The sequence below is a fragment of the Helianthus annuus genome, chromosome 5 (assembly GCF_002127325.2).
Source record: "Helianthus annuus cultivar XRQ/B chromosome 5, HanXRQr2.0-SUNRISE, whole genome shotgun sequence".
Classification (NCBI taxonomy): Eukaryota; Viridiplantae; Streptophyta; class Magnoliopsida; order Asterales; family Asteraceae; genus Helianthus; species Helianthus annuus.
Window position 1 is genome coordinate 166558078 of NC_035437.2, and position 72089 is coordinate 166630166.

The 72089-nt window shown below is 37.6% G+C and overlaps 4 protein-coding genes across 4 annotated transcripts; 1 reads left to right on the forward strand and 3 right to left on the reverse strand.

The window, feature by feature from the left end:
* Window positions 1–29257: 29257 nt before the first annotated feature.
* LOC110941706 (protein NEN1) lies at window positions 29258–33737 on the reverse strand. Its single transcript, XM_022183365.2, has 6 exons — window positions 33415–33737; window positions 33166–33323; window positions 33031–33077; window positions 31670–31733; window positions 30891–31600; window positions 29258–29645 (listed from the first exon to the last, which is right to left on the reverse strand). Exons 1-6 carry the CDS (start codon window positions 33692–33694, stop codon window positions 29414–29416), a joined length of 1491 nt encoding a protein of 496 aa, XP_022039057.1. The 5' UTR covers window positions 33695–33737; the 3' UTR covers window positions 29258–29413.
* Window positions 33738–35348: 1611 nt separating this feature from the next.
* On the reverse strand, window positions 35349–37171 carry LOC110941707 (pentatricopeptide repeat-containing protein At2g20540). The gene has a single exon (XM_022183366.2). The coding sequence runs from the start codon at window positions 37100–37102 to the stop codon at window positions 35423–35425; it is 1680 nt and encodes a 559-aa protein (XP_022039058.1). The 5' UTR covers window positions 37103–37171; the 3' UTR covers window positions 35349–35422.
* A 1628-nt stretch (window positions 37172–38799) lies between these two features.
* LOC110941709 lies at window positions 38800–43241 on the forward strand. The gene is made up of 12 exons (XM_035990054.1): window positions 38800–38910; window positions 39006–39049; window positions 39160–39231; window positions 39361–39389; window positions 40113–40163; window positions 40500–40890; window positions 41890–42016; window positions 42116–42210; window positions 42408–42465; window positions 42833–42883; window positions 42976–43020; window positions 43116–43241. Exons 3-12 carry the CDS (start codon window positions 39191–39193, stop codon window positions 43239–43241), a joined length of 1014 nt encoding a protein of 337 aa, XP_035845947.1. The 5' UTR covers window positions 38800–38910; window positions 39006–39049; window positions 39160–39190.
* A 15414-nt stretch (window positions 43242–58655) lies between these two features.
* Window positions 58656–59714, reverse strand: LOC110941710. The gene is made up of 2 exons (XM_022183369.2): window positions 59129–59714; window positions 58656–58963 (listed from the first exon to the last, which is right to left on the reverse strand). The coding sequence occupies exons 1-2, from the start codon at window positions 59657–59659 to the stop codon at window positions 58865–58867; spliced, it is 630 nt and encodes a 209-aa protein (XP_022039061.1). The 5' UTR covers window positions 59660–59714; the 3' UTR covers window positions 58656–58864.
* Window positions 59715–72089: the final 12375 nt, after the last annotated feature.

Here is a 72089-nt window from a genome sequence, read left to right on the forward strand (position 1 = left end):
GAATTTTGCACCAGCAATCCCAGAACCAATAGTACACTCCCAACCTGTAGAAATGGAAGAATGGTGGATGAATGATTGGCAATTTCAAAATATTGTCAACGACCCTTATTCCTTCCTTCCGCAATTCGATCCAAAACCCCTACCTAATCCACCAATGAGCACTGAGAATATGGCTGAACTTCGCCATTTCGGTGAAGAGTTGATGGATGCAGGGAATAGAATCAGGGAGATAGGGGGACAGATTGCCTGGAAGTATGACGAAAGGGAACTTCGTTTTTAGGATGACGAGTGACGAGAGATAGGAGGATGGTAAAACTATAGTTGTGTAATAGTAAAAGTAATAGTAAAGTCAGTTGTAACATAACGAATAAAACATTGTAAAATAGTGGTGTGTATTGATGCATACTATAACCAGTATAAAATGGAATCGAGAAATCGATAGTTTTGACTTTACGTGCATTGTGAATTATCTGATTGTTTGTGTATAAATTGCTAATTATCAAATACTAATAAAAATTATTATATATTATCAGATGGCAAATAGTGGTAATGAACCAGTAAATGAGGTTAATCAGTCGGAGCAACATCCAGGGGATCAATATATGACTAGACAAGATATTGAAAATATTGTTGCTCAAGGGATAGCCAATGCTATTCCAGCATTCATTGCTGCTGTAAAAAGTCCAATCGAACCGCAACATATCGTTCCTAGTAAACGTACTTCTGAAGATAACTTCAGTAATAGTATAAATGGGGGCAATAATCATGACAATGAATCTCAGCACACGCCGCTCCCTAAGAAACAGAAAGCTGCAACACCTGGTTGCACTTTCAAAGAATTCCTTGCTTGTAAACCCACTGAATTTGCAGGCAATGAAGGGGCAACTGCATCACTGCGTTGGTTAGAGAAAACCGAAGCAGTAATTGCAATAAGTAAGTGTGCCAAAGATGATCAGGTCATGTACGCATCAAATCTGTTTAAAGAATGAGCACTTGAATGGTGGAACACTGTGTTACAAGCTAAAGGAAGAAATAGGGCTTATGCTATGACTTGGGAAGAATTTAAGAATCTTGTAGAAAGAAAATTCTGTCCTGAGTATGAAAAGGAACAAATGGCAAATAAGTTCCTAACTCATCGGATGTTAGGTGTGGATTGTCGTGGTTATACTTCGACATTCTTCGAATATGCTAGAGTGGTACCTAACCTGGCTTCGCCAGAACCGATACTCATTTCTCGCTATATTTGGGGATTAATTAGCGAAATTCGAAATATCGTTAAGGCTGCGAGACCTCGCACTATTGACGATGCAGTAGAATTAGCTAACACCCTAACTGATGAACTGATACGCACAAGAGATGAAGATAGGAAGAAGGAATTAGCTCAGAAAATTACCCAAGGATTTAGGGTGGGTAATAGTAGTAATTTTAAGAAAAGAGGAGCAGGGCAATCTTCAACTTCGCCATTCTGCAAAATTTGCAAAAAGAAACATTTTGGAAAATGTAACAAACTTTGCAATTTTTGCAAAACGATAGGACATCGTGAAGAAAACTGCAGGAAGAAATCCATAATTTGTTACAATTGTGGAGAAGCCAGACATTTCAAAACAGAATGTCCTAAGTTAGCCAACCCAGTAGACAATAAACCCAAAGCAGCCGAAGGAGCTACTAAGAAGAATGCCAGAGCATTCCAGCTAACCACTTGTTGGTGCATAATGTCTAAAGCCTGCGTCTGTGTGAAGATAGATTAACATATATGGTCTAGATAGGCTAGTTTGTAATAGATCAGGGGTTGTTTATGTAATTATGTGATAGATATAGGTCTGGACCGCTTTTGTGACACTTGTTCACATAAGCGACCCAGGCTGGATCGCTCATGTGGACATGTCACATGAGCGGTTCCAGTTTCCTATAAATACCCTGATCTCTAGTTCATTTGTAACGTTGTCCTGGATTGTACGTCGAACTGCTGATCTTCTGGCAATCGTTATCAAGTGAAAGTAAAAGTGATTAAAGTGAAGATCTGTCTGTTTTCTACTCCTTTCTGTACCGTATATCTTCGTATCATGTTAAAATGTGTTTCCGCCACATTTTTAGCAGGCTCTAGCTTATATTGACTCCTCAGTGAGATCATACTCGATCCTACAATTGGTATCAGAGCCAGTTGTAAGCTATGTGCTAGATACGAAGTGTTTTCTGAGACTGTTTTAGATCTGGACTGATTTAGCGGTGAAAATGACCTGATTTTTGGACAGTAGGTAGAAAATATAGTAATAGCAAACCCTTGAAAGTTTCGGACAAAAATTCGGATTAAAAGTTGGTCAAAAACACTCGTGAATTTTGGACCGCTCTGACGTCAGCTTTGAACCGCTCTTCTGAACCGCTTTTACATACAAAGTTTCCTGAACCGCTCCAAATTTTCTTTCTGGATCGCTCAAAATGGTAGTGTTAGGTGCTGGATCGCTTTTCTGAACCGCCTGATAGTGCTGAACCGCTTATCTGTCAACTGTGAATCGCTCTTAGTGCAAAGTCTGAATCGCTCTTAGTGCAAAGTCTGAATCGCTCTTAGTGCAAAGTCTGGATCGCTCTTCGTGCAAAGTCTTCTGTGGACCGCTTTTAGTGAAAGTGTTGGATCGCTTTTAGTACATTCTGAGAATCGCTCTTAGTGTATTTTGTGAATCGCTTTTATTGAAAATTCCTGGATCGCTTTTGTGTCTGTTTGATCAATTTTTCGCAAAATCTGAAAATGGATAGTGAAGACTTTTACAACATGTTCTCGGGTGTAAGTGCTACTCAAGGCCAAAACAATATCATGCAGAATGTGAATTTAGAGAACGAGCTTGGTACAATGCAGAAACCTCCCAAACTGATGAGTTTGGATGAATACTCAGGATGGTCAGTGAGGTTTAAAAACTGGGTACAAGCCAATCACTTAGAGAGTTGGATAAAGATCGAGAGAGAGTATGTGGCTCCGTTAGATGCAGTGAACACCAAAAAGGCAGTTGCGAGTCTGACGGATTTAGAGCAGGTAGAATTTAAAGCTGAGAAGAAGATGATTAGCATCCTGCAACAAGCAATAAAAGAAGATATTTTAGTGCTACTACAGCATAAGGATACTTCAGCGTCAATATGGTATGCATTAGAGAAAAAGTTCAAAGGCAGCGCGTCAATGATAAAAAGCAAAACGGCTTTGTTGAAGAAAGAGTTTGACATCTTTACAGGGATAAAGGGTGAATCAACTAAACAGCTTATCGAGCGATATTGTCATTTAGTGTTGGAAATGGGAAGGTTGGGTGTTAGTAAGACGAATGAAGAATGGATAGATAAATTGTGCGATGCACTTCCCTATGAGGAATGGGGAACATACTTAATGATGTTGAAGAACAGTACGGATTTTTTGACTTACAGCTTGAGTGACTTCATAGAGAAGATTGAAGCTCATGAACTAGAGTTGGTGAAAATTAAGAAGATAAATTTGGCAAATATATCACAAGATGTATCATTGTATTACAAGAGTAGTCCTGTAGTTTCGAACGTTCAGAGTCAGAAAATTCACACTGGTTTTAGTGCAGAAAACACTACATCTGTCACTCCAAATGAATATTCATCAAGTCATTCAACTCCGTTTGCTAACTATGAGCCGAACGTCAAAGCTTCAGATAATTCTCCTCAAAGTTCAACTGGGTCGAATCAACAAACAGTAGTGTCTGGGGTGCATTGCAACATAGCAATTAACATCAAAAATGGAAATGAGATCACAGAAACTGCAGCAAAGCAGCATATCGCGTTATTGGGTTCAGTTCTGGAAGCGTATGAAGGGTTGGTTGCTGGTCGGATCGGAAATCCTGATATGACCAAAGAGGATTACGATCAAATCGACCCTGAAGAGCTGGAATTGATAGATATTAAGTGGTGTATGGCAAGTTTAGTCCGGAGAGCTCAGCGGTTTATGGAAATCACGGGTAGAAATAGTTTGTCGGGACCGGATCAGAAACTGGGGTTTGACAAGACAAAAGTTACTTGCTTCAAATGTAAAGAGAAAGGTCATTTTAAGCGGGAATGTCCGAATCGCGAAGTTAAAAACCATCAGAATCCGTTCACCAACGATTACTACAAGCAAGCTATATATCATCGCCCAAACCAACAGTCTGCAGTTCAAAGACCTCATATCGAAAACAAACCTGAGAAGGCATTGATCGTAAATCAGGACGATGAAAAAGTTGCATCTGGATTTAGTTGGGACAAGTTTATTCCTGGAAAGGACGATCAAGCGATGATAGCTGAAGTGGCAGAGATTACCGAGACTGATGCTGAACCGGAAGTCGTAGTTTCTGAAGATGTTGATGGAAAAGCTGCTGATGTTGCTGATTCTGATTCTGAGGTGGCTAAAGAAACAATTACTGAGAATGTTGAATCTGTTCCTGAGATCGTGATTGAAGAAGTTATTGAAGGTGTTAATCAAGAGATTCCGGAGGTTGTTACGGATGTCTCTGCGAAATATTCTGCTAAAGCTGAAGAATCCGTATTTGATGATCTTCGTTTTGAATCTCGACGGGAGGAATTTATCTATACTATGAAGTCAGTTTTACCTCCTAATGTGTTTGGTTCTTATGCAGATTTTTTTGAAGACCCAAGAACCGGTACGTGCCCGAGATTCGAAGCCAAGAAAGATGAAGTAGTGGAGATAATTGATGTGTCGAAAGAAATGACGGAAGAAGCTCTGAAGGATATAGCAAATAAAGCACTTATGAGCAAATTGAAAGAGGTAGATTCAGACATTCCGGATTCAGTTGACAAAATGTCAGGTCTAGGAGAAACTGGAGTCGTAGAAGTCAGCGAGGTCAAGGTGTCTGAGTCAGAGTCAACTTCTGTTGGTAATATGGTTTGTGAGAATGAGAGTTTAGGTGAAAAGGTGTCAATTCCTGCTACACCGTGTCAAAGTTGTTCACAACCATGCACGGAGTGTCTTGTAAAAGACACTATGTATCAAGAATTGAAACAACACGCAGATCTGATGAAATTTGACTTAGGACAACTAAAAGAAGCTTACGACACATTGTCTAGGTCAATAAAAATGATACAAAAAGAAAGTCGTGAAAATGACAAAGCAACCAAGCTAGTTCAATCAACTCTATTTGACAAACAAAGAGAAGTAAATCTTCATTTAGACACAATCGCTTCTTTGCGAAAAGAGCTTGAGTTGATTAAAATAGAAAATGATAGAATTGATAAGAAACTGATGAGTTACGTGGCATCATCTTATGTCTTAGAACAAATAGTACCACAACAGCCACATGCTACACCCGCCTTCAACAGCGTTCCACCCCCAATGTGGAATCATTACACACAGAAATATCCAGATGGGGTGGAAGCTGCTTTAAATATAAAACTGAAAACAATTGAGAATGATTTACCTGATAACATAGATATCACTTTCAATGCGTCTGACATTGATAACTCATCTCAGGTTATCAAAAATGTTATTGATCAGGTGTTGGACGATGATAGTGAAAAATCTGAACAAGAAAAATCAGTGGAGTCTGGGAGTGAGTCTGAGGAAGACGGAAATTTTTTAGACCGTTATTTGACAAAGAAGGATAAAAGTACGGATGATGATTCGATTATGGTAGCCTATACTATGATTGGGTCGGACAAGATTTATTCCAACACGGAGTTTCCGCTTCAGAGTGTTAAGTTTGAGTCTGTTCAGAAAGTGTTTAGGATGGTCGAGTTGAGCGTAAATGAGTTAAAGAAAAGTGATTTCTTTGCAAAACTGAACAAGTCAGTTGGATCGTCATGCTCTACTAGTCCAGAAAAAGTAGAGGGGGTGGGTAAAGGCAAAAACAGAAATAACAAATTAAAGAACAAAGGTATTGGATTCGAGAAAAGGATGGCTAAACAGGTGGTAAAGCCGAAAGAGAGAATTGATGATGTTTTTGTTTGTGGTCCGAGTACTGAGATCGAAAAGGATTATATTTTTAGTCAAAAGGCCGTGGAAGACTTCAATGCAGCGCAAAAGCTGAAAGCAGAAACTGTGAGTAGCACATTTGTCGAATATGACAAACGTGTATGCTATCGCTGCAATGAAGTCGGCCACATGGCAAAGAAGTGTAAAAAGGTGTTTGAGAAACCGGTTGTGGTAAAAACTGTTGCTAAAAAGGTTGTTGAGAAACCCAAGGTTGAAAAACCTAAGGTTGAAAACAACAAATTTTCAAAACAATACATTCAAAAATCTCGACCAAAAACACCGGTTGTTACAAAAGATAAGCAAGTGATGGTTTCGCCGATCCGAATTCTCAAACGGGGTGAAAGGTTGAAGTCGGAGGACAGGCCAAAATCGACTTTCGAAATTGGCGAGTCTTCTAAGTCCCCTAAGACTTCGACAATTTACTTTAAAGAGAAAACTTTTGAAAAACAATCATGGATCGCAAAACCTAAATCATCTAATGAGATTAAAAAAGATGGAAACTGAGTTGAAAAATGAATCACAATGCGTGAGAGATGATGTGGGTAAATGTGAATTTGAACTCGATAAGTTCATGTCGGAATTTCCAAAACTTCATAACAAAGTAAAACAAGATAAAAAAGAAGTTGAGTCAAATGTTACATTTAGTTTTCCTAAAACAACTGAAAAGTGTGATGTGGTTTTTGGTACAGTGTCAGAGGTTAAAAAATCGTGGGCATCATTGTTTAACTGATGTGTTAGTGGTTTGATTGCAGGAGCTGCCCAAGTCCGTGCTCTCAAGATGGATAATGGATAGCGGTGCTTCGCGGCATATGACAGGATCCTTAGCTTTATTATATGATGTGAAAGCAATTAATGGAAGCTATGTGGGTTTTGCCGGCAATCAAGGTGGAAGGATAGTTGGTCAGGGAATGCTCACGAATGGCATCATTTCGTTTGACAAAGTCAATTATATCGTTGAACTGACAAACAACTTGTTAAGTATTTCACAAATATGCGATAAAGACTTTAGCGTTCACTTTACGAAAACAGAATGTTTGGTCTTAAAACCGGGGTTTAAAGTCCCTGACGAGTTGGTTCTGTTGCGCGCCCCTAGGGTTAATGATTTGTACATCTTAGACATGAGAGCTGCAACACCAACAACACCTCAAAAACAGTGTTTTGTGACAAAAGCTAAAGCTACAGAAAAGGAGTCAGTTATGTGGCACAGAAAGATGGGCCATATACATATTCGTAAAATGAACTTTCTTGTGCATAACGATTTGGTAGAAGGAGTTAATGTTAAAAACTTTCATTTACCTGATGATTGTGTTGCTTATAAGAAAGGAAAACAGGTACGAAAATCTCATCCGATAAAGATGCTCAACTCCATCCGGTTGCCTCTCGAGAGATTGCATATGGATCTCTTTGGGCCGGTCAACGTAAAAAGCATCAGTGGAGATTCTTACTGTCTGGTGGTTACGGATGATTACACAAGGTTTTCATGGGTAATTTGCTTGGAGAAGAAGGATGAGACGTTCGAGGCGTTAATGGTTTTGTTCAAGAAGATGGAGACAGTGTACAAGTTGCCGATCAGAAGAATTAGAAGTGATAACGGAACTGAGTTCAAAAACAACAAAATGTACGAATTCTGCAATGAAAAAGGGATTCTTCACGAATTTAGTGCGCCATATACACCACAACAGAACGGCATGGCTGAAAGAAAGAACAGAACCCTGATCGAGACTGCACGTACTATGTTGGCTGACTCAAAGCTTCCAATTTTTTTCTGGAGTGAAGCAGTGTCCGCAGCTTGTTATACGTTGAATAGAGTTTTGACAGTAAAGAAGTATAAAAAAACCTGTTTTGAGTTGTTGCATCGCTATAAGCCAAATCTTGAGTTCTTGGAACCTTTTGGCTCTCCGTGTACATTCATCGATGCTGATGGAAAATTCGGAGCGAAAGCGAACGAAGGATTTTTCGTAGGATACGCCAGCCCGTTAAAGAGGGTATTTGTACCATGTCTGGGGAAGGTAATTCAGGTTCTTCATGTGGATTGTCAAAAGCATACACCGTCACAACAACTTCCCGGACAAAGATTCCTTTTTGACTATGATAAACTCTGGGAATCGTTTCATCTACCGTCCGAGCCGAGTGAGGAGGAAACTGCTCTCATGTACCTGTATCAACAGAGTCAGTCACAAGAGCCAGAGTCTAGCCCGCTAGAAGTTCCTACGCCCACCGTGGGTACTCACGATGATGAAGCAGGACCGAGTGGAACCGTTCACATCCCGCCAGAGGAACCAGAGGAACCAGCTCCGTCATTTGACGTTTCTGACGACTCAGAGGAGGAACCCGCTCCTACCTTTGACGAGGAACCAAATGAGACTGCAGAGGAGACTGTTGATCAAATCGTTTCAAACCTGGAATCGGAAGTTGTGGTGCCAGATACTGTGATGCCGAGGACAATGTCTTACCATCCATCAGAACAGATTATTGGCGACCTACAGAGTGGTGTTAAGACGAGACACCAGATTGATCGTGCACTTACTTGTTTTTATTCTGATATAGCTAACATGCAAAAAGAAGTTTCTTATAAATGTTTTATTTCGCAGATCGAGCCCAGGACTTACAAAGAAGCATTGACCGAGGACAGCTGGGTGAATGCTATGCAGGAAGAACTGTTACAATTTGAAAAATTGGGCGTCTGGAGATTAGTAGATCTGCCGAAGGACCAAAAGCTGATAAAAACAAAATGGGTGTTTAAGTGCAAAAGAGATGATCGAGGCGTCGTGGTAAGGAACAAGGCACAGTTAGTGGTTCAGGGATTCAGCCAACAGGAAGGGATAGACTATGAAGAGGTTTATGCGCCAGTTGCGAGACTCGAAGCAATCCGCATTTTCCTAGCCTTTGCATCATGGAAAGGTTTCAAAGTTTATCAACTCGACGTCAAATCGGCATTCCTGTATGGAAAGATTCGTGAAGAAGTTTATGTGGGGCAACCACCGGGGTTTGCAGATCCGCAAAACAAAGACAAGGTGTATCTGCTGGATAAAGCACTATATGGTCTACACCAGGCCCCGAGAGCCTGGTATGAGACACTATCAACCTACTTGCTGGACAACGGGTTCACAAGAGGAACAGTAGATAGCACCTTGTTCACAAAAGAAGTAGCTGGCCACTTGCTGATTGTGCAGATCTATGTCGACGATATCATTTTTGGTTCCACCAATGACGAGTTATGCAAAGAGTTTGAAGTTGTGATGAAGAAGAAATTTGAGATGAGTTCGATGGGGGAGATGAAATTCTTCCTTGGGTTACAAGTTGAACAATTACCCGACGGAATTTTCATTCATCAATCGAAATATGTAAAGGACGTGCTGGAAAAGTTTGACATGACAGATTGCAGTCCTGCGTCAACCCCCCTGGCACAGAATCACGGTATATGTCCGGATGAGCAAGGTGTAAAGCTGGATGAAACATTATACAGATCGATCATCGGCTCATTGATGTATCTTACAGCTTCCAGGCCCGACATCATGTACCCGACATGCTTGTGTGCACGATACCAGTCGAACCCGAAACAATCTCATTTGACAATCGTCAAGCGAATTCTACGGTATTTGAAGGGTTGCCCAAGCATCGGCTTGTGGTACCCTCGCTCGGGTGATTTTACATTATCTGGATTTGCTGATTCAGATTTCGGTAGTTGTAAACAGAACGCCAAGTCCACCACTGCTGGGTGCCAGTTCTTCGGAACTCGGCTTGTTACCTGGCAGTGCAAGAAGCAAACTGCAGTCGCGCTTTCTACATGTGAGGCTGAGTATGTCTCAGCCTCTAGCTGTTGTTCTCAGATTCTCTGGATTCAACAGCAAATGCGCGATTTCGGCCTGCAATTCTTGGATACTCCAATATTTGTGGACAATGAAGCGGCCATCAATGTCACGAAAAATCCGGTTCATCACTCAAAAACGAAACACATAGAAATCCGTCACCATTTTATTCGAGACTGTTATGAAAAGAAACTAATACGGATTGAACATGTGAGCACCGATGATCAGAAAGCTGATTTTTACACGAAACCGTTTGATAAAAAGAGATTTTATTATCTTTTAAAGTTAAATGGGTTAAAAAATCTGCAATCTGGGAGGGTGATCGAGTGTGAAGCCGAGCTGGGCGGCGATCTGACTTGAACCGTATCATGTTGTCAAATTTTGTTTGTACAGTTGTATTTCCTGCTTTTCTTTATAAAATAAAAACACAAAAATATGTTTTAGTTTTAGGGGGAGATATTCGCAGAAAAATACAAAAACATGATAAAATCATAAAAAATCCAAAAACATTAAAAAATGCAAAAAGAGCTGTGTAGTATAGGGGAAATGATAGTACATCAGCTAGACAGGCACAGTACGCTAAAGATATGTAATGAAAAATGCAATTAAGCAGTCTCGCTAAAGATGTGTCGGTAGGTTCTTACAAAATTAGTAAATCGGTTTGGGATATAAACTAAATTTAACTTGCGTTTTCGTGGGGAACACCTCCAGGATATATAGGTAACCCCTGAAATCCTGTTTGAAAGGTCCCGTATTCTGAGATACTAGGTCTTTATACTCGGTGATATCTGGGGTATTATCCCGGGACTTCTGCTGTATGGAAATACTGACCTAGTCCCCGGATAATACTTTATGCAAAAAGCTTTGAAACATAAGCTTCACCCTCAGCATGCTGATGAAACAATAAAATTGATAGTCGCTGCTGTTGAAATGCAAAAGATCCTCTAAAGGGGACCCACCGAAAAGTCGAGCCGTCATCTCTCTGCTGAACGGAAGTTCTGACCTGAGCTCTCACGGTTTTGCATTTACCCCCTAACAGATATCAGTTGTAGTATATTCACCTGTAAGACTGAATACTGGGATCCGGATACGGGAGTATATACTGAGGTGGGAACACACGTTGACGTTTAAGTCTCAAAAACACTACTAACGTATCCCGAACAGTTTGAAAATTCTGTGAGAATTTAATATGGACCAATATACCGACAATTAACGCGAATTGCTTAAATGTTTAAAATGAAATAAGCTTAACGGTGCTTGTGTTCTGTCAGAAGCTGATATGATCCCTTAACGCGCTCGAAAAAATAGTGTGTGTATATATATCTGTTTGTACAGCTTTAAACCAAAAAAGATTTTCTTTTCTCATTTTAGTTTCGACAACTGATACTGGGGATTGGAAGTTCAAAGCCTGTGTGCAGAACATGTCGATATTTGATGAGGTTTGGGTAAGCTGTGATTGCAACAAGATCTGGTATGATGTTTGTGAGAAAAATGTGCAAAAGTGTTTGAAAAGTCAAAAGTTCATTAATTTGAACTATTTTTATAAAACAAAACGGAAAATTACTTCATAAATTCGATCATCCAGGGCCATTAATTTGGACTTGGTAGGTCAAATCAGTTGAACAGGGTCATTAACTTGGACCTGGTTAACTGGGTGCAAACATGGGAAATTGAATATGTTGAATAATGTTTAAAATTGAAATTTCTTGAAAAACAAATTGAGGATCGCTTTTATGACATACATGAACCGCTTTTATGGCAATTTGTCTTTGGGGACCGCTTATAAGAGACTGACGGATAAGCGGTCCATACCTTCATATAAAAGCATCTAGACACGCTTATTCTGTCATTATTGAACCGCTCATACGCTTGTGTCTCTGAGGCGATCCAAGACAAATTGTTCGTGTTCTTCAAGATTCCAGCTGACTTGAGCCCTGATTTCTTGTACTTTTGATAGATTATCATCTATTGCATCATGGGCAAGGTACGTTTACTTTTGATTTCTGTTCGTTGATGGTAAACGTTGTCTGTCGGTATTCACATATGAACGATTCATGATTTCGTAGATATTAGCATCATTTCTGTGTAAATAGTCTGATTGTTTGTAATATTCTGATGATAATGATTATACTGATATGTTTTAATTGCTTCAATTTTGAACATTTCATGTATTGTCGGAACCTATTGACGAAAATCTCAGATCTAGGATGTGTTAAGATGTTTTAGTTGTATTAGAAGATACCCTTAGATTCGGAATTGAGTGTAGAATCTGTTGAGAGAATCAATTTTAGGGTTACAGGTGATTTTATAGGATTTTGATATAAGGATCGCCTTTACAGACAAACATCTTGAATCGCTCATAGGATGTGTTCTAGAACCGTGTATGTGACACGTTTGTGACTCGCTTTTGTGTGCATATTGTTTCTTCTGTACATGTGTGAATCGCCTATGTGAACATGTGTGAATCGCCTATGTGAACATATGTGAACCGCTTATGTGTAACCTGTTAGGACTGCCAATTTGAACAAAGGTTGGAATCGCTTTTATGGCATCTTAGTGTTATACCGCTTATATGACTAGAGGTGGATCGCTTTTTGTAATTTTTTTAGGATCGCTTTTTAGTCAACATTTGTGGATCGCTTATAGGATTGTGATATGTTGAGTCGCTTTTGTGGTATTACATGGTTTGAATCGCTTTTCTGATCATAATTTGACTAGATCTCCGTTATGACACCATGTAGGACCGCTTTTTGGTCAAGTTTAAAAATTGAAATTTTTCTAAGTCTTGATGTTTGTGAATGTGCAGGCTTCTACGAACGTGTTGTTTGATCCAGTCCATAACAGTTGTGTGGATTTGGATGTGGAGAAATGTCCACTGCTTTCTGAATTTAGCAGTATTCTGAGCTATATGGATCGCATTCCCGTAAAGAAAGCTATGACAGAACAGAGGCCACTATATCGATCACATATCAGCAGATTCTGGAACAGTGCTAAGTATGATGAGGAAAACAAAGTGATTTCAGCAGAAGTTGAAGTGAATGGAAAGACCGAGATTATTCTGGTGACCGAGGCATTGGTTAGAGAAGTTATGAGTTTTCCTGATGAAGCCAATTATCCAACAAGATTTCCAGAGAAGATGGTGAAAGGTTGTATGCTGCGATTGGGATATAGAAGCACGCTGAATACTGGAAATTACTTGAAGTCCAAATTCCAGAAGTCATTCAAGTTTTTGATACATTGTATTCTAATTTCCCTGAGTCACACAAAGGGAAGTTATGATCAAATGAGGGACTATCAAATGAACATGTTAACTGCTTTGGTCTTGAACAAGAAATATAACTTTTCACACATCGTGTTTCATTATATGGTGGAAAATCTAGCATCGGATGTTAGAGTTTGGAGGTATCCACGCTTTGTTCAAATGATGATAGATCGTGCGTATCCTGGTATTGACAGACATATTAAAGATGATCTTCTTGTTCAAGCACATATGTCTAACTTCTCATTGAAGAACTTGATCAAGTACCATCCTCATCATCCAGAACCGGAGTTGGTGATTGAAAACTTTGGTTTACTTAAAGATGCAAATTATGTGGATCCTGATCCAGAAAACCATCAAAACTGGAGAAATGAAGAAGAAATGAAAGAAGCATTGTATGCTGCAGAGTTGAAGATAATTCAGAGTTTCAAACCAATCAAGAATGAGTGGTTTGTGAAGGAGTCTGGGCGTAGACGTAGACTTGTATCTCCGGTAGTCGAAGGTGAAGGTTCTTCGTCAAAGCCAAGAAAGAAACAAAAGAAGAAGGCAGAAACTATGCTAATAGATGAGTCTGAAAAAGAAGTTCCTGAGGTGAACATTGAAAAGGAACAAGAGGTGGCTAGTGTAGCACATATTGAAATTGAAACTGATTTGTTCACAACAGAAGCAGCTTTTGTTGATAGGCAAGTTACTTCTGAAGTTCAAAAGGAGAAAGAGAAAGTGATAGATAATGTTGAAGGCGATGATGTTGATAAAGACACTACTAGTTCGTCTAGTGGGTCTGTGTTTGAGGTAGATGATGCTCTAGAACGTGAAAAGCGAATGAGAGAGGAAATACAAAAAGAGAAGTTACTCAGAAAGAGGAGGAGAGAAGAGAAAGAAGATGCACCGTATGAACCGTCTCCAGAACATATTTCTGCATCTCAATCTACTCCTAAGAGTAAAAAGAAAGCTGGAGGTAGAAAGAAGGCTACTCCAAAGATAAAAGTATTAAAGCGTCCTCAAAAGATCATGCATACACAATCAACACCTCCACGTCAACAAACACCACCACAATCTCCAATACATCAATCACCACCTAGACAACCAACACCACAACAACCACCAAAACAACCCACTCCTCCATCACATTCAACACCACCCAGACAACCTACTCCACAACGACAACCATCTCCTCTGTTTCCACCATCACCACCTCCACATCAACAATATTATTCTTCACAAAATCTTTTTGGTACACCTCCTCTTGCTCAAACACAACATGGTTCTTCAAGTAGAGGTCTTGCAATGCCGTATGATAATTTGCTGGATGTTGATTTTGATTTTGCAAATAATTCTCAAGTCTTGAAGTTGGAAAAGAGAATTGATGAGGTGATAGCAGAAAACAAAAAGTGGGTAGATGAATGTAAAAGAATTTCTGAAAGAGAAAAGTTTCTTGCTGGAAAAGTGCAGAGATTAGAAGGTGAAAACAAAGTGTTGGAATTAAAGATTGAAGTTGATCAGACAGAAATTGATGTTTTGAAAGTTCGAGTGTCTGAGTTAGAAGAGGAGAAGAGTCGTCGGGAAAGTGAGAACGAGTACTATAAGCTGAAGAACAAAGAACTTATGGCTGCTAAAGCACTACATGAACATAAGTTTTACATGCTGAATAGGGTTGTGGAAAGTATGTTGGAGACGTCTGTGGAACAAAAGTATGAAGAATTGTAGTTGGATGATCTTCGTGCTGAACGTAAAGCAGAAGTTGAAAGGCAAATGAAAGAAAAAGGTAAAGCTGTTGAAGGAAGTTCTGAAATGTCGATTGTGCCTTCAATGGTGGTAGATAATCCAGTGCCTATATCCTCAGTACCGGGTATAATTGAAGAAGAAATTCAATCGCCAAAGTTAATTGGTGGCGAAGAAGAAGAGGATGATGAAGATGATGATGAGGAAGAGTTTGTTTATTCTGCAAGCAGTCACAGTTCAAAAGGTGATGATGATGATGATGATGATGCTGCAGGAGGTTCTGGTGTGAGAGTTACTGAAGCTGCAAAAGAAAAAGTCGTTGAAGATCTGCTGAACGACACAGTAAATGAGGAAAGTGGTGAAGCTGGGGGAAAGGGGGAGTCGAGGAAGAATCAGATTGTAGAACATCACGAACCCCTGTTCTTATGTCTAGATGTGTATAGGGAGATGTTAAATGATGTAAACCCTGAGAATCCAATTGATCTTGAAGCTGATCTGGAATCTTTTGATATCAATAAACAGAAAGAGTACAAGTATAACTATGTTGAGGATGCAGATCAGTACGATAGGGTTGAAGTAGAGGACTGTTCTGATAATGAGGATATCCCTGAAGATACATCAAAACTTCCAACGTTGATGGAGTTTTTCGCAGCTGAAAACAGAGATGAGTTACGTCAAAAGGTGACTGAAGCAGTAAATGAAAATGTGTTCGAGTGTTTGAGAAAAGAAGCTGAACAAGTAAATCAATCAAATGTTGAGAAAGAAGATCATTCAAAATGGTTTAAAGACGGTCATGAAAGAAAGTTCAAGAGGCCTTTGAAGTTTTTTCAACGTGATAGATCTATTTCTCTTGGCGATATCATCAGTTGGGGTTTTCTTCCTCAGGTCAATGCCTATGCAGTCAGAAGGGAATTTGGTGTCCAGTACTTTAAACGATTATATGACATTATGTCATTACCTTGGTGGGATGTCGATGAGTTATCTCAGGTGAGAACATTGGAGTATGAGGTGAGACAGAATGATAAAGCAATGTGGGGATATATCAAGTACAAGACTCTCAGAGGTTATCTGAAATGGAAACCTCATCGTCCAAGAAGGGTTGAAAGAATAGATCCTGAAACTGGTGTACGGGAAACTATTCTGAATGTAAAGCCTCCAAGAACCATGACGACGATTCCTATGCCAGAAATGGAACAAGATTTTTACAAAGGGTTTATTGATTGGGTGTATAGCTGTCTTACAACTGAAGCTATCATCACATACAGAGCTGGTAGTGAGCTGAGATATATTCGTGTCTATGATCCGATGTGGCTGGTGAATTGTTCGGCAAAAGACATCGAATGCTTGTTTATTAACAAGATTCGTTATAAAGCAGAAGATAAAGATCAAGCTCAACAGTTCCAGCGTGTAGTATCTCTGTGCTTTCAAAAAGGAATCAATTCAGAAAGCAAGTGGAAGTCGTCTTGGTGGGCATTGGATGAAAAGATGAAGAAGAAAGCTAAACGTGAACGTGAACGGGAAAATCGTAGGATGGAAGAGAAAAGAGGAAAGTTTTTGATGAAACAACAGGAAGAAGAGAAGGCAGAGAAGCGAAAGCGTGAAAAGATCAGAGTTGCTCTGAGCAGGAAGCCTAAAGGGCGTGAAGAAAACTACAAAGCAGCTATCTGAAGACCAATATTCTAGACAAAGACTGCGACTTCATCCAAGGGGGAGTTTGTTGGTGCATAATGTCTAAAGCCTGCGTCTGTGTGAAGATAGATTAACATATATGGTCTAGATAGGCTAGTTTGTAATAGATCAGGGGTTGTTTATGTAATTATGTGATAGATATAGGTCTGGACCGCTTTTGTGACACTTGTTCACATAAGCGACCCAGGCTGGATCGCTCATATGGACATGTCACATGAGCGGTTCCAGTTTCCTATAAATACCCTGATCTCTAGTTCATTTGTAACGTTGTCCTGGATTGTACGTCGAACTGCTGATCTTCTGGCAATCGTTATCAAGTGAAAGTAAAAGTGATTAAAGTGAAGATCTGTCTGTTTTCTACTCCTTTCTGTACCGTATATCTTCGTATCATGTTAAAATGTGTTTCCGCCACATTTTTAGCAGGCTCTAGCTTATATTGACTCCTCAGTGAGATCATACTCGATCCTACACCACTCAAGAAGCAGAGCTCATCCCGGATGTGATAGCCGGTACGTTTTTAGTTCACAACGTTTATGCAAAAGTATTATTTGACTCTGGTGCAAACCAAAGTTTTATAAATACTTCATTCTGTCAAGCTCTTAAGTTACCCTTAACTACCGTTAGGCATATTTTTACAGTTGAAACTGCAGATGGGAATTCAGTAAAAATCAATCAGGTTTTGCAAAAAGTAGAAATAGAACTTTCAGGTCATAAATTTGTTGCAAACCTATTACCTATGAAATTAGCTGAATTTGATGTTGTGTTAGGAATGGATTGGTTAATAGCCAACCATGCTCAAATTATTTGTGATAAAAACTCTATAGAAATTCAAGCACCTACTGGAGAAGTAATCATGATTACAGGAGATAAACCTCGAAAGCAACTGAAATTCATATCAGTAATGAAAGTTGCTAATTATGAACGAAAACAAGGAATAGTATATATGATTTCAGTAATCATTACTACTAAAGGTAAAGAATTTAAGGAAATTCCTGTAGTCTCAGAATACCCAGATGTATTTCCGGAAGATTTACCTGGGTTACCACCAGATAGGGAGGTAGAATTTAGGATTCATCTAATTCCAGGAACTACCCCGATAGCCAAAGCACCCTATCGATTAGCTCCTACCGAAATGCTAGAATTGAAAAAGCAGTTAGATGAATTACTAAGCAAAGGATTTATACAACCTAGTTCATCCCCTTGGGGTGCACCAGTGTTGTTTGTGAAAAAGAAAGATGGATCAATGAGAATGTGTATCGATTATAGAGAGCTAAATAAGGTTACAATTAAGAATCGATACCCATTACCTAGGATTGATGATCTTTTTGATCAACTTCAGGGGGCTAGATATTTTTCTAAGATAGACTTACGCTCCGGATATCATCAATTAAAGGTTCAAGAAGAAGACATACCTAAAACTGCTTTTAGAACTAGGTATGGACACTATGAGTTTACAGTCATGCCCTTCGGATTAACTAATGCACCTGCAGCATTCATGGACATGGTGAACAGGATCTGTAAACCATATTTGGATAAATTTGTAATTGTTTTCATAGACGATATACTTATTTATTCAAAAAGTCAGGACGAACATTGTCAGCACTTGCATGCACTCTTAACCTTGTTAAGAAAAGAAAAGTTGTATGCCAAATTTTCGAAGTGTGAATTTTGGCTACAAGAAGTGCAATTCTTAGGACACATGGTGAATCATGAAGGTATTCACGTAGATCCTGCTAAGATTGAAGCAATTACCAATTGGAAGGTTCCGCAAACTGCAATGGAAATTAGAAGTTTTATAGGTTTAGCTGGGTATTATAGACGGTTTATTAAGGATTTTTCCAAGATAGCTATACCATTAACTAAGCTAACCTGTAAAACCATTAAGTTTGAATGGGGACCTAAACAAGAAGAAGCTTTCAGAATTTTAAAGCAGAAATTAACCAATGCACCAATCTTAGCCTTACCAGAAGGAACAGAAGATTTTGAGGTATATTGTGATGCTTCAAAATTAGGATACGGATGTGTGTTAATGCAACGCAAGAAGGTAATCGCGTATGCTTCCATACAATTGAAAAAGCACGAGGAAAACTATACGACTCATGATTTAGAATTAGGAGCTATAGTTTTTGCTCTTAAGATATGGAGACATTATCTGTATGGAAGTAAGTTTACTGTTTATACAGATCATAAGAGTTTAAGGTATATATTTGGGCAAAAAGAGTTAAACATGAGGCAAAGAAGATGGATGGAAATCCTGAGTGATTACGACTGTGATATTCAATATCACGAAGGAAAGGCAAACGTAGTCGCAGACGCTTTAAGTCGTAAGTATCACGAGAAACAAAGGCGAGTCCGTGCTCTTAGAATAAATCTACAAGTAGATTTAATGGAACAATTAAAGGAAATTCAGGAAACGGCAATCAAGGACGATGCCGAAGGAATGAAAGGTTACCTAAAAGAATTGGAACAAGGAAATAATGGAATTTGGAAATTCCACAAAAGCATAATTTGGGTACCTAAACAGGGAAATTTAAGATCAAATATTTTAGAGGAAGCTCATAAATCTAGGTATACTATACACCCAGGAAACAATAAGATGTACCAAGATTTAAGAAAGAATTTTTGGTGGATAGGAATGAAAAAGGATATAGCTGAATATGTATCTAAGTGTCTAACCTGTTCGCAAGTTAAGGCCGAACATCATAAACCTTCAGGACTACTACAACAGTTAGAAATGCCTGTATGGAAATGGGAACTCATAACAATGGACTTTGTTACTAAGTTACCCAAAACCAGAAAAGGTAACGATGCGATTTGGGTAATTGTGGATCGATTAACCAAATCTGCTCATTTTCTACCAATAAAAGAAACCTTTAGCATGGAAAGGTTAGCCAAGTTGTACGTAGATAAAGTAGTATCCTTACATGGAGTCCCACTCTCCATTGTATCGGATAGAGATAGTCGTTTCACTTCCCGTTTCTGGACAAGTTTCCAAGAATCAATGGGAACCCGACTCAATCTAAGTACTGCATATCATCCACAAACAGACGGACAAAGTGAAAGGACGATCCAAACTCTAGAAGACATGCTCCGAGCATGTGTAATTGACTTTGGTGGTAATTGGGATAACCATTTACCATTAATCGAATTCTCCTATAACAATAGTTATCACTCAAGCATCGAGGCCGCTCCATTCGAAGCACTGTATGGACGCAAGTGCAGAACTCCCGTATGTTGGGCGGAAATAGGAGAAAGTCAATTATCAGGTCCAGAAATCGTACAAGAAACCACAGACAAGATAACTCAAATCAAGGAAAGATTGAAAACAGCCAGAGATCGCCAGAAAAGCTATGCAGACAATCGCCGCAAGCCACTTGAATTCCAGATAGGGGACAAAGTACTGTTGAAAGTATCTCCTTGGAAAGGAGTAGTACGATTCGGTAAGAAAGGAAAACTGAGTCCAAGATATGTTGGACCATTCCCAGTGATTCAACGAATCGGACCAGTTGCTTATCGCTTACAACTACCAGAAGAACTAGCTGGAGTACATGATGTATTTCATGTATCCAATCTTAAGAAATGTCTATCAGACGAATCCTTGGAAGTACCTCTTCAAGATGTGGAGGTAAATGAAAAGCTGAAATTCATAGAGAAACCTTTACAAATAGAAGATAGGAAAATCAAGTTTCTCAAACACAAGCGACTAGTACTAGTGAAAGTCAAATGGAATTCAAAGAGAGGACCAGAATATACTTGGGAGCTAGAGTCAGAAATGAAGCGGAAATACCCTCATCTATTTCAGTAAATCTTGAGGACGAGATTCTTCTTAAGGTGGGGAGGATGTAACAACTCTCACTAAAATTAATGCTTAGGGTGGTAATTAGCTATTAAGAAAACCCTAAATGAGAAACCCAAGTAATTCTGCACTAACCCTAAAATTTTCGAAACGATCGGAATCAGGATCAGGGCCCCTAAAACTCAGGGGGGGTTAAACCCTAATCGATATTATCCTCTAAATTCGTTGTCTGAATTGAATTAAACAAAACTGTCAACTCACCCAAGCTACTGGACACGAAACCTACCCTACCCTAAATTGGCATCCCAGGCGATACGCGGGAGGTTCCCCGAATTCTTCCGCGACACGCGGGAGATGCAAATTTTCAGTATAAATAGAGGGCCTTGGGACTTGAATCTGGAAGTTGAAACGTGGCCAAACGCTTTCTGTACGACGAGTTATCACACATATACTACAAATAAACACACACACTACTTTCGAATTGCTGCCGCAAAACAGGGTAATCACTCGATCGCTATTACGATTCATTTTCCGAGATCAATATAGCCAATGAATGTTTAAGTGCCGCCCACATTGGGTTATACTTTGTCATTCGTCGTTAAATCGATGAATGTTTAAGTATTGCACTTTGTCGTTCGTTGTGAGAATTTGATTTCGTGAGTTATCGTGACTGCTGTATTGATCACTAACCCAGTTTTGTGTGCATTATTATTGAAATTAGGTTAACCAGGCTAAATCATATTCTGTCCGTGTTAAATCTGCAATGTGAGTCATTCTCTTTTTTATCAACTGTTTTACAATACTCCAAACTATTTTCAAAGTTATAATTACAGTGATTAAGTTTATGTAATCACCAAATTACAGCCATTATGTGGGGTATTGTGCACATTACTACAGTTTTAATCACATTAGGTGGGCGAACCTAAAATTAAGTGATATACGTCATTCATTGGGGCAGCCAATGGTGATATGACCACAGTCACAGATCCGGTCGAGTGACAAATACTGTGGGTAGTTGGTAGATAATAAACATATGTAAAAACTCTTAATACTGTGAATTATAACAAATGTGTCGTTTTCAGTAAACTGAATGATTCACTCAGTATTTCCCCGCTGACAAAACCTTTTTCAAACATGTTTCAGGTGATCTACTGTAATTCAGGAAAAGTGCCAGGGAGCATTTCAAGCTTAAGATAGTGGCTCAGTATAAAATAAAGAAATATGTTTTAAAATAAAGATTTATCAGAAAAATCTTATTATTGTAAATTATCGGGGTTTTATCCCGAGTTGTGAAATAAAATAATCGAGAAAAGTTTTTAGCTTTATAACGATCCTAATGTTAAAATTCCGCTGCTAAAATCACATAATTAAATATCACGGGATTTCTGTTCCGCGGCTCCTGAAACGGGTCAAACCGGGTCGGGGGCCGTGACAGAAGCAGAGTTGTTGAACATTTGAAAACCGGCGTGAGACACAAAAGCAGTATTATTGCTTGATGTCGAGGGTGTTGCAGTGAATCCAGCAGCCAACATGCTATTCTTGTAATTTGTTTCTCTTTGTTTATCATCTAGCTCACAAGCCTTAATGTGAGAAATCATTTCAGATAAGCTACATCTTGCTAGATCCTTGGTTTTCTTGATCATTGCGACGTGATGATCCCAACTTTTTGGTAAAGCATTTAGAAGCTACCTATTAGATGAGGCATTTAACGTGTACATTTCCTCCATCTGCATTTGAGTAACCAACTTAACGAATCTCTGAATTTGATTATCAACAGTCTCTCCATATATATGATTAAAATTATTGAAACTTTGACTCAGCAGATTTCTACGACTCTCTTTCATATCTTCATTGCCTTCATAGACATCTATCAATGATTCCCACAATTCCTTAGCAGATTTGCAAGTGCGAAAACCAATAGCAATGTCTGGTCCCAATGCCATGGTCAGGTAAGAAAATGCAATATCATCTTCCTCAACAATTTTAAAATCTTCTTCAGTATACCGATCAACAGGCTTTTTCACCTTCACACCAGCATCAGTAGGACTATCCATCATAATTTCTCTTGGGCCTCTTAGAATACTTCGCCAGATTTTTGCATCTTTGACCTTAACATGTTTTTCGAAACGCCACTTCTACTCAGGGAATTCATTTCCATCTAACAATCGGGGAACACGAGTGGTGGTTCCAATTATGGAATCCAATTCTTAATGCTTAGTCATAGCTGCCAGGTCAACACTTTGATTACTTGAAGTCATTGTTACTCAATTACTTAATTAATTTACTGATTAATTAATTATTTAAGTTCAAGAGTCCAAAGTTCACAATCTGAATGACGTTGCAAGTGTCGTTGCGAGTCGAGACAGGAATCGAGACAGACGTTGCGAGTCAAAAATGACAGCTCGAGACCAAGGCAGTTGCGAGTCGAGACAAGACGAACTATCCACTCGAGACAGAAGGTTTCTATACTCGAGACCGCAGCAGTTACGAGTCGAGACCAAGCAAGTTTTCCACTCGAGACACAAAGTTTCAATACTCGAGAACACAGCCATTGCGAGTCGAGACCAAACAAACTTTCCACTCGAGACACAAAGTTTCAATACTCGAGAACACAGTCGTTGCGAGTCGAGACCAAAAAGACTTTCAATCGAGACCCTGCAAAACAGATTTGGTGAGATAACAGTAACCGTGATCCCTAATTTTCAGCAGCTTCTAAAAATTCAAAGATATGAGATCTTTGAATCTTTTATCCTCAACAAGCTTCCGTTAAATCAGCAAACACCTTAGACAACGAATCACAATCCAAAATCAGCAACTTTAATCAATATTTGCGAAGAACAGTTGAATCCGAACTCAATAATAATACTGAAATTATGTAAAACACTTAGCAAACAAGATCAGTACCAATTAATGCCTTCTTGAATCCAATGATATCAAAACCGAACCAAGACTTGGTTTCTTGGCTCTGATACCAATTGTAAAACCTTAAAGGATCTTTCAATGATATTAATGTTAACTTGTGTAAGTGCGGAATCCAAACACAAGCGGATTCAAGAAAACAATAAAGTAAATAAACACAATAATCAAATCAAAAACTATCTTGCATTCACCTTAGAACCGATGACTGATACAAGACGCACAAACAATCTCGAGTGGCTCCTGACTTTCTACCAAGCGATCAACCCCTAAACATAACAAAGGTTTTCTTATATACTATCTAGAATGGATCGAGACCATTCCTAGGCCCACTCGAAATCTCACAAGACCCATTACTAACATTTGACCCAAAACATATTAGTAAGACATTACAAGATCAACCCTATACTTTAGTATTTCTCTATGAATAAACCTCAAGGTTCCAACAGCTTTTTCTTCGGCGGTTTTTACCATCAATCGTTTACCGTCGAAATTATTACATAGAAAATCTCCATTTGATATCTTATATCTTCAACGACCAAACTACTCATTTTTTAAACCGTTTGGTTGTCGTGTGTTTCCGTGCCTTCGTGATTACACTCCTCATAAATTGTCACCCCGAAGCATCTCATGTGTTTTTATAGGCTATTCCTCCAAACATAAAGGTTACAAATGCCTTGATCCTATTACCTCACGAATATATATTACAAGACATGCTCGGTTTGACGAGCATCATTTTCCGTTCGACAAAAACACCACCTCCACCAAACCTATTTAGACATCTCTCCTACCTTTATACAAAATTCTCCATCCTTCAATTGTAATACCCCTGTTCCTTCTTCAAGCTCAAATAACAGCCCATGTACAAAGTTGAAAAACTCAGCGTCCATACCTGTTAGCCTACCTTTTTTCCAGCCTGATCGTTCTTCAGGCTCATCTCCTCAGTCTAATGTGGGCTCCTCTCCTGGCAGTCCACCTTCCCAATCTGCATTGGGCTCTCAGGAATCGACTGGTGGCCCATTTTTATTGATACCTCAGACTCTGAATCTTCCTCTGGCCCTGATTCACCTCCATCATCGTCTGGCCCATCATCTAGTTTTTCGCCCAGTCCGCCAGCCCATGATTCTTCGGAGACCGCTGTCTCGTCTCCGGGCACATCCATTCCTCCACCACCACCCCTCCCGTCTCATCCCATGATGACACATGCAAAATCCGGCATCTTTAAACCACGACATCGTGTTGACCTTGCTCACACGAACTCGATACCTCTCCATCGTGCTCTCTTCGCAACTAATGAGCCCAACACCTTTCATAGTGCATCAAAGGATCCTAAATGGATCAATGCTATGGAAGAAGAATTTCACGCTCTTATCAAAAACAATACCTAGACCCTTGTTCCACGACCGTCAAATGCTAATGTTGTTGGTTCCAAATGGATTTTTCGTACCAAATTTAAATCTGACGGTTCAATTGAACGATACAAAGCCCGTCTTGTTGCTCAAGGCTTCACACAAATTCCGGGTCTTGATTACTCGCATACTTTCAGTCCTGTTGTTAAAGCCACTACTGTCCGAACTGTTCTTGCTCTAAGTATAATTCACAACTGGCATCTCCATCAATTAGATGTCAACAATGCCTTTTTACATGGACACCTGTCAGAAAATGTTCTTATGGAACAACCAAAGGGTTTTATTGATGTTCAATTTCCATCTCATGTTTGTAAATTGAACAAAGCTATATATGGCTTGAAACAAGCGCCTAGAGCTTGGTTTCATCGTCTAAGTGTGTTTCTGATCAACAATGGTTTCACATGCAATCGTGCTAATCCTTCTCTATTCATTTATAACCACAATAATCGTTTCATGTATTTACTTGTCTATGTCGATGATCGTATTCTTACTGGAAATCACTCTCAAACCATTCAAACTTTCATTACCACTCTTGATAAGGAATTTGCCATCAAAGATCTTGGGAGACTCAACTATTTTTTGGGATTGGAGGTAACCTACACTTCAAATGGTCTTTTCTTGAATCAATCAAAATATACGATGGATATTCTAACTAGGGCTAAGATGTTGGATGCTAAACCAGCACCAACACCTTTAAGCTCCAATGTTTCCTTTGTCACTGCAGGTACACCCGTTTCAGACGCTACACTTTATCGATCCATTGTAGGTGCTCTCCAATATCTTACGATCACGAGACCTGACATCTGCTATGCTGTTAATCAAGTTAGTCAATTTTTACATGCTCCAACTATTGATCACTTTAAAGAAGTCAAACGGATTCTTCGGTATCTCAAAGGTACTATTGCCTTTGGGTTACACTATAGTCGTCCCACTACTACATCGTTGCTTGGATACTCTGATGCTGATTAGGCTCGCTGCTTAGAAACGCGTCGTTCTACTTATGGCTACTCAATTTTTTTGGGTGGAAACTTAATTTCTTGGAGTGCCAAAAAGCAACCGACTGTTGCAAGATCCAGCTGTGAATCTGAGTATCGTGCTATGGCCAACACTGCTGCTGAAATTGTTTGGATTACTCATCTTCTTCAAGAATTACATGCTCTTCCACCTGATCGACCAACTATACTATGTGATAATCAGAGTGCTTTGTTTCTCACACAAAATCCTGTTTCTCATAAGCGTGCCAAACACATTGATTTGGATTATCATTTTTTACGTGAACTTGTCAATGCTGGGAAATTGGTTACTAAATTTGTTCAGACCAAGCTTTAGGTGGCTGATATCTTCACAAAGAGTCTTCCTACGTCTCAGTTCAACACTTTTCGACAGATGCTTCGTATTGGTCCACCACCGTTCAGCATGCGGGGGGGATGTTAGATAATATTGTATTTGTGTATTTATTTTCTCTATTTATTAGTTCATTTATTTCAAGTCTATATATAGTGTATCTTGTATCCTTTGTAAAACAATGAAAAATCAGACCATTCACAGATATGTTTGGAAATTCTTAGATCCGATTAAAACCGAAAACGAATAAAACCGAACTGAACAAAAAAGAATTCGGTTTATATATAACCAAATAAACCGAATTAACCATACTTTAGATTTAGTCGAATAAGCCCAATAAAATGACTTTGGTGTATTCATGAAACCCAAAAGCAAATGGATTCGAATACGGTTCGTGATTCGGTTTTGAAGTACTTCAAATTCCTTTCGGTTGGGTTTGATTTTTGGTTTAACCCGAAAAAAAAATCAAACCAAATAAAAGGAACCGAAAAGAACCGATCGACACTGATACGGATCGCGTGCGATCAAATGACTCAAGAACAATTGATTAATCAAATACGATAAAACGAACCAAAGGTTCCAAGAACAACGTTCTTTATAATCAAATTCAACAAAAAACTGATCAAATAATAAACCCTAAATCCCCTTATATAGGTGAGGAAACTAAATAATTCAGAATCATAATATTAGGAAACTAAATAAAAAAGATTACGAAATTAAAATTCAAATAATTGATAGAATTAATCTCCAAATTAATATCCCTGCATCATACTCCCCGTCTTCGAAAAAAACTCGTCCTCGAGTTTTGCCTTCGGATCAAAGCCACCTGGATCAAAAGGAACATCAACCCGATTCCCATTTATTATTGTTATCATGACTCGCCTAAGCATCTTAACTTCACATGTCGTATCACCTAACTGACTAGTGTCACCTGGGTCGAATGAAGTATTGGAATGCATCTTGTTCACTAGCGAGTCAAAATCTAATTCACCCATCTTTGGCCCGTCCGCTAGATCACTATAATTCTCTGGCCCACTTGTTTGTTTAACTTCTACACATGTTTGGGCTACAAGCTTTGAATGAAGTGGATATGCATTATGTTTTGAACTATATAATTTGCAAGGTGCATTTATACTCCCACCATTATAATGATCCATGGCATTATCTTTGTGTTGCTCTCCCATCGAAAGTTTACATGGACCACCACTCATAGTACTTAAATATAATGGACCAGTAAGATTATATGAAATTTTACAATTTTTCGTGCATGAATATGGCTCCAGTCGTTTAAATCTATGGCATCTTTTTCAAAGATATCATCCTCATGCACATGATTGCACCTTCCAACAATATCACCTACATAATTGGCAATATTAATCTTTTGAGTATTCAAATTATCTCCTTTCAATTGAAATCCCATAATTCTTGCGTCAACATTCGATCCCATAATTTCCCTCGGCATAAAAGACGGGATTACAAGCGAAGCTACTGAACCGCTAATCACCACCGTAGGGCCGCCACCTTTAACATCTTTAACATTACAGACATTCTTTAAACCCACTATAGATTTTTTCCTTCGTATGGGAGTTAGATACCCATCATCTAGAGACTTTAATCCCAATTTCAACCTATACTGTTGTGATACTAATGGAGTAGAAACCAAGGTAGGAGAAAATGCAATATGATAAGAAATATTTAAACATTCCAAAGTTACCTGCGAGCTTCTTCGATAATCCCAGGAACGCATATGACCACCATTAACCACTGCGATCTTCGTACTCAAGGAATTCTCACTCAATCTCACGGCTTCATCGAAACCACAACGATATGAACCACCGATTGCCCAAGCATCCCACACATCATCCTCATACTCATCAAATCAAATACGGGAGAAGAATCATAGATAAGGTCAGGATCCTCGTTGCCTCGGGCGGCGAATCTACGGGGATGATAACCATCACATGATTCACGAAAGTTTTCATGGTCCACAATCTCGTTGCCTCGGGCGGCGAATCTACGAGAATGATCACCATATCCTCGCGGATTAAAAGGAACTCCGTCGTTGCCTCCGGCGGCGAATCTACGAACGAAAGTTTCTTCTTTTCCACGTAGTGCCATTTGAAAACCAAAAGCTCTGATACCAAATGATACGGATCGCGTGCGATCAAATGACTCAAGAACAATTGATTAATCAAAGACGATAAAACGAACCAAAGGTTCCAAGAACAAAGTTCTTTATAATCAAATTCAACAAAAAACTGATCAAATAATAAACCCTAAATCCCCTTATATAGGTGAGGAAACTAAATAATTCAGAATCATAATATTAGGAAACTAAATAAAAAAGATTACGAAATTAAAATTCAAATAATTGATAGAATTAATCTCCAAATTAATATCCCTGCATCATCAGACACCTCTACAGGTTCCAAGATGTTTTATTTTTTTATCATAATTCTGTTCAAGTTGAATAAGTGAAGGGACTTTAACGTAGGCAAAACAGAAAATACGTTGCCTTTTTATGCGTCTTTGTCCATTGATAAACTCTTCTCTAATTAAAATTGTGGGCAACTTGCTTAATAAGTAACATACTTTAAGTAGAATTCTTTAACTAAATAAACCTATCCTAACCCAATTTGGCACTGGGTGGTGTGTGTGTGTGTGGGGGGGGGGGGGGGGGGGTTGTTAAGGGTTCGCATCTGTCAAATGCATTTTTAAGAGACGACCTTGTTCACAGGATCACATGCATTTTTAAGAGACGACCTTGTTCACAGGATCACATATTTGTCGAGCGCCCCTCTAGCCAATGTAAAGTCAATCTTTCAAGGCAGTTTTCCGGGAAAAACAACAATGCACAAGGTAGGGCATGATTTGGCGGTGCTAGAATTTGACACGCCAAATGTTCGACTAAGGTCTCTACTCAAAAATATGCTTAAACTTGTTGATTCATGATTAAATTTTCTCATCTTTTGGGACTGCATCAACAATTGTGGAAACACAAGTGCCCGCGATTCTCGACAATAGTCCACTGGATGAGAGTTGGGGTAACGAAACTAGTGAACCTACATCATACGCAAGACCGGCCTTGATGATCAAAGACGCCACTTTGACACTCATAAGGTGAGTCCGACATTATGCTTGCCGTGTATCTTTGGTTTTAGCCCGCTTGCCCGGTAGTAATGGGCCGTCTGAGCAAACCCATCATTCACAACATGACCAAACGTGTGGTTTACGTCATTAACGAACAAACCCACGATGTTCCAGCACAAGCATACATATGTATTAGTTTGGCATATTCAAATGTCCTCGCCACACTTGTTATATCAACCGCAAAATTCGAAAGAGAGATGATATAATAACATATTGCATAATTTAAACCCTAGAATTAGTTGTTTATCTTCTACATCAACAAAGAAAGAAACCTACATGCCAACCTTTACAAGCCCCAAACAAGGATTAAATTCTAGATGTCAGCTAATAGTGCGAGGTACACACCAAAACCCTTCAGTTAGAATCGACAATCAGTTTCTTGGCCACTAAACGAATCCCAGCATTCTGTTGATAGTCGTACGGATCTAAAGAAAAGAAAGCATCCACAAAGGAACCTGGACGAATCAACTGTTCGAGTTCTGCCACATCATACCTACTGAACACGACCCGCTGTATCGATGATGATTCTTTCTGGTGTATCTCTGTGATCCATCTAACACTGTCTCCTTCTGCTACAGTAGGTAATCTGTAAAACATAGATCATAGTTTTTTAACATCTTTTAATAATCACACACAAAAAAAAAAAAAAAAAACGTTATGTTTTTTCTTTAAGGGTTGCAAGTTGAGCAGGTCAATTGGGGTAATTCAGGTTGAAACGGGTCATTTTTAGCATGTGTCAAAAGAAACCGGGTGTGTCGGTTGACCCATCAACACTTTTGAGTCAACATAAAAATAATGATCATAAATAATAACACTGTGAATAATTACAAAAATAAAAATAAATAAAAAATAATAAAAAAACATATTACTATTAATATAAATCTTTTGAGTAAAGTACACGAATAGTCCCTGTGGTTTACAAAAATTAAGGATTTGGTCCCCTAGATTTTCAAAAGTACACGGATGGTCCCTATGGTTTACACTTTGTAATGCAATTAGTCCCCCCAGCCAACAAATCTAAAGGTTTGAGCAGTTCCAAGTTACAGACTAATTGCGTCACAAAGTTCAAACCATAGTTGTCGATAGCTAATAGCGACAAGGCACCTATAGGCTACGTAGCGAATAGCGACAATTAGCGACGGCTATTTTACAAATAGCGATTGCACTAGAAAAAGATTTTTGAAAATTTTTGTATGTATATTACATCAAAATACCCTTGTATATATGCTATTTTACATGTATATTTAACAAAAACTAATAGTTAGTAGCAAAAGATTAGGACTTATATGTTGGGTGTGTGAAAAAATGGCCCAAACGAGAGGTGAAAAACTAAAAAAAAAATACCTAACTGTCGCTAACTTCGCTATTCGTCGCTAAGACCCATATAGTGACACTTGGTCGCAAGGCTACATAGCGCGCTATAGCGGTCGCTATAGCCGCTATTAACAACTATGGTTCAAACCATGGGAACCATCCATGTGACTTTTGGCAAAGTTGGGGACTAAATGCGTTACAAAGTGAAAACCACCGGGACCATATGTGGTTTTGGAAAGCTAGGAACCAAATCCAAAATTTTGGTAAACCACAAGGACCATCCGTGTACTCTGGTGACTTTAAAAGGTTGTATGCAAAAAAAAAAAAAGTATTTTGTGACTTTCAAAAAATTTTACCGGTTGTCCTTTTAGACAACTTTTGATTTGATATGTGGCCCGCTTACGCAACTTTTTTGAGATGGCCCATTGGCCTTTTAGAGAATCTTTTGATTTTGCCCATTTGAGATATAACCCAAAATCAGCCCATTTATATGTGAAACAGAAACAAACAGACTTACTGCAATCTGATGGTGGGCGAGTTATAAAACCCGGGCTTTCTGCTCACAACAGGCCTCCACTCAGAACTGCTATCAGAATCCACAAACCTCTTAGCAATATCATCACACGAATCAAGAACACCACAAAGATTTGGTGATGCGTCAACCACAAAACTTAATCGAGGTCTTCCCGCAAGATCAACAAATCTTGTGCTTAATCCAAACCGTACTTTTAGAGCATCACAGCGTATCTGCAACGGGGTGTCTCTGTGAAGTATTTGCATCTTTTGGGGTCCACGGAAAAAGGGGACGGTAGTTACAGTAACAGAGGGTATGGACACGTCATCAAGACCAAGAAATTCAGTGCTTTCTGTTATAGTGTTAGAAGCAGTGGCTGTAGATGATTCTTCCTCCATTGCTACATTTGCTTCAAGGGGTTCGTTTTCTATTTTGTCTATAAGTTGGCCCAGGTCAAACGGGTCGGGTTGAGCCTGACCCGGTTCAACTCCATTTTGAACTGGTTCTCCAGCGCCAGACGCCGCTAGTGAAAAGATCGGATGTGTTGGTCCTGTTGGGGGAGAATTATGGCGTTCGATGTTTCTACTAGATGACGGTGGGCTAGTGCTCGGGCCGGTTCCATCTGTGGCAGATTTTGCATTACTGCGGTTTCTTGTGGTAGCATTTGGAGAAATCCAACTGTTCTCTGTAAATATATCTGGAAGGCTAGATTCCTACATGAGGGGTAGATTGGTCATTTTTACAGTGTTGTTAGAAATTAATAATCATAGGTGAGAAATTACCAAGAAAAGAACAGTTCCACAATACTTGAGAACTTCAAGATTCATTCGAACATCGTCTAAGCTCCTGAAAAAAAAAAAAAAAAAAAAAAAAAAAAAAAAAAAAAACTATGAATAAGAAACTAAACTCGAATGGCAATGATATATTTCTTCATGTCATCTAGTATTAAAAAATGCTAGTTGGGCATATATATAAAAAAACTCACAATAATATCTGTTGTCGGCATGACCCGAAACACGACATGAAAATAATCAAGTTTTGATCGTCATTTCTAATCCTTTCTAATAACTAGGTTGTGTTCGGTGAAATGTTTAACCGGTTTAATTACATGGGTCGTTTTTTGGTTGATCAGCTTTTAATTAAAAGGATTAACAGTTTTGATTGAGATGTCATGTCAATCTATTAAAAGTTAGAATTAAAAAAATGTATTTTATAAGGTTAGCCCGCCAACCTGTTTAACCTGTTTATCCCGTTTACAACTTGATTACAGCTTAATCAGAAGTTCAGAACCGTCAACCCCATTTGACTGGTTTAGATAAATGACTTATGATGGTTATATCCGGGCTACACGACTTTTATGTGTCCATATTACCATTGATGCCTTTAATCACGAATAAAAACATGGATCATATTGGGGTTCATCAATTCAACCCCAAACTAACGACATAATTAGGGCTGCAAACGAGCTAAGCCGAGCCCAAGCCCAAGCTCGAGCTCGGCTCATATGTAGTTTTTTCAAGCTTGAGTTAGGCTCGTTTATTATTTATTAATTAATTTAGAGTAAATTATGATTTTGGCCTCTATGGTTATATCACTTTTACCCTTTTAGCCCAAAAAGGAATCTTTTAACATCTGAGCCCTCAACGTCTTTTTTTTCTAACCCTTTTGGCCCCCAACATCTTTTTTTCTAACCCTTTTGGCCCCTAAAAGTAAATGGCTGGGGTTAGTGTTAGGGGCCAAAAGGGTTAGAAAAAAAAAAGACGTTGGGGGCTCAATGTTAAAAGATTCCTTTTTGGGCTAAAAGGGTAAAAGTGATATAACTACAGGGGCCAAAATCGTAATTTACTCATTAATTTATATTAATTATAAGTATTATTTTATATAATTTAGTTAGTTTTTCATAATTGTATAAATGGTATAGTATTGTTTAAATATATAAATATATGTGTGTGTGTATTAATAAAAAAAAATATATAAATCGGGTGCTTGCTTAGTCTCGCGAGCCGGCTTGAGCTTGATAAGCAAATCTTGGGCCGGGCTTGTTTTTAGGCATGGGCTCGGGCTCGAGCTTGTTTAAGCTTGGCTCGTTTTGAGCTGAACTCAAGTAGCTCGGGTCGTTATCCAAGTAAAAAGCTACTTATACCTGTGTGATTGCTTTCCGAGCCCAAAATAATTAGCCAAACTAGCCATCTGAACAAAGAGAGCCAACATAGTTACATTATTATTGAGTGATTATTTTAAAATAAATATTAAACCCATTATTAATTTACTATTATACCTTCATGTCACCAGCTCTCCTACCAAACCTCTGTGTCAACAAGGCCAATGAATCAATGGTTCCTTTGGGCTCCGGTGGTGGCCTATTAATTTGGGCAAATGCATCCCTTAACCTCACGCAATCAAACCTAACAATATTATGACCGGCCCATATTCTCCCTAACATAATCAAACACACACATGATTCAATCACTACAACATCAATCATCATTTATTACTAGTAATAAACCCAAACTGAAGCTCAAATTACCATGTAAAATGTCGTACACCTTATCCGCAATGTCGGAGAAAGACGGCGCCGAAACGACGGCGTCTGGTGTGATTCCGTTGGCGCGAACGGATAATGTTGAGATGAGTGAGAGATCATGTGGTTTGACTAATGTTTCGTAGCTTTCGAGCTCAACTAGCTTTCTGGGGCAAACCAGGATTGACCCGAATTCCAAGATGGCGAACCCTTGTCCGGGTCGGGTCGGGACGGTGGTTTCCAGGTCGAAGAAAGCTATTTCGGGTCGATCTACGCTGGACACCATGTTTGTTTCAAGATTATCTGAAAATTGATGTGTTGTGAGTTGTGGGTGATTTGGGGTTTGATTTATAGGGGTTTAGCTTTTTTTCTTTTTTTATTTTTTATTTTTATTTTTTATTGAAGGGGTTTAGCTTTGAAGAGAAGTTTTGTGAAAAAGAAAACGTGTGGTATTACCTTTCTACCCTTTTGGAAGAAAATGGTGTTTTGATGGGCAAGTGATAACTTAATTTTGACTATCAATTAGTTGTCAACATGTAAAGTTGTAAAGCATATCTTATAAATTATGGTTTAAAAGATAATACAAAAAAAATGCATAGAATAATAATCCTAAAGTTACCTAAGAATGAAGTAAAATGGAAGAAGTTGAACAAAGGCAATGTGGAAAGAATGAAAGATGCTTTTTTTTTTCGTTTAGAGAAAATTATTGTTTTGGCCCCTATAGTTTAGTCAGTTTAAACATTTTAGTCTAAAAAGAATCTTTTAATATATCACACCTTAAGGTTGCATTTTATAACGGTTTTGGCCCCTGACACTAATTTTATTACTTTTTTGCAGTTAAGTGTAAGGGTAATTAGGTCATTATATACCTTAGGGGTTGTTTTTTTATAATTACAAAGTTTTTTTAATATTTAAGAGATTATTAATGCAATTACTCAAGTTTTTGCATAAATCAACCTTTATCTTATACCTAAACTGCACTCCATACTTTAATAGTTAAGTGTAAGGGTAATTAGGTCATTATAACATTTTTTTTTGTAAAAATCAACCTTTATGTTGTAAATAATATTTTTACACAAATCAACCTTTATGTAATCAAAGACCATAGTACCTTCACATGCAAAGCATGTGAGATAACCTTAACTGAGTTTTTGGAAGACGTTAGTTGTAAAGGTTATAGAACGTTACAAACATGAACATAAAGGTTGGGTTTTGCCGATTTCATAGTGAAATGTATGAACTGCAATTTAGGTATAACATAAAGGTTGATTTATGCAAAAACTTGAGTAATTGCATTAATAATCTCTTAAATATTAAAAAGAAACTTTGTAATTATCAAAACCAACCCCTAAGGTATATAATGACCTAATTACCCTTACACTTAACTGCAAAAAAGTAACCAAGTTAGTGTCAAGGGCCAAAACCGTTATAAAATGCAATCTCGGGGTCTGATGTGTTAAAAAATTCCTTTTGAGGCTGAAATGGTTAAACTGGTTAAAACACAGGGGCCAAAACAGTAATTTACTCTTTCTTTTATCTATCCATGTTATGAATGCATGTTTTTCTTTCCAAACAATCAAGGTTTGTCAGAAACCATAACAAGAAGCAAACATCATCTTTGATGTCTTTGTAGTTGATACTTTGCATCTTAAAGACTTGTTATGCCATTTACCTTCCAAGTGTGGCTTTCTTTACCTTACTTTTCAATTTGCACCCAACAATAGAAATACAATTATGAACAACAATGAACTAATATTTACATGGAGAGAACATAACAAAAGAAAACCTAGCTTTAGACCAATCTAGTGTTGATTTTACATCCCTTTTAAGATTATAACTATAAAACATATAAATGTTGATTATAGATAAGGAATCGAATGCACGGTTATGATGATTGTAAGGATCTTAATGGGTGTATGTAGATCATTGTGATACTCTAAAATTTTAATATGATGATGATATATTATTTTAATAGTATAGTTTGATATAAGGTCAGTCTTCCTCTTAAAACAGTTTAACGACTATCAAGGGGAACATAAGCTTGTGCTGTCTGGTAAACATCAGGCTTGTAACCAGTTAACTTTGCTTCAACTGTCATCAAAAGAAGCATATCACTGATCAGAGATGCATGCCTATGACTCCATTCACCTGCCAAAAATTCATGAACCGCTTCACCTATCTGCACCCAGCTTCTTCCTGGTGGCTTTTTCAGTGCCAATTCAACCATCTTTTCCCTCATATTGGCAACATCTTTCCATTTCTTCGCACCAGCATACACATTCGACAATAGTACCAAATACGCAGCCGCTTTATCCTCGTCAAGCTTCATGTTACCTAGCTTTAGACCAATTTGAGAAGCAAGATTTACATTCTTGTGGATTCTACAACCGCCAAGTAACGCTCCCCAGATCGCATCATTTGGCTCCATGGGCATAGTATCTACCAGCTTATGAGCTTCATCCAAGAGTCCACCACGGCTTAGAAGATCAACGATGCAACCGTAATGCTCGATTTTGGGCTCAATTCCCCAAATCTTGTTCATGTTTTTGAAGATATGGCGTCCTTCGTCAACCAAACCAGAATGGCTGCAAGCATGCAACACAACTAGCATGGTTATGTCATCCGGTTTTGAACCATCATTTTGTGTGTTTTCCATCCATTGGAAGACGTTTAAAGCATCTTTGCCACGACCTTGTTTTGCAAAACCTGAGATCATGGTGGTCCATGAAACAGTACTTTTTAACGGCATACGTTTGAATAATGCATATGCATCATCAATAACACCACAACCAGCATACATGTGTAAGAGTGCATTGTTCACACGAACTGTGCGTTTTTTATTCGTTATGTGCCAATTTCTATCAACGTAAGAATGGATCCACCTCCCCATTTTCAAATCACCAATCTCCGCACAAGCAGATAAAGCGGCAACCAAAGTCACCTGATCCAGTTCCATACAAGACTTCAACATTTCACGAACAAAAAACAATGCTTCCTTACACCTCCCATCGTGCGCATACCCAGAAACCATTGTGGTCCAAGAAACAACATTTCTCTCCGGCATTTCATCAAACACTCCACGCGCCCCATCAATGTCACCACACTTAACATACCCAGCAATCAGCGTATTCCAAGTCACCACATTTCTCTCACGCATTTCATCGAACACCTTACGTGCATTCTCCACTTCACCCACCGCATAAAGATTTACTAAATTAGTTTGAACAAACAAATTCGAAACAAACCCACCAACCAAAACCCTCCCATGAAACTTCTCCCCCAATCTTAACAACTTTCCACGAGCACACGCATTGATCACAAACGAGTAACTGTACTCATCCGGCTTTTCGCCTGATTCAAGCATTTCATCGAACAGGTTAACTGCATCATGAGGATTATCAGTTCCAGCAAAGGCTCTAATTATTTGATTCCAGGAAGTGATGCTAGGTTTGTTGATTTGTGCAAAAGTTTGGTGGGCTTGATGAAGATAACCGGAACGTATGTATGATTGAAGCAGCTTAACAATAATGAAGTTTTTTTGGGTGAAGTTGTTTATGATGATCTGGGTGTGGATTTGGGAGGTTTCTGTGATGGTGTTTACTTTTTGGAAGAGATTGAAGAGGAATTGTTGCAGAAATCTGGTTGTTGGAGGGTGTTTTGTGGTTATGGCGCGAAAAGTTTCTTGAACTGACATATAGTTGTTTGATTTACATTGTAGCAAAAACAAATGTTATATGTGGTTAATTGATAATTGGCTTCTATGAAGCCTTTTTGCTGGTTAATTTAGGAATTACTTGCATTAGTTTACAAAATAATTTTTAAAACTATTAAAATTATGGTATTTAGTTATAGGATTTGTATTTGGTCTGGGTTTTAAAACCTTGGTTGTAATAGCATCTCAAACGCTGGTTGGCTCTTTCCTAGTTGTATGTGGCGTCGACATGATGACGACTTGCTAAGAATCTCTTTGGTTTCCAATGTCAAACTCCATGGCTATGGACCGTTCTTAATGCCTTTTGTAAGAGAGGAAGAAGAGGGAAAGAGTTGTTGGGTATGTGGGTACTGAAAAAGTATGACGTGAAGATCCTTGGCCTATGACCTATTGTAGGTGTCTTACTTCCCCTTATTTGCAACATTTGAATATTTTAATTTGTGTGATTCAAGTAAACATAAAACCCATGTTCATGACTGTGGATTCTCAGTTTGTCGTCACACTAAGACCATTAGTAGTGGTCAAGTGAGTGGAAAAAAAGTGAAATTAGCGCCACACAGACAGAAGAAGCACTCACATTCACTTGCTTGAAGATGTGTAGTGTGTTGGCGGTAATTCCCGACTCATCACAAGTAGGTGATGTGAAAGGGTGACAAAAGGAGTTCAAGTCACAAGTCGGTGAACTTGAGGGATCAATGTTGACAAGTTGGTTATAATTGGTTAAGTTTCCTAATTACATTATAATTATATTTGGTAATGTCTTGGTCATCAAGTTAGGGTTATATGGTAATGTATTCGTCACCAAGTTATGGTAAGCCTATATAAACCAAGGTAGGGTTAGGCATTATTAAGATAAGAGTCAAGAGAAGATAAAACCGAGTTATGGTTTTATGAGTTATTGTAATCAAGTTTTTTGAGTTATATTTTCTTGGTTATAATAAAAGTTCTTGGAGAGTTATTCCATTCGTTCTTGTTCTTGTGTTTGATTAATCGATTGGGACTTGAATTGGTATGAGAGCCAAGTTCAATCGTCGATATCAAACGAGTACTCGACAAATCGGCGGCTAATGTATCAAGGATTCAAGGGTCATCGATTGGTTGAGGCTCCGCGTGGCGGCAAGAGTGATCATAAACGAAACAAGTCAGTCGGACTTTTTCGTTCTAGCGGTTGCCATACTAAATCGTCGGGGCAGCCGCGTAGGTGCTGTTACGAAGGCGGGCATCAAGTAGGTTGTTCGTACGACGGCAATCAAAACAAAAAGGTTTTCGGTTGGTGTGGTTCACGTTACTGGCGGAAATCGTTTTCACAAAGGTTTTGCGAGAGGAATCCAAGAACGGAAAAAATTTAAGCTTCAAGATTAATATTTAATAAAAGGCGAAAAATAAAAGGTTTGTTTTATGCGGCTGTAGCTGTTGTTCTTTGATTGAACAAGAAACATAAAAGTGAAACAATTCAATCTATATCTATATATATATATATAAATGAGATGTGATTTGGGCTATGTGGCATTGGATTTGGGACAATTTTGCTGATGTGGCAACCTCATTTTTTGAGTTTAGGAGGGAATTCTCAAATGCAATAAGCATTCACGATTTCAACAAAATGGAAGCAGGATCCGTTTGAGTTTGGGTCATCCGTTACCAAATGAATTCGGATCCATATAAAAGGCAACTTTTTTCCTTTTTTTTCTTTGTAAACCCTAATAGACACTTCATCGCCGCTTTCATTCTTCTGAATCCATCTCTGTGTTTTCTTCACTCCATTGAAGCCGCTTATTCGATTCTTTGAAGTATGTTTTTCCCCTACGTATTTCATCATGAATTTAACCTAACATTTTCGCTGTCATCTACACAATCTGATACTACCATTGTTATTTACCTTTAGTTGTGTAGGAGAAACACCGGTTTCTTTCATCGATTCATTTGCAGGTACGGAATCTTTCTTCATTATTGTTGATTATAACGTTTAATTCATTGTATCTACTTTGTTTTTTTTTTATTGTTAATGTTTGAGTTTTCGATCACTAACATCCTACCAGAATTTAGGTTCACCATTATTCGATTACTTAGATGATGTTCTTCCTTCAGCGATTCGTCAATGTTCATCAAAGGTATGTTCTTCGTTTTTAATCTTTGATGTTTTTGTTATATGAATCTAATCGTATTTTTTTTGTTTTTGTTCTTGATCTCATAAACCCTATACACACAATGTCCACATACGGTTCTTCATTATGTCGCAGTTCTTCAATTGGTAACACAGCTATGCCAGGTATGGGTACATTGGCGAACTCGAGAACTTTGTTAAGCAAATGTCATTTGACCCAACTACATCTATGTTGATTATAGTTTTTTATGCATGTCTTGATTATAAACATGAGAGGTTTGGGAAATGGGCAGCTGGTCATCTTAATGATTTGAATCCATCAGTCCCATTTAGATTTGAACTCATGGATCATAGAAGAATGGCTTGAAGGATCAGTGAGTTGTTTGGTTGAACGTCTGATTCTCAGGATATACTGTTGAATGAGTGTTTGGAGGTGATTATGATTCTCAGAACATCTGATTCTATGGTTTTGGGTGACAACAAAGCGAACCAGCCGGGTTGGGTGACGTTTAACGGTTCGGTTTGATGGTTTGGCACTTTAACCCGATTTTTTTAGTTTTGTTCAAAATCATTAGTTTGTTTTAAAATTTTTAAAAATGGTTAATGAACACCCGACTTAACCGTAAAAACCATCAGACTGCTAAAACCAAACCATTTGGGATCTCAAAACGGCCGACTTTTTTCGGTTTGGAGTGTTCGGTCGGTTTCAACGATTTATGAACACCCCTTACTTCTGAGCAGATTGGGTGTCTCGGTTCCGTTAGAACGGGTCATATTTTAGTACAAGTCAAAACAGGCCATGCCTGTTCTGTTTGACCTTAATCTAAATTACCGTATATATTGTTTTTCTCAAACCACCACATATTACAACTTCACTTTCTGAAACAGTAAATCCTAAAACGCAATTCTCCAATCGTTTTTCACGGATTCATCATTCGGGTATGTTTTTTAGTTCAATCCTTTTATGAAGAACCAGTTTTATTATTGTTTATTTACATGTATTTTACATTTAGACTCTTTGACATAATGAGGTTTGAATTATGTTTTTTATAATGTCTAGACAATGATTTTAACTTAGATTTGAAGAATTTAAGGTTTGCATCTCAATGACTGGTCACCTTAAGTTGTTTATTTATCTTAACACTTACTTTTTATATCAAAGTTCTGGTCACATTTGGCAATCACACAATCAGCAAAGTTCGACACACAAGAAGCAACTGTATATATGGTGGTTTTTATTGATTAATTGGGTGATTGTTGTGTGTTTGAGTGAAGGTACCAAAGGAAATCCCGTAAAAGTTACGGCTACAACAGGCAAAAAAAATTGGATCCGTGCAGTGTCAAAGGGGTGTGGGTCACCAGCAGTTGCTCTTTTGAAGGTCATGCCACCTGTTGTGTTAAATACATGTACGTTTCCTGATCTTATATGGCAATTTGTATTTTTAATCGACATTCATAAATACACAATATTCGTTTTTCATGGCGATTGGTTTTCGAGAGTAAATACAGATCTCAATAAGAGTGTTTGCTATTGCTTGATGACTAGCTTTTCAGTGTGTGGATGTGCAAACATGTTTAATTGTGAATTAGTTATATTTATACTTTTTTCGCTTTCAGATGCATATATATACGTATTGGCATATACATTTTGTGATTTTTTTTTGCTGTTACAATGATTCACGTCATGATCTTCTGCTGGAATTTCAAATTGATCCTTCATCTTCTCTCCTGGTATCGCCTCTCTTCATGTACGTTTATTTTTTTAATTTTATTCAATCACAAAAGATTAGCGATTCAAATTTATTTATCCTAAAATCAATTGGCTATCATTATCTCTATATAACATTATAGGATTACAAAGCTTTATACCACATTATCAAGAGGGAATCCGATGTTCATTTTTTTTTCAATCACAATACCACGATATATCGCTTCAACTAAACATTAGGTTTTGAATACAAATTCTTGAATTTGCTACTAAAAGATTGAATCTTGAATGTTATTGGTTGAAGATTCAGATGATTTTATTCAAGGGTTACATGGGGCTGTAGTGGGGTTAGGTGTGCGATGATGCCATCACAATTTGGTGAGAATGGGAAGCCAAAAGGGCTTTAGATGTAAGTTTTCCTTTCTAATCTTTGATTATTTGGTTCTGAGATATGCATACATCATAGATTGTGTTGTTCTTCGGGGAGGTTATTTTGAATCGTTTAATTTAAGAAAGTTATAGTTTTGGTTGATCAGGTTTGAATCAGAATGTTCGCTACGACAAGATGATTTCTTTCCTCGGACAGCCACACCTTTGGAAGACATCTGCAAATCACTTTTCTGGTAATATCAAATATAGTATATTATTACATGGTCTTTAAGCATTCATTATCAATTTATCATAGAGTTGTAATATTTTCTTTGAACACTTTGCCGGGCTTGGCTGCTTGCTGTGCTTAAGATGCATAAAAGACACATTCACATCGGATGAGGGATAGAATAATCATCCGAAGAGGCTTTATGCACCCGGTTGCCTTTATCACATTGTACAGAGAAAACCTTTCGGGTATAAGATTGCTACTTATACCATTTTTTATAACTAGCCAACATTATTCCGTGTGTGATGTTCAAGCTGGAAAACATGTATTGAACAAATTTGTGTTAATTGTGGTTGTAGATGTGGTAGGTTTCCACCGGTTGTAAGGAGAGTGGTCCCTCTAAATGGGAGATTTGAGCACATAGTTTCAGCCATGACAATTAATAAGGGAATAATTCTCGGATTTGTGCCTTCCGCTGATTCTCAAGTATGATCCTCTCACACATGCGCGATCTATTAATTTTTTTTACGTTGAAGCATTTGTTTTCTTTAGATGTTAAAAGTGTTATTTTTTTTACTTTCCAAGGTAAAGGCAGCAAAGTTGAGAGATTTTAATATGTCACAGGCTGGAAGTTACATTGCTTCTTATTGTTTATATTGCTTATGGGTACTCTCAAGGAGGTGCTGTTTCATACGTTTTGCTGACACTTAGCAGTTGGTTTCTGGTGATTTCATGGTTGTTTGCTCCTTATATCTTCAACCCATCTGGTTTTGAATGGCAGAAGTATGCTTCTTTTTACCTCTGTTGTTAGTAAAGATCAATGTTTTAAGAATAGAAGCTTATCTTACATTTTATGATTTTGGTACCGTGTGAGCAGGACTGTTGAAGATTTCGATGACTGGATAAACTGGCTTCTGTATAAAGGCGGAGTTGGGGTCAAATAAGAACAGGTCTGTTATTACATTATTCCGGATTGTTAAAAAACGACAGTTTCTATATTCTGGAATTCTTTTTGGATCATGGATTATGATACTATGTTTTTATTTTAACGTTTATTCACTATATTTGATTCTCAGACGCATATCCAAACGATCAGAGGCTGGATACTTGAAACTATCTTGAGTCTATAGTTTACAAACTTGATCTCACAGGAAAGAGTACATCTGCTTCGGTATAGTTTTACATCGTGCTTTATTTCAAATTTAATTATTATCATCTACTATAAAGTTATTATGTATATATGGACATTTATGATTACTTCTTGAATTAAAAACTTAGAAATTATCTTGAATCTGTGAACAGATGTATGGTCTCTCCTGGGTGGTGTTGGCTGGATTTATCATAATATTCAAGGTTGGTACTGTATTTTCTTTCTTTTTTTATAATTATTCTTTTAATCACTCACTTGATTAGATTGTAAACATGGGTTGTGAATTGATTTGCAGTATTCATGTGGTCACAAAACTCATAAACTCGACGTTAAGGAGCATGTAAGTAATTTAGAGATGATTAGAATTTTTGTAATCGGAATTGGACATTTTGGTTTCACTTAAGAATTTTTTTTGCAGCAATTCTTATGTATTAGCTTTGTGTTTTAACCACTTCACACAACACCACGTTTGATGACGTTTTTCATGATAGTTTAACCATGGACGATAGTTTAACCATGGACTGGTCAAAACGACCCGAAAGAATCATCTTCCCAAACTAATTTTATTCGCAGTGATTGGTGGTTATTCATTCTTTTGGGCAATATGCTAAAAGAAAGTATGTTTCCAGCAATATTTTTTGAGGATAAGTGCAACCTGAATGTAGAGAAGGGTAATGCTTGATTCAAATATTTAGCTTTTGTTCCATATCAATTTAAACAAATAAAAGTTGTTGGAAATTTGTACAATGGTTTTATTTGTACAATGGAAATTTGTTCCACATCACTTATAGCTTTCGTCACTTCTAGAGTTGTAAAATGATAAAATAAAAGTGGACTTAACATATACTGATTAAAAATTATTTTAGTAGTTTTAACGGTTTTATTTTTATTTTTTTATTTTATTTTATGGTTATATAACACTATATGTGATAAAAGGTTGAAAGATTGGGTTTTATTTGCCACTTGCAGATCTTCTAGCAAACTCTTATAGTAATCTAAGTTTAAAAAAATGAGTTATAAGGTTATGCACATAAAAATATAGTCGACTTTAGACCCTTTTGGCCTGTTAGTTTTTTAAACCTAAATTATGTGTCCATAAGTTAGTTAGTTGAAATGCCTCCTTTACAATAGACACTTGCAACTTGTGAGTTGTGATGACTATAGGAACTTGTGAACATTTAAACATGTATGAAAAGTCATTTTTTTCTATATCATGATTATTTGGGATATTGGGATTCTGGGTTTGGTCATTGACTTGGGCTGCTCAAGTCATAATGTTTGGTCATTGACTCATCTCTGATTTTGTTATCTTTTTTAGTTCAGTATCATTTTTATATGTTTATATTTTTCATTACAAAGTTCATCTCAATGCCAGTAGATATTATCAGCTGGGAAGTTCCACTCACATTTTAATGTTTGTTAAATTTTTAGATACCTGTTTTGTTTAGTTACTTATAATATTTTGATTGATCTTGATGATTGGCGAAAATTAGGTTTAGCTCACCAGTCCTCTCACCTGCTTCATTGACTTCACATTTGGAGTCTACGAACTTGGTATTGTTTTTGTTTGTACATTTGTTTAAAGTTTAATTGTGTCTAAGTTTTGTTGATATTTTAATTAGGATCAAAGGTATGTTATAATTATTGTTGGGTGCTGTTTAGTTATAAAAAAATTCTGCTTTTACAGGTTTGTGTGGTGAGGGTGAGGTATACATGGTAGCACATATAACCTTACAACAGGTAAAAATATTTAAGATATCATTTTCTATATACATGGTGGTAATGTATAAAAGACGTACTGAACTGTTCGTCAATGTGCGTATTATAGATTTATCTGAGCTTACTGGATATTATATCATCTTACTGGTGTATTTATAGGCCTTGAGAAGGAAGGCGCGTCATTCAAAGAATTGCATCATAGCCGATAACAGCTGAAGCAAGTTAAAGGATTGTTGTATAAACTCTTAATTGCAATTGTTTTACTCATTGATCTGACGCTCTACTTCGTCACCTGTTACTCATCAACATTTGACTTGCCATCTAGGTCCATTTTAAGCGACTTTTTTCGATCAGACCTCATTTTTTATTTGAATTTTTTGCTTGATTGTAATTTTTGCATAGATATGTTGCTGAATTTAAACTTCTAATTTGTTGTTTGCATTGGTATTAGTAGATTCGGAAGTTATCTCAGCATTGGTTTCAATAGGTTCGGAAGTTACCTCAGCGATATGATTCATGGAGATGCTACATTTTCATAGAGATTTAATTTCATTTGATTTTCATGTACTGGAAGCTTTCATGTATGGCTTAAATTGTAGTGTATGAGATTATTTTGTCATGGTTCATGCAAGAAGTTCATATAATGATTGCTAGATGAACAAAGTTATTAGGAGAATAAGGAAATGTCTATAGTCTTATTGAATAGAATTATTTATTTGGCATATATGTAAACATCCTTGATTAGCGTATAGAAGAATCTCTTGAATGATCAATACAATTTTTACTTGCTATTAAAAGATTTGGTTTGGATTATTTGAATCCGATATCTCTTTTAAAAATGTATATACACTTGTGTTTAACAAAATTTAAATGGTCCAACCCGCGAAGTTCGCGGGTGATAACCTAGTTGGTTTTATTTATTGAAACAACCTTTTATTGTTTCTTTGAACGTCTGAAACAAAAAAAAAATAAAATAAATAATAATAATATTATAACAAGTTGGGTTATTATTATTTTTTGTTTAAACTAAGTTTGGGTTTAAACAATAAACATTGTTTGAGCTGGACAAGTGGTTCAATTCGAGGTTTGATTGTTACTCGGTTTTCGAGAGGTATTCGTGACCGGGTTTCTGCGAGCAAACACGTTCGGTTCTGAAAAGTTGTTCAGAAATCAATGACGGACGGGAACAGACCACCACCGGTTGTGGTTAAGGATCAGAGTACCACAACTTTACAATGTCCAGTGTTAACAGAAACTAATTACAATATTTGGGCGATTCGTATCAAAGCGATATTCAAGGTTTATGGAATACAGAAAGCTTTAGAACCAGGTGAAGAAGAGGTAGAAGCCAAAAAGGATGACATGGCGGTTGCACTTCTACTTCAAGCAATACCCGAAGAGCTCGTGTTTCAAGTAGCTCAGTTTCAGACTGCAAAGGAAATTTGGGAAGCGTTGAAGACACGGTATGTTGGGGTTGAACGGGTTCGAGAGGCAAAGCTTGAGCAACTGGAAAATGAGTTTGAATCTTTAAAGATGAAAGAAACAGAGACAATTGATTCTTTCGCAGGGAGGATTAGTCAGTTGGTTACCAAAGCAGCCAGTTTGGGAACCACCTATGAAAACAAAAAGCTAACTAGAAAGTTATTAGGCTCTGTTCCGGCAAAGTATGTTCCAATTGTAGCTTCAATTGAACAATTCGCAGATTTGAAGGCCATGACGTTTCAAGAAGCGATCGGTAGACTGAAGACGTTCGAAGACAGGATTAAGGGTATCGAGTCTTTAGCAGAAAATCAAGGTAATCTAATGTTTGCCAACGGTGAGTCATCCTCGAAATCCAAATCCTATGAAAATACGCGAGGGCGTGGGCGAGGCGGTTCAAGTTACCGAGGTAGACGTCAAGACTGGGATGATGAGGACCAAGATGGAAGTCAAAGCCGAGATGGTCAAGATCATAGGTCAAAGCAAACGGGTCAAAGAAGAACCAATGATCGCCAAAAAGGAAGGAAAGATATATCACAGGTTCAGTGTTACCGTTGTGATAAATTTAGTCACTTCGTGTCAGGATGTCCGGATCGTATGAAGAAACAAGATGAAGCTAACTTAGCTAAAAACGATGATTTTGATCCATCATTATTCATGATGAGATGTGATCAAGAGACGGTTTTTCTAAATGAAGAATGGGTGAATCCAAAGCGTTTCGAGACTGAGCCAATGGAGAAAGATACTTGGTATCTCGACAACGGAGCATCGAATCACATGACGGGTAATCGAGCTTATTTCTTTGAACTTAATGAGCGTGTCACGGGAAAGGTGAAGTTTGGAGATGGATCTTGTATTGATATACGGGGAAAGGGATCGGTATTACTTGAAGGGAAAACGGGGGAGAAGCGCCTGTTAACCGATGTTTACTACATACCGAGTTTGCAAAGCAATATCATTAGTCTTGGTCAAGCAACGGAAGGTGGATGCGACATTCACATGAAACGTGATTTGCTAACCATTCATGATGATACAGGAAAACTTATGATGAAGGTGACAAGGACCAAGAACCGTTTGTACAAGATCAACCTCAAGATAGCAAGTCCCGGTACACAAGCTAACATGATTGGAATAAAGAATTTTGCGGGTAGGGATCTACAGAGAGTTGAACTGAAAGATGATATGGAAAGTACGAGTCAGAATCTTCTCAAAGATCCAAGTTTAATGAAGAAACCCAAAATTCAAAGTCCAAAGAAAAATGTTCAAGAATTCAAAGAAAAGGTTAAGCAAGAGATTCAAACCCAAGAAGGTACATTTAATGATCCAAGAAAGCGGGTGTTTGCTCAAGATCGCAGCCGAGTCAATGGTGGTGCGAGTTCTTATGACCAAAGGACGAGTCGTGTTCAAAGGACTAGTCGAGTACAAGATCGCAAGAATGTTCGAGCTAGGAAGGAGCCGAAAAACACAGCTAGAGATCAAGATGTGTTCTATGAGAATCAAGACAAAGAAGACATGTTAGAGCTACTTATTTCGAGTCGGAAATTAAGGGGGTGATTGTTGGCGGTAATTCCCGACTCATCACAAGTACGGTTGGTATGCCAAGAAGTGAGTTTGCAAACAAAAATAATTGTATTCCGGTTCACTGTTTAGATTAGGATGAGAGATGCACTGGTACTCATGGGAGTATTACATGGTTTACAATCTTTAAAATCAAATTTATAAAGAATTTGATAAATATAAATGTATTTGTCAACTTGCACAAATCGTAAACAAAGAATGTAAGCTCATTCATTACACTCATTTCAAATTTTGACTACATTAACTTGTTGAAATTTGTACCAAGTGTGGTGTTGGTTGATCCAAAAATGCTATGATCAACATAAATTTGAACAAAAAAACAAGATCAACACCAACATTTTTCAAAAACAAAGTTTTATCAACACCTCTTGTAAAGTTATTGGAAAGCAAAATTGTTATTAAAGTATCATACGAAGACCTAGGTCCTTAAGCCCATAAAAAGCTTTATCAAGCTTAAACACACATGATGATATGCATCTTCAAAACCAGGTGGTTGACACACACTTCTATGATTTTTCCATATAAAAAGACCCTTTTAACATCCATTTCAAAAAACCTTTAAATTATGATAAATGACAAAAGGCTAGAAAATTTTCAGTTGCTTCTAACCTGGCTACATGATGAAATAATTCATCATACATTCCTCCTGTTTGTAGCCTTGAACAACTAACGTTACCTTGTTTTTTTCACAATAATGTTTCTCTCGTCAATGGTGTCTTGAAGATTGCAATAAGGATGCAAAGAATTGTTAAAACCACATGAATGAAGGATTTACAAAAAAATGTCAATGCTACTAAACAAAAGCTCAAAGCACCAAACAAAGATTAAATTATGAAGTAAGCTAATACCGTAGGATATACGTGCACCAAATCTTTCAGTTAGAATCAACAATCAGAATCAACAATCAGTTTCTTAGCTACTAATCGAATCCCAGCATTATGAGATATCTTCAAATCGGTGTTACACTTAAGATAGATCTATTTAAAACCATCAGGGTATTTAAAACAACATAGAACACACTAATAAAAAGGAAGTGTAAAAATTCTAATATGTCACACATGTTATTTTTAATTACTCACTATAGCTGTTACGTATCTTATTTATTTCAGTTTTATTACTATTGTTAAGTCAAGGGATTAGGATGTTATTTTAGTTTAGTTTGGGGGTGTCTTGTGCAAGTGTCTTGTTTATTTAATTGGTTTACGTATGGAATGCAAATCAGCCAGAATTTGAGTCAAATTTTATCTCTTAGCTTTCTTCTTCCCCAAGGTTTTAACCCTATCAAGGGTATCAGAGCCGTTCCGATCTCCGGTCGGAATTACTTTCGATTACCATGACTAACACTCGCAATCAAGAAATTGACAGCACTCTCAAGGAACATGGCAAGGCAATCTCAAATCTCCAAGAAACCCTAGCCGCCATGTTGAAACAACAAGAACAGTCGATGAAACAACAAGAAGAGATCTTACGAGCACTCAAGGAGCATTCAAGTGGTGGCAGTTTTAGCGGCGGCGGAGGTGGCTTCAGTGGTGGCGGAGGCGGCCCTGATAAAGGGCTGTTTAGCGATGATTCACGGACGGGTACTCGACCTATGCGGGTCGGGAAGGTTGAATTTCCTCGGTTTTTAGGTGAAGATGTGGAGGATGGGCTGCAACCCGAAGATGTCAAAATAACACCTCCGGTTAACGCTTCAAAACTTTCGTTGCTTCCAGATCCAACAGGAGTCCCTGGGCCACCAGCTTATAAACCAGCAACTATTAACGCGAAGCGCTTGTCAGGTGAGGAACTAGAGTTAAAAAGGTCAAAAGGAGAATGCTTTTGGTGCACTAAAAAGTTCGTTCCAGGACACAAGTGCAAAAAGAAACAACTTTTTGTGATTAACGTGGAAGGCGATGAGGAAACTGAACAAGACGACAATGGTTAAGGATTGAATTGAAGGGCTTACTTTTTGAGGGCAAAAAGTAGGTTAAGGGGGGAGTATTGTTACGTATCTTATTTATTTCAGTTTTATTACTATTGTTAAGTCAAGGGATTAGGATGTTATTTTAGTTTAGTTTGGGGGTGTCTTGTGTAAGTGTCTTGTTTATTTAATTGGTTTACGTATGGAATGCAAATCAGCCAGAATTTGAGTCAAATTTCCTTCTATCTCTTAGCTTTCTTCTTCCCCAAGGTATTGTTACGTGTCAAAATAAGTTGAAGGGCCTCAATGTAATTGTTCTATAGTGTAGGGGGTTATTGATTCGTTAGTGACTATATAATTGAGTGTGTTGTAACAGATGGGTACCGATGAATTGATAAGGGTTTTCCCTCTTCTTCTGTGTTTCTTCCTTTCTTTTATCGATCTATCCTGATTACCATTTCTGATCGTATCAAATTAGCCAGAATTTGAGTCAAATTTCCTTCTATCTCTTAGCTTTCTTCTTCCCCAAGGTTTTAACCCTATCAATAGCGGTTAATCCAACTCACTTTCTAATGAATAGGCAGCATGATTGCAAAAACAGGTTTATTTAAAAAGGATTCAGATAATTTAAAACCATTTCGGCCTTTATTTTAGAAAAACAAAATATGTATTATACGATTGTCTATTTTCAAGCTATACCTTGGTGCATCAGGCTTAGTCTTTGTTTTCTGGTGTACTTTAGTATCATAAGTGGTAGTCTCTTCAAAGTCCGCTCCATTCAAATTGCAAATAAATGAAAATACATATTAGGTACACTATTTTGGCTTGAAATTCGAATTAGTAAGTGCTAATAACATTTGTACAATAGGACGAATGAACTGTAAACATTTAAGTTAAAAATTTACCTTCAAAGGCTGAAATGCTGCTCTCATAAATAATGTGGTGCTCTATTACCCATTTGTGTTTGTTTGTAGCAAAATTGTTTAAGAATAATTAGCCCATGCTGGGTATATATATACATTTGAGTAACTGGTGTGCAACAATCCCCACGTTCCAACCCCAACCTAGTACCCCACGTTCTGTAGTTACAAATTTACAATTGTTTTTTAAAATTCTTTTCTTTTTTGCTTTGAAACCGCGGAAGACAATTAAAACCGGCTCTTTTGGCAGTTTTTTAGAGAGGTATTGTATTTTCTTATAGTTTTTTACTGAAGTATGTAACTTCTTATACTAAAATTTCAACTTTTTATGACATGTCTTCAAATCCAGGATTCAATTTAGTGTTACTTTTTTTTATTTTTTTTGTTTTCTCACGTTTGAACGTTTGAACATTTATAGGGGTATTCAATATTTGTATTCAATATTTTGTATTATTTTTTTTAATTAAACTTGTAACTTTTTAACATAGGCATTCTTTTTAAGACTTGTTTATTTGTTGATTTTTTTTGCAGGCCCTATGTAGGTTGTTTAATTTATTAATAATTTTTTTTTGTTTCTTTAAATCCAAAACCTGCTGTAATAAAAATGTGGAAGTGGGATTAGGGTGGAACAGTTATCGGAATAATAGGGATAGTGGTGAAAACGGATACTAGAATTTCAAATTAGCAGGTCAAAAGGAATAAAAAAAAACTATAAAATAACCTCCCCTTCTAGAAGCTTTTTATGAGTACAAGGGTTAGGATTTAATCTTACATTGATCTAATGGTTGAGATTGCAAGTTGTTACATTTCAATTTCATGACAACAATTATACAAGACACAAAATTACTCGATCCAACATCAACTATAATATAGCGAGTAATCAAGTACACAAGATAAAATCAAAAGCAATGATAAGCGCAAACCTACCAAGAACAAAAAGCATAAGTTAATAAAATCGTGAGAACCCGAGTAGAAAAATTGGTAGCATCGTTTGCATACTTGCATGATAAATGATCCATATAATGAAGGTCATGTGTAGTGGAGGTTATATAAATGAGAGGTTATACAACACATGGCAAATGTGTAAGAAAGGGGTTATATACGTATGTATATACGGTATATATATGTTTGTGTGAGAGAAAGTCCCCATAACGTCGTCATATATATCACCCCTTCAATTATAACCCCCCATATCGCCCTGAGGGGGGCGGTGTTCCAAGCGCTATAGGTTACGTAACCCCCTTTATCACGCTCCACTATACAAGGGCTTAGTGGATTTTAAGGTTGGCGTAGTCTCCTTTCTAAACTTGTTGAATTCCTTTCTATGCTTTCGGCCGTTTGCATTAACATGTTCCTCCATGGTTCCTCGAACAATCGCATCATCATTATCAAGTCAAACATGTTCTTCCATGGTTCCTCGAACAATCGCATCATCATTATCAAGTTCCTTTCTGCCGTAGGTCCTTGTTGACATGTAGATGGAACTCTTTGGCGGCTTAAGACCTTCATTGAAAGATGTCCTCAACAGTTTGGTTAGTAAAATAATAAAAACATTTTTTCATGAATATTATTTACTAATGTTACTCGTGATGGTTATGATAGTCACCCGGACCCGATAAGTACATAACTTATAACATATTTTTCCTCAATTTGAAGGGCAATTTAGGTGTTTGATTATTGATTAGAATATTGAAATGTATGATATGAGACAATCAAATTACCCAACAGTGATCTCATATGTGTTTACCCCACATAAAAACCAAATATATTATAGAGTAAATTACAAGATTCGTCCTTTATGTTTACATCAGATTACAAAGTGTGTCCTTTGTCTTTAAAGTTGACAGAAATCATACTTAATGTTTGTAAAATCTTACATATTATGTCCTTTACCCTAACTCAGTTATGTTTAAGTGTTAAGTTGGATCATGTGCAAAGCATATAAGGACATGTTGGTCATTTCACTCTTTTATTTTTATTTACATTTACATTTTAAATGAATAAAAATAAAAGAAATATAAATATGCAAAAACCCCCCTCTCTCTCCAAACACTTTATCTTTCTAAACTCTCTTTCTCTCTCTCTCTCTAAAAATCCTGGTCTTCTTCTCCAATGAAGAACCGTCTGCCATGGCCACCCCCACCATATTAACCTATATCACCGTATCACCCACCCCCATCATCTGGTCTTCTTCCCCGGTGAAGCACCACCTCGCACTACCACCGGCGACCAAGAACCCCATGACCGCCCCATTTTCTCTCTTCTTCTCTATGCTCAGATCTGAAAACAGATCTGAAATATAAATTGAAAATGGGTTGTTGATTTGCGGCATATATACGATGCATCTCACGAGATTCTGAATTAATGGGCTTCACAATTTTTTTTTAAAGAAACAATAGGTCAATTTTAGGGGAGATATCTTTGGACGCAGGCTTTTTAGTGAATTGGAGTGCACAGTTCCCAATTTCTCTTGAGTATATGTGTGCGATCACAAATTTGGTATTGTTAATTGTATTTTCGTTGATTAAAGAGTGTAGATGTTACATGTTATAATAGTCTAGGGGCTATATTGTAGAATAATAATAGTAGAGGGACTAGAAATGAACCTTGTAATAGATAGTTGTAAGAACAGTTATGTTCGTTGATAAATAACTAACCCCAAGCTGTAACTGTTAGGCTTGAATTGGGTTTTTTCCTCTCTTCTTTCTGTGATTCTCTCAATCAAGCTATCAATTGGTACCAGAGCTACCGATCTCATCGGAGCTCCGGCCAACCACCATTAATTCCGATCATCGTCCCCAATTACTTCGTCATTCTTTCGATTCATATTCTGTTTTCAATTCCTAACTTCCTTTCTTTTTAAACGAGGAATTGATCGTTCTTGATCATTCCATTCCATCGAATTGGTCATTTGGATTCATTCGATTCCAGTGGATCGATCTATTTGAGATTTGTCCATTCTTTTAAACAAATTTTCACTGTTCCAACCAATTCATTCTTAAAATTCCTTATTCGTTGTTTGGCTCTTTGAATTCATAATAAAATGACTACTCGAAATCAAGAAGTTGATAGGATAGCCAAAGATGTTAGTCGGTTGGATGAATTTACTGCACAGACTCAAGAAGGTTTAATGAGTCTTAAAACAGCCTTTGATAACTTGCAAGCTGCTTTTGCAAAGATTGAGAAACAAGGGACTATGATGCCTCGTAATGAAGGAGATAGAATTTGTAATAATCGACTCACAAAGATTGAATTCCCTAAATTCAATGGTGATGATGTTGAGGGGTGGTTGTACAAATGTGACCATTTCTTCTCAATAGATGAAACTCCGGAGAGATACAAGGTTCGTTATGCAGCTGTGCACATGGAAGGGAGGGCTCTTCAATGGCATCAAGGGTTTATGAAATCCAGTGGAAAACAAATGGCTGATGTCACTTGGGATGAATACTCAAGATCAGCAGCAGCAAGATTTGCTGAAACCTTGATTGAAGATGCAATGGGAGCACTCAAGGCACTGGTACAGACAGGTGAATTGGATGAATACTGTGATGAATTTGATTTGTTACTCAATAAGGTTACCTTACAAGATGAGTATACAATCAGTTTATTCATAGAAGGATTAAAACCTGAAATAAAATGCCATGTTAAAATGTTTAAACCAAAAACATTGAGGGAAACTTATTCTTTGGCAAGAATGCAAAACCAGGCCAATAAAATTTTGGGTATTCATACTGCATCAAGCAGTAACTCGGGGAACAAATATGCTGGGAATAGAACCAATAATTTGACAAGTATTGCTAAACAGCCTGTTTTAGCAACTCCTGTCAATTCTGTCCCTTCTAATGCCATGGTCCCAAAGAGGGTAACCAATAAGTATATGGATGATAAAAGGGCTAAAGGGGAGTGTTTTTACTGTAATGAAAAGTATGTGCCGGGTCACAGCAGAGTTTGTAAAGGCAAGAAACAATTGTTCTTGGTTGAAGTAGAAGAGTACCAAGAAGATGATGAGGGAGAAATATTAGAAGAAGTAGAAAAGATTCAGGGAACCCCACAGATTTCATTGAATGCATTGATGGGAATACCATCTTATTCTACCATGCAAGTGGTAGGAATGATTGGTACAAGGTATTTGTATATTCTGTTAGACAGTGGGTCAACACATAATTTCATGAGCAGATCATTGGCTCAGAAATTAAAGTGTACCATTAGACAGATCCCTCATGTGCAAGTAACAGTAGCAGATGGAAATAAGATGGAGTGTGTTAATCTTTGTAAGGATTTCCAATGGATAATGCAAGGGAATTGGTTTACTGCTGACATGATGATCATTGATTTGGATAACTATGATATTGTATTGGGCATACAGTGGCTTGAGACTTTAAATGACATAGTGTGGAATTTTAAAAACCTCACCATGAAATTCAATGTAGCAGGTCAAGATTTCGAGTTGAAGGGTACAAAAAGAAAGAATGTTGGGTTATCTTCCATGGAGAAGATCACAAGCCTGATTCAGGATCAAGACAAGGTAGTGCAGGCTCAGCTGTTCACCATTCAAGACTCTGCTAGTCAGCAGTGTATGTATCAACCTGTGGTTGGGAAAGAAATGCCAAATAAAGAGTTAGAGGTTCTGTTGAAAGACTATGAAGATATATTTGAAATTCCAAAGGGTTTACCACCTTCAAGACCATGTGATCATCGAATTGTTCTTAAGGATGATAAGATCAATTTGAATCTGAAACCATACAGGTATCACAGTGCTCAGAAAGATGTTATTGAGCAGATGACACAGGAGTTGTTGGACTCAGGGGTCATTAGACACAGCAGCAGTTCTTTTGCAGCACCTGTTGTCCTTGTTAAGAAAAAGGATGGCTCATGGAGAATGTGTGTGGACTATAGGAGATTGAATGAAGCAACTGTCAAAGATGTATTCCCTATTCCACTTATTGAAGAGTTATTGGATGAATTACAAGGGGCTGTGGTATTTTCTAAACTGGACCTCAGGTCAGGATACCACCAGGTAAGAATGTATGAACCTGACATTTATAAAACAGCCTTTAAAACTCATCAGGGCCACTTTGAGTTCCTAGTATTACCTTTTGGGTTAACGAATGCCCCAGCAACTTTTCAGTCTTTGATGAACAATACTTTTAAAAGTGTTTTGAGGAAATGTGCACTAGTATTTTTTGATGACATACTAGTGTTCAGTACCAGTTGGAAGCAACATTTGCTGGATTTAAAAGTGGTACTGGATCTGATGAGACTTAACTCTTTAAAAGCAAAGAAGTCAAAGTGTTCTTTTGCTGGTGAAAGGGTTGAGTATTTGGGGCATTTCCTGTTGCTGAGTCATCCCTATACAGCAGCTACTGTGGCAAATGTATTCCCAGATTCTGTGTTCAAAATACATGGCAGCCCTGATACCATTGTATCAGACAGGGATCCTTTGTTTTTGAGCAACTTTTGGAAAGAATTCATGAAACTGCAAGGGGTGCAATTAGCTATGTCATCAGCATATCATCCTCAGTCTGATGGACAGACAGAGGTTTTAAACAGATGCTTGGAAGGTTATTTGAGAAGCATGTGTATGGATGCACCATTAACTTGGGTAAAATGGATACCACTTGCTCAATGGTGGTATAATACCACATGGCACTCTGCCATTAAAATGTCTCCCTATGAAGCATTGTTTGGTGTCAAACCAAATCTGCATATTCCTTATATTCCTGGAGATACACCCATAGCAGCAGTTGAAGAGTTGCACAGGAATAGAGAGGCTATGATTCAAAGACTTAAGAAGAACTTGGAAGCTGCAAGAAACATAATGAAACAATTGTCTGACAATCACAGAATTGATAGGGAGTTTCAAGTAGGAGATTGGGTGTATGTAAAGCTCCATCCTTTTGCTCAACAATCTTTGAAGACCCATCACAACAGGAAGCTATCTCCTAAGTATTTTGGACCATTTTTGGTTATTAAGAAGGTTGGAAAGGTAGCCTATAAACTGGACTTACCTCCTACTGCCCAAATTCATCATACATTCCATGTGTCACTTTTGAAGAAGGCTCAAGGATCTTTGATACCCACTGCTGATTTGCCACAAGGGCCTAGGTTTGTGTTGCAGCCAAGGGCAGTACTTGATAGACAATTGGTGAAAAGAGGTAACAAGGCTGCTATGAAGGTGCTGATTCATTGGGAAGGATTACCTATGACTGATGCTTCCTGGGAATTTTTGGAAGATGTTCAAGCACGATTTCCTGATTTTACTTTTTGAGGACAAAAATTTTAATAAGGGGAGGGTATTGTTACATGTTATAATAGTCTAGGGGCTATATTGTAGAATAATAATAGTAGAGGGACTAGAAATGAACCTTGTAATAGATAGTTGTAAGAACAGTTATGTTCGTTGATAAATAACTAACCCCAAGCTGTAACTGTTAGGCTTGAATTGGGTTTTTTCCTCTCTTCTTTCTGTGATTCTCTCAATCAAGCTATCAGTAGACAAAGTGGGTAATGGTGCGATGGCTGTAGTGGTTATAACATGGTTGCGTGGGAGAGGTTGATGGTGGCAGGTGGATGTGGTGGGTAGTGGTGGTAAGATCAGGTGATGGTGGGGTGGCAGGTGGTTGTGGTGGTGATGAGCGTGTGAGATAGAGTGAGAGATGGAAGAAAGAGAGACTTGAATAAATGAGTAAAATATATAAATTGATTTATATAAATAAGGGGGTAAAAAGACTAATTTGCCCTAATTTAGTCAAATTTAACCATTAAAATTAACCAAGTTAGGGTTAAAGGACACAACATGTAAGATTTTGCGAACATTAAGTATGATTCCTGTCAACTTTAAAGACAAAGGACACACTTTGTAATCTGGTGTAAACATAAAGGACGAATTTTGTAATTTACTCTATATTATATGATCTTAGTAATATAACAAATATGTTTTCGAGCTGTTAAAACCTGGAATTATTATAAATTTAGAATTGTTATAAATGTATTTGAGCATTTGATATTTCAATTTCTTTTGTTTTTTTTTTCTTTTTTTTTTTTGGGTGGATTGATGGGTAACGAGAACCCAATGGGTAATTTTAACCTCATAAGATCATAAACACATACACCCAATCCCTGTGGAGAAATGGCAAACACGACGAGTAATGAGTATGGGTACAAGCGACCAGGTAAAAGACATGTTTTACGGTCTGGTATGAGTCAAGATATACAAAAACTCGCCTTATACACAACCAAATGCGATTTCTACGATCTAACATATTTAACATATTCCCCCTTTCACCTATATTTCTACTTTCATCCCTCCGACCGATTATAGGTAGGTCCAAGAATACGAAGTGAGGTATACATTGTTGTTACAAAAGATATATGGAATACAAAAAACATAATAATCCCTTGTCCTTACAAAAACAGAATCACTCAGTCGACGCACGGCCCAACCATATATCGAACACACCCAGAGCTGCAGATTTCAGAAGATTCAACAACTATAGCCTGGGGGTCTATATGAACTTTTCAAAATAAAAGTTCATCTTTTGCAACTTGCAAGTCAAAAATCTGAAATGCTCACTTATAAACAGACTCATAAAAGTTAAAAATAAAAACAACCCTTTTATTAAACCTCTAATTCGCATGTTATAAAATGGTCATTTTGATAAAATCCCTAGAGGAAATATTATGTATAAACAATTAAACATACCGTGAAGAATCAAACAAAGCATCGAAGGATGAGTTAGTCTATTTCGGAAAATAGCAAACGCTTCTTGAACAAAAAATATATATCATGTATTGACTAAATTCAACGATCAGAAAAATCCGTAAAAAGTGCTTTAGACGGTAGCACAGCAGATCAACCGGTATTTGAGAGTAAATATCAGTACCGAACCGGTACCGAAAACGCTAAATGTCGGTACCAAATCGGTACAGAAAATCGAGTCGCTTTGGGAAATTCGGTACCAGTACCAGTTCCGAATCGGTACCCGGTACCATTTACATACCTTGGTTAAATACTACTCATCAGTTGGAGATATTAAGAACTACTTTCACTGTGTGTGTAAGCTCATGACAACTACAACGTTGCACAAGTATAAATGCATCTAACTTGAATCTTAAAACAGTTACCAAACAAACAAACATACCCAGTAAAATCCCACTTATATAACAAGGTGTTGGTAGGGTCTAGGGAGGGTAGAACGGGGGTAAACCTTTCATCTACGAAAAATAGAGAGACTGCTCCTGCTGAGACCCCCAGCTCCCATTGAATCTTAAAACAATCGCGGTTTGTATATACAATATACACGCATTTCACTTGCATCCCAACATGAAAATCATAGGGACTACCAAACTAAATCTATACACTACTATTTGAATACCATGTTTGGTGTTCTAGTTCAAATGGAGCTCTTATACATTTAAATTCGAAGCTAAACCATGGCAAACAAACGAACCAATTACAATATAAAACTATTTCACAATAGTATTCATTCAGTGACTTTAGCCAACATTTAATCTTTATACTACAATATGAAATATATACCATCAGCAACCCTGTCAATCAGACCACAACTATGGCTGCCCTAACCTGACTAAGTAGATGTAGCCTTAGATATCATAGGAACTCCATGATGTGAAGCAAGCAGTAATTCGTTCATTCGAGCAATCTGATGCAGTAATTGATGAATTCTCTGCAAACCCAAAATTAAAAATTATCAGAAATATGAAAACTCTCTATTACATTAAACTACAATGCACCTAATATACATATAAAAAATCTAGTTATTTCAGCTAGACATTTCATCAAACACTTGGTACGCAACTTATAAACCAACTCAAAAACCAAAGAATCTCACCTCATCTTTCTCCTTAATAACCCCAAGAAGTTCATCCACCGCCTCTCCCCGCGACCGCCGTCGCCGCCGCCGGATCCAGTAACACAGCACCACCACCACTGTCGATCCAACCATCGGAAAATTAATCAACCGATTCCAAACGTACGAAACAATGCCGGTCAACTTAAACCGCAAAAACCACCACTTAACCCAAATGGGTCCCGCAATGGGTCGCACAATTGGCGCCGATTTGACCTCACTTGAAACAACAGGAACTGACGGTTTGACTGTTTCCACATGTGTCTCTGGAACATGATGGTGAAGATTGAGGCCTTCGTGATTGGTGGGTGGGAAGACGACGGCAGTGTGGTGGTCTTTGTGCGGCGGAGGTGGCGTTGACCATGGTGTGTCGCCACCGTGTGGGTCTTGTAATGAGATGATAGGTTGTTGAGATTGAAATTGGGTGGGGAGAGAAGGTAGGTGGATTCTTTCCCAAGCGATTAGAGTGTTTGGGGGTAAAGTATCGTGTTTTAGGGCTTCTTCCTCCGCCATTGTTGGCTGGGTGGAGGAAGGTTGAGATTGTAGTTGTATGACTGTAATCTCAACTCTAGAAGTCGTATTAGTTGAAATTTTATTATGGTGTCTTAGCTATTGGTGAATTTCATTTTCGGTCCTTTGAACTTTTGAAACTTCATAGTTATCGAATTTTAACTACTAATGTTTTGTTTTTAGATGTTTGATTATATGTCTAAGAGGAAGGGGTTGTTTGCCAATCTTTGCGTTAGTAAGGTGGTGTTTGTTTCTTTAAATAAGATCCGTGCAGACTTTTTTGTCTGAATCGCACAAACCACACGCGGACATTGCAATCTGCAGACTCTTCGTTTTTTCGAAGACGTTTCGTTAAAAAAAACGTCTGTTTGAGCTCTTCTTGATTCAGACTTGGACCAGCCACTTTTAAGATCTTCTAAGGTTGTAAAGGGTTAAACACCACCACCGTCCACCACCCCCACCGTCCACCACCCCCACCACCCACCACTACCGTCCACCACCCACCACCGTCCACCACCACCCACCGTCCACGTCCACCACCCACCACCATCGTCCACCACCAAAGTCCAATACCACCGTCTACCACCACTGTTCGTACACCACCACCAGTTTATTTTAAAAGTCTAAATACGTTAACAAAACAAACAACTTTCTTCGTGCAGACTGCAATGTTTGGTCCACCTCTACTTCTACAGATGTGATCCACAAACTATAGACATTTAACCTCGTAAAAAACAAACTGCACCTAAGTGTTTGAGTCAATAAGAGGGCTGATTGGGTAAGACACTTTGAAGTAATTGCATAGGTTGTAGAGCTTTTCGGTTAGACCTAGACTGTGGAGGGTGACTATTATTTTACCACTCTAAACTATAATCAACTAGATCAAGAAAGGAAGCTCCGGTGAACTTCTTGACTGATCCATTAGAAGGGAGATCTACGCTACGGCCCGCTGACATTCTTATTTTTGGATGGGAAGGAGGGAAACACGCGTATGTCGATTTGACAGGTGTGTCCCCCCTCGTTGGGCTAAGGGACCACGAGTTTGTGGCGGGACAGGCGATAACCAAGGCAGAGGCGGGCAAAGTAGCTAAACACGAAAAAGCTTGCATCGAGAATCAACACGTGTTCGTCCCGTTCGCTTTCGATACATTTGGCGCTCTCGCTTCTGACGCGGTGCGGTTCCTAAAGCGGGTTCAACACGTGGTTAGCAGTAACACCGCACATGTTAAGGGGCGGAATTTTGTGTTTAGCAGGGTAGGGTTTGCTATTCAGAAAGGGGTAGCGGCGCAGCTTGTTGCTCGTCTACCTGCCATTAGTTTGTAATCGTATTAAGACTTGAGTTATTTTTAGAATTATCTAAATAAATTGTTTGGACTTCGTCAAAGATCAAGAACATACAGTAAAGAATAATCATTTTTCAAAATTGCAACACATTATGCAAGAAAACTACAATACATTATGCAAGCTAAACTAGTTGAATCTGTAGATCACCGTTTGAAAACATCAGAAAAAATACGTACCATCAACAAAATCATATCACTAGTTTGAATCTACAAATTATCACTTTTAATCTTGTGAAAGAATATCATCGATGGTAAAATGTAAGTCAATTTCAAGTCAAAGTTATATCATAGCATTCAAGTTGCAATCATAGGTTCTACTGTTCTAAGAAATGGTCGATAGCAATTGTTGCATTTTAATAAAATCAGAAGAAACGGCAAAGGGAACGAGAAATTAGGATAAAAAACTGAGCTAAAAAAATCAACTTGATGGTACGTGTGGACGGCGGCGACGACGATGAGTAAGGGGAGTGACGTCACGATGACGAGAAGCGACAGGGAAGGGATAAAGGGGAGGTGGAAACGAGGAGATTAGAAGAGGGGCAACCCTAATTTTTGTACATTTGCGTTACAGTTTTGTCCTTTCAGTTGGCGGTCGTGAATTGATGGTTGAATAAGCCGTTGTGTTGGTAGTTGGTAGTGGAAGTGGTGGTGGGTTGAGGAGGTGGTGCGGGAGGGGCCCACTGAGGGTTATTAACACCGGTGAAGGGACAAAGGGGTGATTTTCTCATTTAGAATCATTTTGAAACTTAAGGGGTGAGTAATAACTGAACCGAAAATCGATAAAACCGAACCGAAAACCGAATTAACTAAAAATCAATTAATTTTTTTATATCCTTGGTTAACTGAAATTAACCAAGCCAAACCATTCATATTTCTATAGATATATATAGTTTTTATACCTTCATTTTATGTATTTCATGTTTTAAACCTTCATTTCATGTATTTATACTTTCATTTCATTTATTTATACGTCCATTTCATATATTTATTCATCTGTTTCATGTACTTATACCTTCATTACATGTATTTTTAAGAACTTCATTACATGTATTTTTAAGCAATAAAATAAGCCCAAGTTTGGTTCGGGTTATTAACCGAAATAACCGAACCTAAAACCGACAAAATAACCTTATAAATGGAACCGATTAACCAAAAACCAAACGGTTAACTAAATAGATTAACCAATGAATTTCGGTTTCGTTTAATGCTAATAATTGAACCAAACCAAATCAAACTGTGTACACCCCTAATTAATAGGAAAAAGGCTTGTTGACCGGTTCTAAGATATCCTTCTAGTGAACCAAACACACTTAATACTTAATGATGATCGATTCAAATGTAGCCTCTTAATAGAATCATTAATAAGCAACCAAACAAACTCTAAATCATATCCAACACTTTTAAGTTCAATGAGTTACTTGATTTTTCATTGTAAGCGAACGATTTTTCCTGAGAAAATAAAGGAACACTATGGATCTATTTGGTATGGGGTAATGGAATGGGCGAGGGAATAAAATGGACGAGGTAATAGAATGGATCATTACCATTACATGTCTTGTTTGGTTACTATGTAGGAATGGAATGAATCATTACTTTATGTTGTTTGGTAGACAAGAAAAGACGAAGGAATAAAATAGGAAGTGAGTGGCAGTGGTGGGTGGTGGTCAGTGGCGGTGACGGTGGGTAATGATAGGTAGCGGAGGGGTGGGTGTCGGTGGTGGAAGGCGGCAGTGACGGTGGGTAATGATAGGTGGTGGCAGTGGCGGAGGTGCGTGGCGCGGTGGTGGTGGTGGGTGGCGGGTAGTGGCGACGGGTGGTCGTGGTGAACGTAGGTAGTGGGTGGCAGTGGTGGCGGCCGGTGGTGGACGGCGGTGATGGGTGGCGACAACGACAGTGGGCGGTGGTGGTGACAGTGATGGGTGACGGTGGTGGGTGGTGGCGATGGTAATGGGTTATTGTGTTGTTAAATGAAGGATGAAAGAGAGAATACAATGAAAAAATGGAGGTCGAAAGAATGATTTTGAAGAAATAGTATGTCTTGTGTAATGGGTGATTTCATTCCAGTAACCAACCAAACACATTTTTGTTCATTCAATCTCAATGGTCCATTCCATTCCACCCTCTTATTCCTGCATACCGACACTACCTATGTTTTGCGGAAATGAAAGAGTTTTTTTTAACAAAGGTTGTTAAGTACATGGTTTTCCTATATTTTTGTTTACAAAAAGTAGATTATTGATTTGAAGCAAAACAATTTTTATGAAAGTTGTTCAAAACTATATTATTTGTCTTATTTTCGTTTAAATACTTGTAACCAACGTTTTCAAATCAGGACCGGGCCAGCCGGACCCGTAGGATCGGGATCCGAAAGTATTACCGAGGCCGATTCAGGTTATTAGGTCGTTCTAACTTCTAACATTGGGCCGGTGGTCGGGCTGGGGGCCGGGTGGTTGGGCCGGCAGTTCATAACGAGAGGTCTGGTCGGTTTCCTTTTTTAAATGGTTTAATACCCTAACCTTAAACCTAAAATTTCTTACACACACAAAAGAAAAATACGCCTCCATATTTTTGTACATTGCTACCCACAGGTCATGGCTCACATTATAATCTTATCAATCAGCGATTAGCGATTATCTTCATCATCTTCATCTGTCACACCCCAACCGATGGCGGAATCATCGGGGCGCGGCACTGAGCGAAACAGATTGTTCAGAAGTTTTCATAACAACTATTTATATAATCCAGTTAAAGATACGTCACATACCGTATCCCGAATAAACAAACATGTCATTACAGATAATCATCCAAACAAGAAATTCTGTTCCGACAACTCAGATTCAATTATTATTACAGACAATTGTTTATTATTTCTAGACTCCCTAGCCTCGATTTCATCACCACGCACCTAAGCATCCTAGCAACTTAAGCACCTGTCACATACGTTAAAATAAAGTCAATACATAAAATGTAAGGGTGAGCATACAAGTTTGATAATAGCATATAGAGTTCGAATAGTTTACGCATAACCAGCACGTACACAGAGGAAAACGAAGCATGTTAATTATCGACCTGGACCTATCGATACCAATGACTGCGGGTTGACCGTCCGAGACGGTTCGCAATACATGATTACCACCGTAATCCATGCAAGTAATTGTCCTTAACAACCCTCGTGTGAACGGGTGCTGAGTCCAAACTATAGTACTACGTCGTTAAGGCAGGTAAACAACATTCCACGTGTAAACACAATCAACAAGCATTCATTAAGTCACGTAATACATGCATATTGGTTAGCGTTCAAATAGTTTGAATAGTGTGTTCGATTGTGATTTTGATAAGTAACGTATGTAACACCCAAAAGTGCTAAAAGCAAAAAGGGATCGAGTATACTCACAGTGATTGATTATGGATTGAAGGGAGCGCTGAGAGTAGGGTTAGCCTGAATAGTTCGATAGCACAACAATGAGTAACGTGGGAAATAAGACAAGTGTGAATGGATCGAGTGGGCTGGTCGATCGAACGGCAAGTTCGATCGAACGGGCTGTTCGGTCGGCTGGTATGTCCGGTTGGACAGTCCTGTTCGATCGGCCGGTAGGCTCGATCGGCTGGTCCATTCGAGTGGATTGTTTCTTACTCTGGTGTGTTTGTGTTTGAGGATTTGAACTTTTGAAGTTTTCGTTGTAGTATATGAGAACACAAAAATGTCCTTACCTTTCAGGTCGATCGATTGAACGGTCCGTTCGATCGGCCGGCTTAATCGATCGGCTGGGAACTTTAGAAGTGGTTCTCAACAGAATGTCACTCGATCGAACAGACTGTTCGATCGGCTGGCATCCCCGACTACGAACGAGTTGTGAAACGATTAAGTGTTGAAGCATAGTATCTCATGATCCGAAGAGTAATGTTTACCAATCGAGTAGCGTATTCGATCGATCATCACTTCGTCAATAGTATACTTCATAAAAATTGAAAAGTGAGACGTCATGTGCTAGCCGATCGGCTGGCATGTCCGATCGGTTGGGCTGTTTGAACAGCCTAGCCGTTCGGCCAGCATTTCTGACCTGGTCGGCCTTTCGTCTAACACTTGGCTGTTTGATCACTTGTTGCCATATCGAGGTAGTTTGATAACGAGTTGAACTATGATATCCTCCGTTCCTACTTGTTTCCTTGGCTCGGACAGGAATCACCCAAGTCCGGCCGGTGAACGGTTCGGAACGTCGGTTAGAGTTTAACCCAAAATCGGTGAACCTAGTATATAGAATCCGAATCTTGAACCTCTTAACTGTTAAAATGATTAGTTAGCCGGTTCAAGCTCCGTTTCTACCAGTTTTAGGGTTTCGAGTGTAAAAGGTTGAAGAAAGTTGGAAATTATTCATGAAAATGTTAAGATTTGTAAGAATCTTAGTTTGTTTATGTGAAAATCGGTTAGATCTAAGCTATTCATGGTTGATTGAGGCCAAAGTTTGGTGTTCTTCAAGAACACCATGATGACATCACCCAAGAACACTTAGATCTTGGTGATTTAACGGTTAGAAATCGAGTTTTGAAAGATAGAAAGGTGTAGAATCACGCAATGATCAAAATCGTACAAGAGTTAGAGTGAGAACTTACCGGAGTTGAGAGAAATCTGAGAAAAGGTGAAGAAGAAGGCCGGTTCGGTCAGAGCTTTCCAAAAATGGAAAGTGTGACAATGACAGCCCTATTTATAGGCTCCAAAAGAGGAAAGTGGCAGCCGATCGGCCAGGAACTCCGATCGAATGGGCTGCTCGATCGGCTAGGAAGATGCTAGCCGATCGGCTGGCCTGTTCGATCAGGATGTCTCCTGTTCGATCCGCGACACACTTTGAGTATTTCGTGACGATTTTCGATGTTTCGATTTCGATGGACGATGATACGAATACGATAGAGTTCCTAGTCAAATTACTTTCAGTCCCAACTACTATATCTAACATACAATCTTCTATAAGTCACGTTTCGATGTCGGTTTCGATTGAGTTCGATTGCTTTTCGGGTTTCGATTTGATTTTCGATTGATTCACTTGAATACCACACCAAACATATAAATAAACACGCACAAGTAACACGTAAGGCACACACACACGTAATACAATACCAGAGTTCACATTATTCGAGTCTCGAGTTTGATTGATGAATCGATTAGCTTGATTATGGATTGATTAACTTTATCGCATTGTTACTTCCTACTATTCACAGTCGTAAATCGGTCGCATTGATTAAATATTCGATCATTTCATTTATACAACACTTACTCCACATAATACAAAAGTAAAAAGAACACTAACAGTCAAAGAAGTCAAAGTTGACTTGGACTTTGACTTTGACTTTGACATTTGAAAACACAGGGTGTTACATCATCAAGCGTCAACGATTATCTTCATCAATCATCATCGAACATCAATCTAATCTTAACATTGATTCATCTCAGCCCCTATTCATCTCAGCTCTAAAACTATATTTAGTCCACTATTTCTACCTTTTTGCGTACTCTCTTCAAAAGAATTTTCATTTGAGACCTTACATCCGTCGGAACCTTTAAACACCGAACTACATTTCCTTTAAATCCAGCAAGGTGTTGTTTCATTTGGTTAACACCCCCCCCCCCCCGAAATGACTTGTTGCAAAACATACAAATGCGTATCTTTTTCCCAAATTCTTCTTGAGCTTCGATAACATATTTCCATGTGATATCTAACTTCAAGCGAACATTTGATTGGGTGGTCGACTCGGATTGGGGATTAGATTCCTCTTCTTCTTGTGAATCCAGCTCTACATGATATAAAAAAACATAAAGGGATTAATATTTATATAACATCAGAAACATTGATTTCGAATTTGCATACCTAATTAGTTCATAGTTCATTTATGTTTCAATTCTAATCTAGCGCATTGATTCTAATCCACAAACGATTTTACATCAATTTCTATCTACACATTTACATCAATTTTTTAGTATTGTAACAAACCACTTAATTTCTTCCCAAATAATATGTTTTTATACCTGATTTGACAAATTTCATCAATTGATTAGCAATTTAGGATTATCAATTCACTAGATATACATCATATCATCAATGAAAAAAATTAAACAATAGAAAAATATGATGCTTGATTCATTGGCGAACTTATAAACAAATCGAGTTAATTGCCAAAATCGTCCCTGAGGTTTGGGCAGGTTTGTCATTTTCATCCAAAATAACACTTTTGTACCAAATTGCCCCCAACGTTTGTAACTTTTTGTCATTTTCATCCAAACCACTAACTTAGTTTATTTTTTCTGTTAAGTTGAGGATATTTGGATGAAACTGGCAAATATAAAACCACAAGGACGATTTTGGCAATTTACTCAAACTCTTTTAAATTTCTTTTATTTAATTAATTTTGTTACATATATAATAAAAAATAATATACATGCAATTTTTATATGAAAAAAATAATAGCTTTGTCACATAATTTTTATAAATTTTCATCCAACCACTAACCAAGTTAATTTTTCTATTAAGGCGAAGGATGTTTATAAACTAAGACAGAAATTAATTTCTATTTTTTTATATAGACCAGTTTTTTAAAAATAAAATCTACTTAAACCTCTAAATTTTATAAAACTAAAATGCTGCTGACCTTATTGAAAAAGGTCAAATAAAAAAAATCTTATCATATGTACCAAGTTTGTAATTCATCTTCTACTCTTTTAAATTCGCTCATAAGGAAAAACAGAAGCCAGTCCCCCCCCCCCTCCCTATCAAACAACGTATCGTTACCAAACCTTAAAATTACCCACCAAATTGTAATTATAATGCTATGAACCAAAAGTTTCTTTACTCAAGCTACTAAGAATAAGTATTAGTTAGTTACCCCCATAATCTTAATTAAATAAATATTTTATTTCTACCAACATATTTCCTAGGTGCTCAACACATTTAAAAAATATGTAACGTTTTACATTTTTTTTTCTATCTCTACAACTGAAAAATACTAAAAGTTGTAATCGATTATTATGTGTTGCACACCAATGACGTTTTCTCTTTATAAAACTGATTTGTATAAAGAAGCTGTAAATTAATTTCCGTCTTAATTTATAAAATTTAAAACATCCTTCACCTTAACAGAAAAAATAAACTGAGTTAGTGATTTGGATGAAAATTTTTAAAAATTATGTGACAAAACTATTAATTTTTTTTTTCTAAAAACTCCATGTATATTCTTTTTTATTATGTATGTAACAAAAATAATTAAATAAAAGAAATTAAAAAGGGTTTGAGTAAATTGCCAAAATCGTCCCTGTGGTTTTATATTTGACAGTTTCATCCAAATATCCTCAACTTAACAGAAAAAATAAACTAAGTTAGTGGTTTGGATGAAAATGACAAAAAGTTACAAACGTTGGGGGCAATTTGGTACAAAAGTGTCATTTTGGACAAAAATGACAAACGTGCCCAAACCTCAGGGACGATTTTGGCAATTAACTCTAAACAAATCCTATCATAGATCCATACGCAAAATTATAACCAAATCCAAGAACAATACACACTAGTACAAAATCAATTGATTTTGGGCAGTGTAAACAACATTTTGGGGGGTTTTAGAAACGCCCGACAAGGGATCGCTGGAAAAAGATAACATGTATTCTGGGCGCTCCCTAAAACTGTCCAAAATCAATATAAACCGCCTAGAATAAGTATCTCCGAAGCTGACTCAACTAGTCACCCAAACTAAGCCAAAACCGCCTAGACTGACCAAAATAATTTTATTATACAACTAAATAATAAATATTATATAGATATGAATGATAAATATATGTAACTATACTTTGATATTGATGGAGGATGATTGAACAGAGAAAAAGAAAATGATGAGAAGAAAACAATTTAGAAGATGGATATGAGAAATTAGGGGCACCTGAATTTGATATTTTGTTTGAAAGTTATGTGTGAGGTTGAGAATATGGTTCGTATTTTAAGCGGTTTGTTGTAAATTCGCCTAAAATAAACAATAAAAAATGATAAAAAAGTTTTTTGGGCGCTTTTACATATAATCTAGGCGATTTCATAATAAAAAAAATTAATAAAGATTCTGGGCGGTTTTATAGGATCAACCGCCAAAATACATTCAGAAAACGCCTAAAAAGACTAATTTTCTACTAGTGACACCTGTGAATCGAGATGAATGGGTGCTGAGATGAATCGATGTCAAAATTAGACTGATGTTCGATGATGATTGATGAAGATAATCGCTGACGCTTGATGAAGATAATCGCCAATTATAACCTTATTTGGTAATCAACTTTAAAGATAAAAAAATATTGAAAAAAAAGATTATAACCTCTTATTTCATAATCAACTTTGAATATCTTTTTTTTTTTACAAAAACCATCCATGAAAAAATAATTATAACCTCTTATTTCGTAATCAACTTTAAAGATAAAAAAAAGTATATATATTTTTTTACAAAAACCATCCATGAGGTTTTAGAAATTTGCACTGTAATCTATTTTAAACTTTATTATTTTACCATCATTCCCTACTATATACATATTTCAAAACCTAATTTACCATTAGAGTTAATTACATTTTTTTTCATGTGGTTTGTCAAAAATTATTATTTCAGTCCATTAGTTTAAAAATTACGATTTCAATCCCTGGGTTTCAGTTTCATAACTATTTCAGTCCACTCACTTAGTCACTTAACACCGTCTAATTTACTCTGTTAGTTAGCCCACGTGCTTGTCACGTGTAGGGCAATTTCGTCATTTCCATTCAAATAAAAAAAGTGAGTGGACTGAAATAGTTATGAAATTGAAAGCACAGGGACTGAAATCGTAATTTTTTAAACTAATAGACTGAAATAGTGATATTTAAAGTGTTATTACTTTGATTGTTACCTGTGATTGATCTAATTTGGCAATTAAAGTGTTAGGGTTTCGATTTAGGTTCTGATTTGGGAAGATGATTAGTTGCAGTCTTGCAGAACACTTTTAAAAACAAAGCTGAAATTGATTGTTCACAAAAGTCATGATGGTCTAGTGGTTATGTGCGCTGGTACATTTTTGGCAATTTTTAGAACTAATAGACTGTAATGGTTACTTTTAACAAGCCATAGGGATGGAAAACATAACTAACTATTTTTTTATTTTAATTTTAATAGCAGGGGCATTATGGTCATTCCAAATAAACTAACAGAATAGCTGGATGACGTTAGAGTGGGTGGACTGTAATAGTTATGAAAGTGAAACCACATGGACTGAAATCGCAATTTTTAAACTAATGGATTGAAATAGTAATTTTTAACAAACCATAGGAACGAAAAACGTAATTAACTCTTACCATTATCAACTACAGATCCACAATACATCCTTTTGTAAGACCACCCGTAGTCGTCCGTTTTTGGGCGTTTTTTATAACAAAACGCCCACCACGCCAATTCCTCCACCCCCTTGGGCGTTGATTTGCAATTTTTGGCATGAGGCGTTCTTAAAACAACGCCAGAGAAGAAATTGTATGACCAATGATGCTTAATCTTCTTTTTCTTGTCCAATAGTTTTTTTTTGTTGGTTTTTTTTTAATTTTTGAGTAAACTGGCATTTTGGTCCCTGTGGTTTGGTCAATTTTGCCACTTTAGTCCAAAACTCAAACTTTTTGCATCTAGGTCCATGTGGTTTCAGTTTTATTGCCATTTTGGTCCAAAAATGAAATAAGGTCATATTTGTCTTATAAAATCCTGTTATTTTGTCATTTTCCGCAGGGGCAAAATGATCATTTCTTTTTTATAAATAAATACCATATTTTATAAGACAAATATGACCTGATTTGCCCCTGAGGAAAATGACAAAATTGTAGGATTTTATAAGACAAGTTGTAACACCTCGAAAAAATTTCGTCCAATAATGTCTTGACACGTGTCATAAGGTTCCGTTATGTGAAAACATACTTTAGAGGGACTAAAAGTGACAAACAGTGAAAACTATGGAACGTAAGGGTCCAAAGTGTCAACAATGGATAAATAGGCTCTATGATAACCCCACATAATGTTTATAACCTTTAACGGATGGTTCATGGATCATACGACGCGGAAATGGCACAAAAGTGAAGTATTGTAAACTATAGGGGCCAAAAGTGTCAACATGTTTAATTTATACCTCTGAGTGAACTTTTGGCAGACCCGAAGCTTTGTATAGCTAAAATATACTCACTAGAATATGTGGTAAAAATTTCATGAAGTTTCGTCAACGTATGAGAAAGTTATGGCCAAAACCGTACTTAAGGGACTAAAAGCGTCAACGTCGAATTTCATGGCTTTTCGGTTGAGCGCAAAGTTATCCGAGGGCATTACCATGTTGGTAAAAGTCCTAAGGTTCTTAGAAACCAAGTTTGGGGGTTTACGGGTCGAGAAAAGTAGCCGAAACATCACGTACAAGCTCAGGGACCATTTCTGTCAATATTTAAAAGTTGTTGGCTGATCAGGAGGGTCAGGCGACCCGCCTGGGAAAGCCCAAGCGGGCCGCGTGGGTTGCCCAGCGACAGAAATTCGATTTTGGGTCAGTTTGAGTCCGAAATTGAGTTGATTACAGTTGTTTTCGCCTCCAAATGCACCAATAACATGCCATGCATGCCTACCACTACAGTAGCCTCGAAAATTCTGGTTTAAATCAAGTTTTGATCTCATTTTTGGTCATTTGCAATTGAAGAACAAGTGCTCTCAACATTCAAGAACTTCAAGCAAGCTCTCTGGAGATAATCTGATCATCAAGGCCGACTTCTAGTGTCCACTAAACATCTCTAGGACCTTTGTAAGCTTTCAATTCGTTCTTTAATCCATTCTTGTTGTGATTATTGATAAAAGTCAAACTGGGTGTTCATAACCTTTGACTTTCTGATTAAACGGATTTCTTTCAGTCATTTCTCGAATTGAAACTTGTTATAGATTGGTATTTATGTGGGAAACAAACCCTCTATAGGGTACTATCTGATTTCCACTACATGCATGATAAATGTCGAGTCAAACATGTTTCTAAAAAGTCAACAGAAGCGATTTTTGTGAAAAATGACATGATTAACGATATAGATGACATGCAA

Coding starts and splice junctions, on each gene's coding strand:
- LOC110941707 (XM_022183366.2), bottom strand. CDS start 37,102: ATGTCAGTTCAAGAAACTTTTCGCGCCATAACCACAAAACACCCTCCA.
- LOC110941706 (XM_022183365.2), bottom strand. CDS start 33,694: ATGGTGTCCAGCGTAGATCGACCCGAAATAGCTTTCTTCGACCTGGAA. Junction 31,601..31,669: donor GTGGAACTGTTCTTTTCTTG/GTAATTTCTCAC, acceptor CCCCTCATGTAG/GAATCTAGCCTTCCAGATAT. Junction 29,646..30,890: donor TCGCCCACCATCAGATTGCA/GTAAGTCTGTTT, acceptor TATGTTTTACAG/ATTACCTACTGTAGCAGAAG.
- LOC110941709 (XM_035990054.1), top strand. CDS start 39,191: ATGATGTTCTTCCTTCAGCGATTCGTCAATGTTCATCAAAG. Junction 39,232..39,360: donor TTCGTCAATGTTCATCAAAG/GTATGTTCTTCG, acceptor ATTATGTCGCAG/TTCTTCAATTGGTAACACAG. Junction 42,466..42,832: donor TGTATAAAGGCGGAGTTGGG/GTCAAATAAGAA, acceptor ATCTGTGAACAG/ATGTATGGTCTCTCCTGGGT.
- LOC110941710 (XM_022183369.2), bottom strand. CDS start 59,659: ATGGCGGAGGAAGAAGCCCTAAAACACGATACTTTACCCCCAAACACT. Junction 58,964..59,128: donor TTATTAAGGAGAAAGATGAG/GTGAGATTCTTT, acceptor TTGGGTTTGCAG/AGAATTCATCAATTACTGCA.